General features: G+C 32.4%; 3 protein-coding genes across 3 annotated transcripts; all 3 read left to right on the top strand.

Moving 5' to 3' along the window:
- Positions 1–32,539: 32,539 nt before the first annotated feature.
- Positions 32,540–34,869, top strand: LOC148205645 (WAT1-related protein At3g30340-like). The gene is made up of 6 exons (XM_088111610.1): positions 32,540–32,810; positions 33,055–33,117; positions 33,213–33,329; positions 33,437–33,854; positions 34,244–34,395; positions 34,489–34,869. Exons 1-6 carry the CDS (start codon positions 32,629–32,631, stop codon positions 34,622–34,624), a joined length of 1,068 nt encoding a protein of 355 aa, XP_087967736.1. The 5' UTR covers positions 32,540–32,628; the 3' UTR covers positions 34,625–34,869.
- A 6,566-nt stretch (positions 34,870–41,435) lies between these two features.
- Positions 41,436–52,682, top strand: LOC148205646 (uncharacterized). Its single transcript, XM_088103620.1, has 11 exons — positions 41,436–41,802; positions 42,005–42,104; positions 42,522–42,583; positions 42,856–42,915; positions 47,728–47,787; positions 48,690–48,746; positions 49,144–49,186; positions 50,954–51,031; positions 51,668–51,992; positions 52,074–52,230; positions 52,336–52,682. The coding sequence occupies exons 1-11, from the start codon at positions 41,671–41,673 to the stop codon at positions 52,423–52,425; spliced, it is 1,164 nt and encodes a 387-aa protein (XP_087959746.1). The 5' UTR covers positions 41,436–41,670; the 3' UTR covers positions 52,426–52,682.
- A 5,506-nt stretch (positions 52,683–58,188) lies between these two features.
- Positions 58,189–63,880, top strand: LOC124846107 (cellulose synthase A catalytic subunit 8 [UDP-forming]-like). The gene is made up of 13 exons (XM_047323322.2): positions 58,189–58,574; positions 58,893–58,978; positions 59,108–59,159; positions 59,245–59,392; positions 59,914–60,183; positions 60,448–60,793; positions 60,945–61,082; positions 61,310–61,435; positions 61,519–61,731; positions 61,896–62,121; positions 62,213–62,412; positions 62,602–62,955; positions 63,143–63,880. The coding sequence occupies exons 1-13, from the start codon at positions 58,397–58,399 to the stop codon at positions 63,728–63,730; spliced, it is 2,925 nt and encodes a 974-aa protein (XP_047179278.2). The 5' UTR covers positions 58,189–58,396; the 3' UTR covers positions 63,731–63,880.
- The last annotated feature ends 8,209 nt before the right edge of the window (positions 63,881–72,089 follow it).

Below are 72,089 nucleotides of genomic sequence, written 5' to 3' on the forward strand. Positions count from 1 at the left end.
AATATAATCAATACATACATCCCAGTCATCAAAATCCAATTGAGGTAAAATTTCATTTTTCACTAACCTCAACATCCTTTTCTTTGGATATGTGACCTAATCTTTTATGCCATAAGAAAGCAGAACATTCTTTTCCTGTACCACAATTTCTATCAACAACATGTTCAACATTAAACAGGGATTCATAAAAATTAACATCAAGATTTAAACGATATAAACCATCCAATAATGTACCAGAACCATAATAGTACGAAAGTTTATACAAATGAAAAATACCATTTTCAATCTTAAAGTTAAAACCTAAATAATTCAACTTTGCAACAGAAATTAAATTTCTAGCACAACCAGGAACATAGAGACACTTTTCAAGATTCAGACAATAACCAGTGTCTAGAATCAATCTATAAGTCCCAATTCCTTCTATTTGTGCCTTCATTCTGTTCCCCATATATAAATACTTTTCAGTTCCTTTTATGGGCTAGATTGAAAGGAATCCCTTTCTTTTCGAACCAATATTTTCTTTTCGGACAATCTTTCTTGAAGTGTCCTACTTTCTTGCAAAAGAAACATTTCTGGTCCTTCTGAATATTGCCCTTATTCACTTTCATTGGGGCTTTGTCCTTCTTGTTCTTCTTTCCTGATTTAGCTTTACTAAAGCTAGCACCTTCATGAGTTGTGAGATGGATAGAATGATCTTTCATTTTCTTCAATCTCCCTTCCTCTTGTACCAACATGGCTTTGATTTCTTGAAAGTTCCATTTATCCTTAAGAGTGTTATAGTTCACTTGGAACTGGCCAAATTCAGGAGGAAGAGAGTTCATGATAAACTGTACCAGAAAAGACTCATTCACCTCCATTCCCATTGACTTTAATCTTGCTGCTATATTAGCCATTCCAGTTACATGGTCATGTATGGGATGTGACCAGTCAAACTTTTTGGAAGTCAGCTCACTCATAAGAGTTCCTACAATAGACTTGTCAGTTATGTCTGATTGTGAGTACTCCTTGATCAGTTTCATGAATTCCTTTGCGTTTTCTGTTTTAGGCATAGAAGGCTTTACATTCTCTGCCATAGACATGTGCATCAAGTTTAGTGACAGCCTGTTAGACCTATGCCAAGCCTCATAAAGAGACTTCTCATCACTTGTACTAGTCTCTGTAATGGCTGCGGGCATTTCATCCATCATAATTGTCATGTCCAAGTCTAACACACCCAGTTGGAACTGAATTTTTTCTTACCAATCAGCATAATTGAGCCCATTAAACTTGACCACATTGTTGCTCAAACCTGATAAATTCATGTAAGCTGGAAATAATACACAAGCTCATACATTAATGCTTTGATAAAATTAATGGATTCAAACAAATTACTACACTAGTCATACATTCAAGTTCACCTTTGGGTGACACTTAAACTGATAGGTAATCATTTAAGTCATTCATTTAAGTTCACCTTTGGGTGATACTTAAACTGGCAAATTCCATATACACTTTAATAAACAATCAATCATACTTAAGTCTATATGTATGTTATCTTTGGATATACAAACATATTTACTAAGTACCATGAAATGTCTCACTTTAATGTCATTAATTATAAACAAGGGTTCACCTTTGGGTAATCCATAACATTCTTATATCAATGACTAATTACTCTATATATTCATAATTTAACATCCTTTATATTATGAATAATTTTCACAATAACATGAGCAATTTAAAAGAACAACGAAATTGCTAAACCTTTTAATTTTGATTAAAATTGTAACTCATCCGAAATTCAACTTAATTGAATTTCCTTCATCCAATATTAATAAACAAAAATTATACTATGCATGTGAGTAAATACACTTTTTTCAAATTAAAAACATTCGAAATTATGAAATTTTTAATTTACATTTAATTTGCATTCAATTCAGTAACCATGTTTAGAATATAATAACTGGAACAAGTGTCGCAACACTAAAGTTGCGCTATGCCAAAATATAAAAACCCGCGGCTGGAGTTATGAAATTAAGGCAACAATGAATAAAAAAGTAAACAAAATTGTGGCAGATTCCAGGGTGAATGAAATTCACGTGAATTGTTTCTATCATTCAGAATTCACTTTACGGAAGGGAATTGACTTTTCTATCATGCAGAATTAATTTTGGCAGTCATCGTGCAACAGTAGGGTTATTTTAATGTGACAATCAAAAATTAAAAACTTGCGGCTTCGAGATTCACATTACAGTTAATCTAATTTTCTTTCGTGCCAATAAAAAATAATTAAACATCTGAAAATTTAAAAATCTCTAATTTTATAATTCAAAAATTAGGGTTTCACAAAATTGAGAAAATTATCCTTCATGGAGAATCATAAAATTCAGAAACTGGCTCTGATACCACTTGTAAGCAATTCTTTAATTTTCAATTGAATGAAAAACAGGATCTTGAATTTTCATGATACTCACTATTCTCTCATACACAGTGAAAAAGAACTTATCTGGATCCATTGTATAGTTTCTTCCTGTCAATGTTCTCCCTTCTCTTACTCCTCTTTAATGCTTTCTTGATGATATAGAAATTCTAAGGGATGTCATAGTTTCTTTTCTTTTCAGAGGACGTAACCTTTCTTTCTCTCTTTTCAGAAACTTAACCTGTCAATAGAGTATTGAATAGATAAATTTATAATAACTCACCTTGAAACATTTTTTATCTCATCTACAATATAATTAAAAAAATGCTAACTAATAATATTGAAATACAAGATAATAAATAATTAAATTAAATTAGGTAGGTTGATGCGCCAATCCGATTCACTACGGGTTCAACCCAAATGAGCCGGGTTCTAAACGAACAGGGTTGGAAACTAACCCGCATAAATAAATTACATTTTTTTTCAAACTCAACCCGACTCAAACCCGTGTACAACTTATTTTAACAGCCTATATTTTAGAATTCATTTTTATTCTATAATCTTCTATTTTTAACATTTTCGTTTTATTTGTGAATAATTCACAGTTTATATTAGTCTTATTAATTAAATTTTTTAGTTATTTCATTTCAGTTATTCTACCTTTAAAATTATCTGAATATTAAAAAGGATTGTTATATAATAATTATTTTTTATATAGTCATTATCATTGATATTATATAAAGGCTATTAGTACATGTAAAATAATTCTCATTATTTGTATATATCTTTCGTTTTTTTATTTTTTTATTACATTTTAAATTGAAAAATTTTAAAAATTATTCTCATAGTAAAAGGTAACTAATCACACATACTTTAATACAGTAAGATATTATAAACCACCCATATTATGTAGCAGCACAATTTACTGTAAATTATTCTTTTTATTTAATCATTATAATAATTATTTTACTTTTTCAAAAATATATAAAAACATGAAGCGTTTTTTCTTGTTTCAATCAACTAATTAGATCAATGTTTTAAAATTTGTACGTTTTCCATCTCATACCTTAAAATAATAAAAAAAAACTCTAATGTTCAAATCCATAATTGTGATTTTCAGATTATTATTTTAGTGTTATACCTTCTTTAAATATTGATTTAATTTTTCACTTAATTTTTTATTGTTTGAATTATTTAATTATATTTTAGAAAATATTTATTTGAAATTCAATTTAAGATGTTAGATTATTAAAGTTTAAAATAAATAAAAAAAACATAATTTAAAATTTTTAAAATATATTTAATATTAATTTTGATTCAATAATGACTATAATTTGTTTTTCAGTTACCTTTTCAATTAACTTTATCAAACAAAACTTTAACGTTACCATTTATAGTTTGAGATCAATTTCTTAATGACCATTTATTCTTCGAACTTTAACTTAATGTCAAATTAATTTTAAAAAATATATTTTAATATATTTTTAGACTTTATTAGTCAATGCAAAACTGTCACATTAAATATAATTATATAATATCAATATTTTTTTTTACAAAAATTAACAATTAATAAAATCAGTAAATATTTAGCTAAATATGAGAAATATATATAAAGTAATTTTATACATTAAAGTTGTTATATATAAGTATAATATAAATATATAAATTTTATATTATATTTAATACATGAAAATTCAAAAAATATTAAATGTTATTATATATTTTTTAATGTATATATAAGTGATATTGTGTTTAAAAGTTAATTAAAATTTTATAATGGAGTTAAATTCGCCTTTAACCTTGAGCCTAATTTTGAGAAGAGGTTTGGGGAGTTCAGACATTGTTTTGGCTATCACTTGAAAGACTTCCTAAAATAAATTTAAAAAAAAATGAATTAGAACTAGTCCATAGATTTTTTTTCATCATACAACGGAAAACTTGTATTATGGAAACAATGCAGAAACCAAGCTTAATGTAACGCCTTGTCATGAATTCTTCCGAAACACAGCTCAGACCCAAGGGCATTTTGGTCCTCTTCAAAAAACACTCAACGACAATGTTGCACTCCTGGTTCTTTTGGCATTCTGAGATATATAGTGTACTTCCAAATTTGAACTCTGCAAAAGAATATAAAACTCCCGCATTTATTATTCCACAAGCTTCCTCGTTTACTGTATAAACTAGTTCACATGTTTCATGGTCTTGGCCTTGTTCACATTTCTGCTCATACAGTAGCCATGGATGGTTCACGGGTTGCACAGACTCTTGACTCTCTCTGGTTCTACACTAACATCTTTGCCTGCACTCATCACCCTCTGGCCCCTTTGACTGACCAATTTTCACCTTCAATCAACGCCAGAGAATCCCCCCAGAGAGATTTGCAGAAACCCTTTACCCCATTCCTTGTGAATCAGCAAGACGAGCATCGAAATGTGGAGACTTTGACCCCTGACTGTCACAAGTTTGGAGGGATTTCGTCAGAACCTGGTAGGGAAAGAAGAAAAAGAGAGAGGAAAAAAAGAAGGAAGTGGAACAGTGTGGTTGATGAAAGGGTTGATTTGTGGTTTGATAAGCTTGAGGAGGAGTCATACAAACATCATGAGATGCTTGATATTCAGCAGCGAACTAAGATGCCTCCGCTTGATGATGCCGTGGCAATGAAAAAACATCTCAAGTCGTGGGCCTATGCAGTTGCTGTGAGTGCACTGTCTGATGAAATCACTTTGTAAGGTGAAAACAAACTGACTAATAATACTATGTTACTAAGTATGTATATGTGTTGGATGACCATGTTCTTGCACTGTGAAATTCTTCACTTCTTTTGGCTTCCATGGTTTCTGTGTCACTAAACTGGTTTGAGTATGAACATGAGAATGAGGGATAACGGTTAAATAATTAATGTATGTTCCCTCTCACCCTTCTTTCTGTTCAGTATCTCGATGTAATGTCTTTCTTAATGACATGCATGAATTTCAGCTGTCTCTGTCAATTATGTTCCCGTGTTGCTCCCACACTCACTCAAATTAGTTAATGTTTCACTGCACATTTTTTCTTTGATTTGCTTAAGAGCGTTATACTGAAAGTTAATTTAAAACTTTTATTTTTTATTTCTACACTGGTTCTCTTATAATTATTTAAAAAATATTATATTTACATTTTTATAAATTAACTTTTGAAATTATTTATTAAATGTTACTCCTTCTAATTTTTTAATATCAGACATATTCCCTCCGTTTTTTTTATCAGCATCAATTTTGAACAAAAAAATGTTTCTTTTCATTTATCTCTTTAGGTATTTCAGTGACATTTTTTTTTCCTATAACACTTTTGGGTCGTATAATAATTATATAATTATGTACATTCTTTCAAAAGCAACTTTAAACCTCAGTCCATAATGTGTTAGATAACATAATCACCACATGCAACATTATATGTAAATACGTGATTATTGTAAAAGAGGCACAACAACGAACAAACAAAATGATAACTTTTATATATATATATATATATATATATATATATATATATATATATATATATATATATAATGTATTTTTTAATAGCGATGAACCAACTTTATTTAAGACAACAATTCTCATATCACAGATCAATTCTCAATCATTAGTATACATATAACCTAAGATTCAATTATTTGGATGTATGCATTCACTCAAACTCTATAAACTTAAACTTTGTTTTGTTATGAAAAATGAAACCATAAGTGTTACAATCCAATAATAGTATTTGGTCATTTTCTCTCGTGACAAAAATACACTAGTGCAGTAAGAGGAAATGACACCGGTTACTTTTGCTTATAGGCACTGGTTTTACAACCGAGGCATATGCAGGCAAGGTAAAAAGGGATAGGTTTTATGCCTTGGTTATGAACTGAGTCAAAAAGGATAGGATTATGCCTCGATTTTTAGGTAACCGAGGCAGTAACGTGTTTTTTTTTCAACCTTTAGGATACTGATCCACTATGGAATGATCTTGTTGATGTTCCCAAAGTTGGTAAACAGTCATCCTCATCTCCTTGACATTGCTTGTTGACCACTGCTACCTTCAAGCTTTTCTTCCTAATCACCACTTTCCTCACTTCTTGCTCCTCTTTTGGCTTAGGCATCATCTGTTCACGGTCAGCCAACCAATAAGCCTGTTTCAGGAGTGGAGGGTCAGAACTCAAGGCTTCATTTTGGGGGTTCATAGAAATTGAAACATATACCTCTATGCTCAGATAAAATAACTTTAAAAAGACTAATAATTTTGAAAATTTTACAAACTTATAGGTTTTAATTTCTTAGCAACTGAAGCACATATGCAAATAGGCTTCGGTCTCAACAACTGAAGCCTATAAATTCACAAAATTTTTAAAATTGTCTTCACATTTTTATATGCTTTGTTTGTTTTAAAACCAAAATATATAAGACGATTTTAATGGTCAAAACTGCACTGGTATCTTTTTGACTGCTCGTTAAATGCTATTTCTATTCTCCATCCACTATAATCTTAGATTTATTTTTCTTAGATACCATTCATGGTCAATCAAGAAACCAATGAGCAATAAAATTAATAAAAAAAGGAACAAAATTTAATGTTTTTAAAAAGTGAAAGAATAAATTAAAAGAATAATAATTATGGGTCTTTTAAAAATTCAAATAAAATTAGATGACCAAATTAAGAATTAAACCTGTAAGATCTCGAAAATTCAACCTGCCTCCATCTGTCAAATCCCATTTTAATTACCCAAAAACTCTGTTCAGAATTTGTGTTAAGAAACGCACCCAACCCCACACTCTAACCATCATTAAATGCACCGCGCCACACGTGCACTGACATTTAAAACGCACTCACACCCACTCCCACTCTGCCTGCAACTGCCAAGTGTCACTTTGGAACATTCGAAATCGGTAGTGGAATCCAAGTGGCAGCAGGAGAATGGACGTTCGTCCTGCATGGGAAGGGGAAAAAGATTTTCTGAAAAACTCTTCCCACTCTTCTGCATGCTTCGTCTTCTTCCCCAAGCTTCTGATTTCCAAACTCTCTACCTTCTCTCTAGAACCTTCATCTTCTCTCTACCGTAACTCACTTTCTTCTCCTCCGATCAACTTTCAGATACCGTAGAAACATTCCCTGCACCGTGAGCGTCGTTCTGAACCGAACAGAACTGAGATCTGAACTGGTAAATTCTCGTCTCTGCACATTCGTCCATTTAGTTCATGCGAACCAAAATTCTGGTTGCATGCATGGGTTAGAGGTCTGAAACTGTTTATGATTTTGGTGTATTAGATTAACTGGAATTTGTGGAGTGATTCTTTGGGTAGAAAGCTGTGAGGGAACGAGCGAAACCCTTGTATTCGGGAGTTCACTACTGGACCAGGTAAGGGAAGCTTAGTAATTTGAATTTATACTTGTATGTTGTATGTAAACATGATATGAACTGAATGTATGAGATGTATGTCGGTTGAGTATGCATGGTCGAACGTTGCTGTACTGAATGAATATGATATATGTTGGTTGAAATGTATGATATGGGTGATACGTACGAATACGAAATATACATGCTTAGGAACGAGAGAATGTAAGTGAAACTTGAATATCAACTTCCCTATGATAACGTATGTCCGACATTAAACGGTTCTCGACCGTTTGGTGTTCTAGTAAACTTCTTTGAATTGGAATACTTTCATTTGGGAAGGGTTCTGGTCGAGCATGAGCTATGTGGGTCTTTTACTTAGAGCTAATAATGAGCAGTGTCGAGCATCCTTGTAATACAGATCATTCATCTGTGTCGACCAACAGTGTCGAACCCCCTTGTAATATAGATCATTCATCTGTGTCGACCAACAGTGTCGAACCCCCTTGTAATACAGATCATTCATCTGTGTCGACCAACAGTGTCGAGCATCCTTGTATAACAGATCATCCATCTGAGTCGACCGACAGTGTCGAACATCCTTGTAATACAGATCATTCATCTGTGTCGACCAACAGTGTCGAACCCCCTTGTAATATAGATCATTCATCTGTGTCGACCAACAGTGTCGAACCCCCTTGTAATACGGATCATCCATCTGTGTCGATCAATAGCGTCGAGCATCCTTGTAATACATATCCTTCATTTGTGTCGACCAACAGTGTCGAGCACCTTTGGTAATACAGATCATCCATCTGTTTCGACCGACAGTGTCGAGCATCCTTGTAATGCAGACCATTCATCTGTGTCGACCGACAGTGTCGAGCATCCTTGTAATGCAGACCATTCATCTGTGTCGACCGACAGTGTCGAGTACCGTGTTAATACAGGTTGTTCATCTATCTGGTAGTCGGTATTACTTTATTTTGGAATGATGAACATTATATGAGATGAATAAATGTTTGTGAAATTCGAACGAGTGTTCCAAGGAGGAACGTCTCTATGATCTAAATGTGATATGTTGTATAGTATGACCATGGTAAAATCGCTGATGGTTGTTCATCCTGATATTCCATGAGTGCTCGTCCTCATGTAGAGGGGAGTAGGTCATGCGTAGGAATGGCAGGAGACTCTAGTCCTATTGAGTACTTTGGACTGATAGGGTTAACCTCGGTTGGCAGTTGATGGATGGTTCCAGTTATTACATCAACCGGGTGCACGAACGCCTGCGGTTACATGGATTCATACAGTCCGGACCGTCGTTATTTATGAGAGTGGGATGATTTACTTTATGTTGATTTATTTGTGTATTTCTTGTATGTTGATTTCATATGTTAAAAATTTATATGAGTTGTATGAATTAAATTACCTAAGCTTACCCTGTGTTTATCTCCTGGTGTTGTCGATCGTCTGTGTACGTCCGTCTTGTCTATGCAATGATCATCCGTGTGGATGTGAGCAGACGGAGAGGTGTTGCTTGAAGAAACTCTGGAAGAAGAAAATTTGGAGGACGCCAATCTGGTCGAAGTAGAGGTTAAGGTCGAGCCCTAGAGTGCTCGACATGTGGTAGCCTTTAGTATTTTGTTTAGTCTTAGAATTTGGATACCGCTGGCTACATTACATTTTGTATTTTAAGCCGTTCAACGATTTGAACCTCGTATCTTTTTGTAAAGACTGCACTGTTTTAACGATTAATGTGATTAATTCTGATTATGGTTATTACTGTATTTTGGGATGTTACAAAACCTAAAATAATTTATCTATAAATAAACATTTAAACTAGTATTATAAATACAAAATATATTTACTTTACAAAATTAAATTTTGAATAATATCACACAAACGGATACACATATACACACGCATCCACACTCCCACGTCCATTCCACCACCTACACCCACATTTTTAACTTAATAAATAAATAAATAATTACAAAATTTTTTTTATTAAAATTAAATGTGAAATTTTTTATTAAAGGTATACAAATGTTTTGAAAACAATGATAATTCCAAACATGTTTTTAAGAATTATTAGTTTTAGAGTTCATAGGTTTATAAAAGTCCTGTTTTAATTTTTTTTTCTAGTATTTAATAATATTCACAAGTTACGTTAAAATTATATTGAATAAATATATGATAAAATATAATTGAATGTTTGATCATATAAATTATGTTAATGTAAGAATGATAATGTGGGACAAGTGATGTAAGTGGATCCACATACTAGCAAAAAAAAGGTGGAGAATACTGCATAACGTATAACCCAAGCAGAGTGGGTTAGTCCGTATAGTTACATTGACTTGAATCTATAAAATGTAGTACTACCAGCACGTTTTGTGTGTTTCTTTAAGCACTCACGAGAGTGAATTTTTTTTCTCCAACCCATTTAAAAGCAGCTCGCTCATCTTCCATTGTCTCAATCCGTATCTACTAGGTTATTAAAATCTTACACCCTAGTATTTTACATGTTATAACTGAGGAGAAAATATTACAAAATAAATAATTCTTTATGAGGTAGGTCAAGTAAATAATTCTTTTTACGGGACAAAATGGGGAGAATCGACTTGCATTGTCATTCCTATGTTAATGAGTATATTTTTATTCTTATTTAAAAGTTTCTTTTATATTTAATTAATAATTCAGTTGTTATATTTAAGCTTATGATTCATTTTTATATAATTCCTTTCGTCAAATTGATATTAACGTCATTTAAAAGGTAACGTGGCAGTCGATTAAAAGACTTAATTACTAATTTGTTCTTATAATACTTAAAGAAAATTATGTTTGAATGAATTACACCTACAGCAATTTAAATTTAAAGTTTGGAGAAAAAAGACAATTTAAGGCTTAAGCATGGGCCGATCTTCTTGGAAGCCGAAAGATGCTACAATTCATAATGGGAATTATCATATTATTTATTTATTTATTTTTATCCTATATTATTTTTATTGTTATTTTTTTAAAATAATTAAGAATTTATTAAATAATTTCAAAATTGTACAGTATAAAATATTAACCGAGCGGTTACAAACAAACCAACCGGATATTCAGGTAATCTGTTTATATCTTATTCTGTTTATATTTTATTGGGCTTATATCAGCTCAGGATCCATGAGATAAATTATAAATACAAAGCCAGGGCCAAAAGCCAGGTACGTTCCACTTACTCTACATGACTTTCAAATACTCAATAGTGATAATCATTCACTAAATATTCAACCAAGAGCCGAGGCTCTTCAAATCACACGCCTAACTTGGGCGTCGGAGTACCTTTTGCAGGTACATCCACCCCCGTCCAAAAGGAGACCGATCGGCTTGCGCCAACACCGATCGGCCAACAGCTGGAGTCTGGAAGCGAGCGAGCGGCCCAGACGCGTCAACAGGTTAGTCTCTCGGTCCCCAAAAGTATCCACCGAAACATTTTGGCGCCCACCGTGGGGCCCAGCGGCAAACCCAACGGTGACCACTAGGAGCATGGAGGAACAACAAAGCTGAACGGTAAAGCCCGTTCCCTATGAAGCACTCTACGTGAATCATCATCTCTACGTGAGACGTCATCCACAAGATAAGTATTTTTTGAAATATGAATATTTCATAAAATATCTAATTAATAATAGACATTATAACAACTATTTTATATAGATATCTTAAATATATATATAGTATAATCCACAATATATTATATGATATATGATATATATATTATAGTATATAACTATAAATATAGTTATCTAATTATTATAACCGAAACAGTTTTTGGCATGATTAAAATAGTCAAAGAAATTGTTGTATTAGAGATAACTATCAACAGCAATCTTATAAAATCTTCAGACGGTTTTGATACCTTGTTTATTATATATCTTATTTATTCGGTGCAATTCATAATATATGGTAACCGAATCATTTATTATACGGTTATATACCATAATATATATCATCATGAGAATTTTCAGCAATGAACATCTTGAAGAAATATATATCAAAATCCACGCCATCAACTATGCAAGTGCAGACTACGATCTAGTCATAAACGGACTTCATAGAATTCCATTAACGAAGGGGAAGTCTCCTATTGCAAACACTGATTGCCAATTTCGTCAGCAAAGTTCATAATTAACGATCAAGTCCAAGACCGAGCGGTAATCCCTCTCGGGAGAGAGGTAAAGCCCTCTCAAAGCCGAACGGTAAAGCCCGTTCCCTAGGAAACACTCCTAGGTCAAAGACCGAGCGGTAAATCCCCCTCGGGAGAGAGGTAAAGCCCTCTCAACGACGAACGGTAAATCCCGTTCACTAGGAAACACTCCTAGCTCAAAGCAGAGGTAAAACCCTCTCAAAGCCGAACGGTAAAGCCCGTTCCCTAGGAAGCACTCCTAGGTCGAAGACCGAGCGGTAAATCCCCCTCGGGAGAGAGGTAAAGTCCTCTCAACGACGAACGGTAAATCTCGTTCACTAGGAAACACTCCTAGCTCAAAGCAGAGGTAAAACCCTCTCAAAGCCGAACGGTAAAGCCCGTTCCCTAGGAAGCACTCCTAGGTCGAAGACCGAGCGGTAAATCCCCCTCGGGAGATAGGTAAAGCCCTCTCAACGACGAACGGTAAATCCCGTTCACTAGGAAACACTCCTAGCTCAAAGCAGAGGTAAAACCCTCTCAAAGCCGAACGGTAAAGCCCGTTCCCTAGGAAGCACTCCTAGGTCGAAGACCGAGCGGTAAATCCCCCTCGGGAGAGAGGTAAAGCCCTCTCAACGACGAACGGTAAATCCCGTTCACTAGGAAACACTCCTAGCTCAAAGCAGAGGTAAAACCCTCTCAAAGCCGAACGGTAAAGCCCGTTCCCTAGGAAGCACTCCTAGGTCGCAGACCGAGCGGTAATCCCCCTCGGGAGAGAGGTAAAGCCCTCTCAACGACGAACGGTAAATCCCCCTCGGGAGAGAGGTAAAGCCCTCTCAACGACGAATGGTAAATCCCATTCACTAGGAAACACTCCTAGCTCAAAGCAGAGGTAAATTGCTCTCGGTTCCTGTTGAGGGCCGAGCGGTCAATCCCGCTCAGTTAATGTCGAAGGTCGAGAGGTAAAACCCTCTCGACAAATGTCGAAGACCGAGAGGTAAATTCCTCTCGGTTCCTGTTGAAGGCCGAGCAGTCAATCCCGCTCGGTTCATGTCGAAGGTCGAGAGGTAAAACCCTCTCGACAAATGTCGAAGACCGAGAGGTAAATTCCTCTCGGTTCCTGTTGAAGGCCGAGCAGTCAATCCCGCTCGGTTCATGTCGAAGGTCGAGAGGTAAAACCCTCTCGACAAATGTCGATGACCGAGAAGTAAATTCCTCTCGGTTCCTGTTGAAGGCCGAGCAGTCAATCCCGCTCGGTTCATGTCGAAGGTCGAGAGGTAAAACCCTCTCGACAAATGTCGAAGACCGAGAGGTAAATTCCTCTCGGTTCCTGTTGAAGGCCGAGCAGTCAATCCCGCTCGGTTCATGTCGAAGGTCGAGAGGTAAAACCCTCTCGACAAATGTCGAAGACCGAGAGGTAAATTCCTCTCGGTTCTTGTTGAAGGCCGAGCAGTCAATCCCGCTCAGTTCATGTCGAAGGTCGAGAGGTAAAACCCTCTCGACAAATGTCGAAGACCGAGAAGTAAATTCCTCTCGGTTCCTGTTGAAGGCCGAGCAGTCAATCCCGCTCAGTTAATGTCGAAGGTCGAGAGGTAAAACCCTCTCGACAAATGTCGAAGACCGAGAGGTAAATTCCTCTCGGTTCCTGTTGAAGGCCGAGCAGTCAATCCCGCTCGGTTAATGTCGAAGGTCGAGAGGTAAAACTTTCTCGACAAATGTCGAAGACCACGAGGAACATTCCTCTCGGTTCCTGTTGAAGGTCGAGCGGTAAAACGCTTTCAATTCCGCAAACACAGCCTCTCTCACACTCATCAGTCCTATAGTTAACCACGGCTAAAGCCAAACGCTTAACTCGGACTTGGGGGGCATAGTGTACAGTATAAAATATTAACCGAGCGGTTACAAACAAACCAACCGGATATTCAGGTAATCTGTTTATATCTTATTCTGTTTATATTTTATTGGGCTTATATCAGCTCAGGATCCATGAGATAAATTATAAATACAAAGCCAGGGCCAAAAGCCAGGTACGTTCCACTTACTCTACATGACTCTCAAATACTCAATAGTGATAATCATTCACTAAATATTCAACCAAGAGCCGAGGCTCTTCAAATCACACGCCTAACTTGGGCGTCGGAGTACCTTTTGCAGGTACATCCACCCCCGTCCAAAAGGAGACCGATCGGCTTGCGCCAACACCGATCGGCCAACAGCTGGAGTCTGGAAGCGAGCGAGCGGCCCAGACGCGTCAACAGGTTAGTCTCTCGGTCCCCAAAAGTATCCACCGAAACAAAAATGATTAAGTTGTTTATCTTTTATTGGTATTTTGATTATTATGTTTTTAGATAATTAAGGTTTTATAATAATTTGAAAAAGATAAGTATTTGGTTTATAAGTTTGTGTACAAGTATAATTCATTGAAGATTAAAGAATATATCAACAAAATCAGTTATTAGCAGAGTTGGTTACTTCAAGTACAAAATCAAGTACAAATTTCAGTCCATTGTGCGTTTTTAAAAAACTATAAATAGAAGGTTTTACATAGTTGAAATTAATTATTGGGTTGAGACTCATTTTGGAAGCTAAATGAATTCATCATTATTCTTTTATTCTTTTTCTAGTGTTTCAAATGTATAGGAATAACTAATTTCCTTATTCACGAGAGTTGGACGTAATTTATCTTAACTCCTTGGAATTTTTGCTATTTATATTTTTTTTTTCAGTACTCTTCTGTTTTATTCTCGTTGTTAACTACATGAATTGATTGATTGCATATTTGTGAGTATCTGATTATTGGACACAATGTTAAAAACTATAAGATAGAACAACGAATTGATTTTGCATCTAGACATAGAGTTTAACGGTTAGTCTTTCAAACTTAATGCTTAATGTGAACTTTTAATAAAAAGATCCAAGACATTAAGGTTTTTATTAATAAGTTTAGATTTGTCTCTAAGACATTAGAATTTGTTAAATAATGCTGTAAAACCAAGACTAGGAATTAAAAGTGTATTGTTTAATGTTTTTATATTGATTTGGTACATAAAATCTAACTTGTGGAATCTTTAACCCATGAGTACTTTCATAAATTTAATTACATTCTATATCTTAGCATTATTTTCGTAAAAATTAATTATTTTCAATATTCAAAGTTTTTTCACCTAAATTACTAAATAATCATAGTTTTTCTAAATAATGCAAGTTTATAAAAAATTGATATATATCTAAACTAATTCACTTTATTATTTGTATTTAATATACTTATCAATGTAGATAACATGTCAATATAGATAACGTCAACCCTTGCAAATTTTTAAAATTCTATATATGTAATGAAAATTTATGGTAATTAAATTAGATAGTTTATAATTTTTTTATAAAACACATAATTTAATGTTAATAAATAATAAAACATAAATTAAGTATAATAAATAATAAAATTATTAAAATATTTTTTATTTTTTTCTCTATTTGTCTTTATTTACTTATTGTCTATGTTATCTTTCCCTTTTTTTACATGTTCTTCTTTCTTAAAAAAGAGTAAACGTCTTATTTCACTTGATACTAAAATATTAGTTTCATATTTTTTTTTATCTTATGAGTCTTTCGTACATAGATTTTTTTTGTGAATATAAAAGATAAAATTAATTCTTATATGTTGTTTTTTCATAACCTGATTTGAATTGTGTTTTGATCATCATATATTTTCCTTTGTAGTCCGTTAATATTTAAATAGATTTTGATAGTTTATTTTTTAGTCTTGAACTTTCTTTTTTAAATAGATATACTTGTGAAATATAAAAGAATAGATTCATTTTTTAAAGTAATAAAAAGAAAGTTACATATGAAGAAAAACAACACAAATTCAACTTTTTCACTTATTAAAAAGTATAATGCTAAATAATCCAATTTATTTTTGTTTTATTAATATCAATGAATATATAAATTTTTAGTGTATTATTTTCACTTCTAAATTTATTTGTTAAGATCGTCCTTGGGCTTAAAAGCTTTCTAATGCTTATATATTGGTCGAGAATGCATTATTTCTTTTATAACTTCAAATTTGAACATTATTCAAAAACAATAAATTTAATATTAAAATTAATAAACTTCTACTAAATTATTGAAGGTTAAATAAAAAATAAATTTAAGATATTGAAATTAGAAATAGTTTTATCTATTTATTTAGCATATTTTTAATTGAAAAGGATTAGTTACAAATGTATGTTCTGAAAATTCAGTAAATATTTCGTTACAAAATACAACCTTATTCCTTCTCCATTTCCTTATAAGTTAGTGAGGAAAACAAATTTATTGAGTGATTGAACATCTCAAATGTAGATTAAGGGAAATTTGGGTGACACAGTACCTAACAAATTTGACTAGGTTTGAATGATTCTAGTATTATCTTGAAATAGTAAAATTTAAATTTAATTCAATATTATAAAATTGACTTATAAAATAAAATTTATAATTATTTTTATATTACTCTTTATATATATAATATAATTTGACTTAATCTTTATTATATGCATGTTCTTCAATAATTTCAATCAATAATAGATTAATTATGTAAGCAAAGTTTTTAAGTTCAATAATTTCAATCAATAATAGATTAATTATGTAAGCAAAGTTTTTAAGTTCAGTAAGAACCTATTTCTATAAGATTTAGAAAAGATGATTTTGAAACAATAATTATTAAAATTGGCTTAACCAATAATTTAGTATCTAGACATGGTTTCATTTTGGTCGTATAACTTTTTTTACTTAATTTAATCTCAATGTTTGTAAAATGAAGTTAATTATTTTTCTTTTTTTTTGAATTGGCGTTAAACCGGTTAAAAATATTATAAATCAATATTTGGTTTGTCTACAATCTCCAATTGTTTACATTTTTGTTTTTTTTCTCTTTCTACCTTTTGATCTTACTCCACCTTCCTTCCCTCGTCTCCTCTAATGGGTGTAGTTAAAAAAACAAAATTAGAATTTTAAATTATCATTATATATAGTTAAGGAGACTATTGAAATAAAGAAAATATAAAAAATTAAAGTTTACAAAAAATAAGCAAATTTAAAAAATCATTTATATACAATTTTAATTCTTAAAAAAATAGAAAATATGTATTTTTAAACTAGGTATATTAGACCATCATAAAAAAAAATATAAAAATTTAACATTAAAGTACACATTTATAAATATTTTAATTGATTAAAGGTTATTACTATATTGATCATCTTCCAAACATAAAAATAATCTAAGATAATCTAACATATGAGTTATTAACATTAATTATTTGTTAAAAAGATAAATTAAAATCATACATTTGTCGAAGTTCAAGACTTGTATACACATAACATGTCACCTTTGGCATGTTTTTTTGTGTCAGCTTATGGAGAGAAGCAGATACGAGCCTTTGAACTAAATAATCACATACTTCAAGCTCTCAGGATTTGGCAGAAGCACATTGGAGATTGAAACTTGAATGAGGCAAAGATAACTGCAGTAATTGAGAAGATGACACCCGCATACATGTATGTTTATTGGTGTTAAGTAGCAGAGGAATCTCTTAAGAACACTGTAGACTATAGAGCAGCTCGTGCTACATTGCTCTGCTTTGAGCTTTGCATGGTCCCAATTTATTAACTCGGTCTGTGGTAGCTGTTACAACCACATAATATATCATGAAACCTTTTTTCATTAGAGGATGTGTGTGAGACCGGCCAGGTGTAGTGGCCTTCTTATTACACTCAAGGCCAAAGTAAAGTGTTTGATAAAAAGGGATTGAAATTTAATTGAAGTTTCTAAACATGCCCATGAAGGTGCAATAACTCAAATAAGACAACTTTTGAGATAAGTGAAGCCAATTATTCTACATATATTATCACATGTTGGAGTCACTAAGTTCAATATTGATGACATATATGTATGATGGACCATTAACATCAGAAACAATAGAAGGAGAATAGAGCAACAACACTTAATGTGTGCTTTGAGTTTGGTTTTTTTGGATCTTTGTATTCTTTTCTATGTGTTTTTCAAGTTTCTTTGATTGGTGTAAAGAAAATTGTTGAGCTTTGAGTTAAGCCCATAATGTCCATAAGAGATAATCTCTTAAATCAATTTCTAAACTATCTTTCAATGCACAATAAGTTTATTTACTGAGATACAAACTAACAAAATCCTAATGTTCTAAGATAGTCTAAAGATAAAATATTTAAATAACTAAGTTTATTAAGATATTTTAAAGATAAAATATTTAAATAACTTATTCTAAGATAATCTAAAGATAAAATATAATAACTAACTAAATAAATTGGTTGTTTGCTAAATAATATAATAAGTTGTCCATGATGGTGCACTTTCCATCCTTGATTTTGTTGCTTTATTTTGGAAGGTCATAACATTACCCCTCACATGAAAAGGATCTTGTCCTCAAGGGTCGTTTTGTATAGATGATGACTAAAAGATCCCCTAACTCTCAATTAGTCTCTTCATGTGAGTTGTCAGCCAACTCGACCAAAATTTGATATGAATTTCCATCTAGAGTTGATATATTACAATCAAACATGATGGCCTTTGGTGTAGGTAATTGTTGTATTGACAGTTCATTTACGATGGAACTATAAGGAAGAAATTCATAGTGATTGTTGTGAATACGAAATGTTGTCTTATGTATGTCACTCTCCTCCATACGAATTTGATGATATCCTAAATGTAAATCTAGTTTTCTAAAAAGAACAAAACACCATGTAAATCATCCAAAATTTCCTCAATCGTAGGCATAAGAAAAGAATCTCAAATGGTAAGGCATTGAGGCCATGATAGTCTATGTAGAAATGCCAAGATTCATCCTTCTTTTTTACCAGAAGTATAGGGGAGGAGAATGGGCTTGTGTTGTCACGAATGATCCTAGATTGATGTATTTCAGTCACCAAAAGTTCAATTAATGTTTATAAGGTCTAACCTGTACTAGTTTGGAATTTTCCTACAAAGGAATGCAAAGTGAAATATCCCGAGAAGGTAGCAATCTCTTATACTCCTGAAAAACCACATCATATTTTGTCAACAAGTCTCGGATCATTGGTGTGCTTGTTTGATTTGCGACAAGAAGCTGTGGGGCTGCCATGGAGGAATCAATGCGGCTCTTTTGGGAAGAGAAAATATTCGAATTAGAAATCAAATTAACATGGTGTGTAATTAATTCTCTAATAAGGTTGTCATGTTTTGAAAGGGTGTGAAATGTACTGTGTGTAAAATGTTGTAAGAGAGACATGATTTAATTCATTTAGGTTTCTATACATTCTTGGAAATTAAAGTTTAGTGTCTCCGAGAAAACACACTCAATTTTACTAAGTCTTGTTTCGTTCGTCATAAAATGAATGAATGAAAGATCAATCTTGAGTTTCTTTTGAGTCAAACCCACAAACTCTACAATAGACAATATCTTAAATCAATTTCTAATATATTTTTTGAAAGTTATATAATAAATTTATTTATAGAGTCATAACCTAACCATCTAATTTTGTGACTCTAAAATAATCTAAAGATAAAATATTTAAATAAATGAATTTAAGATAATTTAAAAATAAAATATTTAAATAAATTATTATAATATAATTTAAAGATAAAATATTTAAATAATTTATTATAAGATAATTTAAACATAAAATAACATAACTAACTAAATAAACTACATATCTATTAAATAATATAATTATAATGGTACACTTTTGATCCTTAATTATGTGTTTTGTCTTCGGATTTCATAACAAAAATGGTGAAACAAATCTTAATTCGTCAAACTCTTAACATTAACTTGTTGCTCGGTTACTATTCTTTAAGGTTGTTGTACTTTCACTTGGGGTGTCGTAAGGTGTGATTTTTATTTTTCACATTAATAACACCGATTTAATCTCTGCTCTCACTTTTATTAACATTAAAGACTAAAATACTGACTTTTTTTATTATACAATAATATTTTCTTTTGTTTCTATTTTTTACTATAACTTTATTACATAAATTATTTTACAAATAACAGTTCTCTTAAATATTTATAAATTTTCTTTAAAGAGAGGAAAAATAAGTGTCTAATTTAGGGTAGTTCAATTCATATATAATTTAATCATCCAATTATCTTCTTGCTGAAGTGGAAAAAGGTTTTCTCCTTATCAAGTGAAAACACAAATTATTTCTAATTACATGTGTGTTATATTTTTTATAGCAATAAAACATAATAGAAATTTTATTATAAAAATAAATATAAATAATTTAATAGTTTTATTAGATTATTTTTATTTATTTTTTAAGTAATTTTTTTATTATAGATATTTATTTTATTCATTTATAATTAAAAAATCAAATAAAAAATAATTAAATTTAAAAAAAATATCACTTGAAAGATAGTTAAATTTAAAAGAAAAATTACCACTTAAAAAATAAAATTTGATAATAATTATTTTAATTTAAAAATAATTATTTATTAAAGAATAAAATTGAAAAAAAAAATGTAGACACAAGAAGATTAAATTTCCTTTCTATAATGGTATATATAATAAGATATTTGCGATCAATTTGATTTCATAATTTTTACAAGGTCAATTTTTTAAACTACGAATACGGTTCAGACCAATAAGATATTAGACAAAATTTAGTAAAATCTAACTTGCTAACATCATATAAAAAAGGTGAAAAAAATAATAATATAAATATAGATAGATAGACACGAAATTTGATACGGTCTAAATTGAAGGAATTTCAGTACTGAGAAGCTTTTTTTATATAAAAAATGTGATTGTTATAACTTATAGCTAAAATACTTTTCTGTCTATCGAATCTAAAGTAAATCATCTTTTTTTTTTTGTACAGTATTGAAAGTAAGTCTATATCTTTGATTTAAAGTAAGGCTTTTAATAAAAGTGTGAGGAAAATAAATTAAAAAAGGGGAAATGAAAAGCCAACATTATTCCAATATTCTTAATATAATTTGAATGCATTGAACACAAAACTTTATGGTATAATTTAATAATAATAATAATAATAATAATAATAATATAGGTTTAATATCTCAATAGGTCCCTATTTTGAATCTCAAATAGGATCCTTTCTTTTTTGGCGTCTCAATTGAGTCCTTATTTTTGTAAAATTGAATCAAATAGGGTCTTTCCATCAAATTGATCAGACTGTATTAAGTATTGTGTCACCTGACAGGCTGACAGTGTTGTTTTAACACACGTGTCATTAAAGACGTGAGTGAATTCTATTATTTTAAATTTTGAATTAAAAATTTAATTCAAAATTTAAAATTTGGTAAAGTTGGAAATTCAATTACAAAAAGTCTCATTCTCTCTGCAATTACGATATGAAAATGAAATTGGGAAAATTTTGAGTTTTAGGACTAGTCACTCATCCACAAAGTTGTTCGAGTAGAAGACGACAAAGACGATGGAGAGCACTGCCACCTCCACCTGCACCTTCGTCACCTTCTTCAACGAGACTTTTTTACACTAGAGAGTCATGAAAACTAATTCTTTTTCATTAAAAAGTAGTTGTCTATTTTCTTTTAAATATTTAAAATTTTATCACCATGTAAATGTTGTTCATAACCATTTGGCTTCTAGAAATGCTTAAAAAACCACTCTTTATGAAATATTTGTGTATTATGGTTTTGTAGGTAAAGGACAATATATTACAATTTTTACATTTAGAAAAATAAAATAAAAGATAATATATATAAGAGTTAATAAGAGAAAAAAAATAAATATATCTTTTTAAAATTTGTTAAAACTTTATTATTTATTAAACTGAGTAAAACATACGACTTTTTTTTTAATGAAAATATGTATTTCTTTTATGAGAATATATTTATATTTTAATATATTTTGGCGCAAAGAGCATTATATAATGTGTCTTCCTAGATACGTAAAATTTATGAAGGAACCATATTCTAAATTAAAGGAATTATGTTCGGTACTGAGAACTCTTATTTCTTTTTTTTAAGATTACCGTTTAATAACGTGCTAATAAATAAAGCTATACCTACAACTAGTGGCTATAATATTCTTTTTTTAGCTCGTATCTAAAGTAAATCTTAATTTATTGTATAAAGCAATGTTCCTTATTAATACAACAACACGTGACAAAAATGTAAAAAAAATCTGTGAATTTGGACTAGTCCATGCACTAGAATAGTGACTCACCATACACAAATGAACTTTTAAGTCAAAATAATTTTTTTATCATGTTACAAGTCTCCTACTACTAGCCCACTCTTCCTCACCGTCATAAGTGAAAAATATAAAAATTAAAAAAAATATATCCAGTAAATTATTTTGAAATACACAAGTTAAGAACATATCTATTTAATTATTATAAGACTAAAATAAAAATATATATTTTCATTTACACACTAAACTAGCACTAAATTTAAGTTCCTGTTGGTAGAAATAAAATGAAGGTATCAATTATAACAATAAACCATTGTTATAGGTATATACAAGTACAAATAAAAACTCAATTTAAGATAAATTATTACCTTTTTAGCAAGTACTATAAAGTTTATAGCTCATAACTTTAGCCATTGTAGAAATAAATAAAAGAAATAAATACATTAACCTAAGTTTAATCTATAACAATTTAAAAGCAAAGTTGGGCCACAATCAACCTTGAATTTAAATATTTATTAGTTTAACTTATTAATTGGATTAATTGGGTGAGTCTACATGGTCAGATTTATTTAAACATGTCTATGAGAGTAAACAAAAGGGAAGACTATATTCACATAAGAGAAGAAGAGAGAAATTGACAAGTTTTGTCTTGTTGGTTAGTGAATATTTAACCCTTAATATAGAGTGCTAACGAAAAAATTAATAGTGTATTGGAGCAAGGTTTCTTCATCAACTGATTACTATGAAAAAGATATTAAGAGATAAAATTACCTTTTTAATATTTGTTAATTGAAGGTCGACTTCTTTAAATGGTTTTGCTTTGACTCGCAAGATAGGTTTTGAGAATCTGTCATATTTGATCATTCCATTTACAACCTATGACTTATTTCGAATTGTGTATACTTAAGCATTCAAGAAATTTTAATAGCTTGTCTTGTTCGAAGTTTAGAAGAAGGTGTTCATGGCTCCTATTACTTCATCTTATTTAAAGAGATATTGCGGTGATACCACGAAAAGCAAAGATATTTGAACAGAGAATGAGGAGGAATAAAAACAAACTACAAAAAAACATATTATATATCCCTTATTGAATATTTAATTTTTGTATATATAATAAAAACAAGATACCTATACATAAATTTATACAAAAGAATAAAAATAAATTATGTTACACTAACTCGTTGTTCTTTCAATAAAAAAATAAAGGACACGAAAAAAATAAGTAATTAAACATTTGAAAAATAATAATTTCAAGATAATTTACCTAGTTCATTAGTATATAACCTAATATCCAAACAATAAAACATTATTTTTTATGATAAAATTTATAATATACAAAAATATATAGTAAATCTAATTATAATTGGAACTATTACTTTACTATAGTACTATAATTAAAAATATTTCATTACTTTGAAATAAGTAAAGATATGTTATTAGAAACAAAGTGCAAACATATTTTTAAAATCAAGGGTTGATATATATATATATATATGATTGACAATAAATTTAATGAATATATAAGTAATTTTGTCTCTGAATTTTTGGTGTTGAAATTTGTTAATATTTAAAATAGGAAAGGTATTAAGGTTTTATTTACATATGTTATATGATAAGTTTGACTTGCTAATTAGCTTAAGGTGAATATTTATAGTGCATTTAGTAATTGTGTTGGTCAGTTACATGAGTTGATATTTTTAGAAGAGATCGAACGAATAGGTGGATAATTTTTCAACATTTTTAAGAATGTAAACTTTTATTTATCTTGAGTTTGTGAGAGCCTTTATACGTTGGTGTAAGCTTGGAAGGAGGACTTTCAGATGCTTTGATTTGAGAGTAATTATTCTTTACTTTGTCATTGTTTCCTAAATTAATTGGTGGTTCCTTAAAGTTGTAAAAGGGGATATGCCAGTGTTTATATTTTTGTAAATATATACAATTCAAAGTTTCTCATGTTTTTCGTGAAGAAAGTTGTCATGTTGACAAATTATAATTTAACTTTTATTCATAGGAAACAATATAAATGGTTTAATGTTTTATTTTCATGTATTTTTTTTTCATAATAGGTATAGTTTGTCTATGTTTCGCGGAGTATATTTTTTATCATTAGTTTGGTGTAGTTCTTCCATGCTTTATATTCTTTTATTTTTTATTTTAATAAATTTTCATAAGATGATAAATGATTAATGAACTTTAAGGATGTGCGCATAGTTGAAATGTTAAAACTTACATGAACTTATTTAGAAAAGAAAGAAAAATATCACTGTGATCAAATAGAGTATGCTATGCACTTTCTCATGGTCTTAATGAAGCCTATTATTTGATCATAGGTGAAATTCTTTCAACGAATCATTTTCTTTTTATCATCAATATATTTTCTCTAGTTATTCAAGAATATAATCATAAAAAGATTGGTAGTTCAACCAAAATTGAATCTTCTCATGCTTTAACAATCAATAATTTTTTGATTTTAAGAATGAGAAAGATAAACTTGTGAGTGCTCACTATGGAATTAATCATTAGTTAACAAAAAAATCGGTGTTATAAGTAGGTGGCTATCCATCCAACTATAAAAGGAACACATTTTCTTCAACATTTTTTAATAAAGCTTCTAGTCAAATTGTCTCTAAGAACACCATAAATGATTTTTCCTCTTTTCAATGTTTTATGTATCAAATTGTCTTTATGGACAATAATGAAGATTCTTCCTTTTTCCAACTAACATTTCAACAATACCAACAATTATTGGTTCTCCTCCAGGGTCCAACACAAAATGTCACAGGTCAACTGCTTCTAGTGGTGGAATGATTAAATATACTTTCGAGACTAATCCTTTTTTTAATGGTTTAGTTTTTTTAAAAAAAATTCGATCAATCCTTTGCTTAAAGGTGGTTGGATCACTGATTCAAGTGTCAATACTCATGTAACTCATTCCTTGTTTTCAATTTTACAAATATATTAGTGAACAAAAACCCTTTTTGCCATCCAATAATAATGTTAGTCATGTAGTGGTTATTGTCATTTTTAAACTTTCTCTTGCATTGATACTTTATAATTTTTTTATGTTCTTCAATTCAATTTTAATTTGTTGTCTATCAGTTTTTTATTAGATCATACTGATTTGTCTATCATGTTTTTAAAAGATTTTTTTTTTGTCTAGAAAAGACTTCACTCTAACATTAGTAATCTTATTGAAAGATTCTGAATGTTGTCTCCAGAATAATTCTAATCATGTTTTGGTTGCATCTTGGATAAAGTCCTTCAAATTTTTACCAATGAAATTCCTTTTTTCATTCCAAATAATTTCATTATTTTTATTATCAAATTTGTTCTCTTGTTTTTAGAAGATTGTCCTTTACTTCGTTCAATAATGTACCTCAATCTTTATTTGAAATACGCATTATGACATTTGGAAGTCCTAAATAAGTCTACTTATGACAATAAATGTATATTCTTCCTTTCATTTCGTTTTACTTACACAAATTTGAGGCTACTAATGTTATGAAACAATTTTTTCAAAGAGTAAAACTCAATTTAGGGCCAATTATCAATGTTTTCAAGTCTAATAATATAAAAGCTTGGTCTTTTTAATTTTCTAACAATACTATCAATTTCCTTGTATGAGAAACTTCAACAAAACTTAATGGTTGAGAGGAAAAACGAAACATATGTGGCTCAAACTTTATTTTTTCAATTCAAATTGTCAATCCAGTTCTGGAAAAAATGTGTTTCTGCTGCTACTTTTTTAATCAATAGGATTCATTCGTTAAAGACTTTTGGATAGTTGGCTTATGGAGCAACTTTGCCTTCGTCCAAAAATATTTTTTGTTGATTATCTTAAAGACTACTAAGGATACAAATTGTATAACCTAGAAATCAAACAATTTTTTTATTTATTTCAAGGGTTGTTCTCTTTCATGAAATAATTTTTCCTTTATGATAATTCCTTTATCCATACTGATAATTTGCCTTCACATTAGTTGTTCATCGCTCACATGATGTACTTGAAACATAATGTCTGGTATTGATGGATATGAATCCTCCATTTGGAGATATTTTATAGTGTATGAAGTCCTCTTATTTGTGTGTTCTACCACCTCACATTCTTATCCCATTCAAAATTCTTACTTTTTTTTTGGACAAATTCAATCCAAATTACCAAACTTCCATCAATAAAAATTTCACCACTCACTAATCTCAATCCTATCATCAATTAGTTCCTTAACCAAAACAGAAAGTGGTGAAATGCAAACATTCTGAAACAGTAAGATGGATATGTGATGCAGTTGATATGATCTAAATTGAAGGAATTTTTGTAGTGGTGAAATGCCTAGATGCCCTGCCACAGCTTTAGATATTCCAAAGTATAAATTCCTAGTTTTGCACAAATTTCATCTGTGTCAGTAGATGATGAAAATTCCTCGAAAAAAAAAATTCTTAAGATGATTTAAGTGATGAAGGTTGTAGCTTCACTGTTTGAGTGGCATGGCATTGAGAGATACGATAAGATCTGGTTGGAAATTGGACATAGTATGTGGCTGGGCATTTTGTAGGACAAGGTTGATATAATATCTGGTTAATGGAGAACAGATTTTGAATGTTGGATTCTAAATTTGTGTTTGTGATCAGAATCCAAGCTGCATCCCATCATTACCTTCAAAGGAAAGCATGCACATGCTATGCTATGCTTAGACCATGGTCTGATGGGATGTTTATCAGGCCCATGTCTTTTATTTCTTTTAAATCATCATCATTATTTTGTTTCTTTCACTTTTATTCTACAAATTGTATACTACAGTATTTTGTTTCTGTAACATTTAATTATGATTTATAGTTTTTTGGCACAGACTATGATCTTTCTAATCTTAGATTTCATTTTTGTTTCTATTTTCAGTGTTTACGAAAACTCCAAATGGGATTTCGATCTTTACATAGTCTAATTATATTATAAATAATGATATTTTGACAACATTTTAATATGTGTTATTATATGATTAATTTATGTTAGTATTTATAATTATTATTATTGATTGTAGAATAATTTTGGATCAATCATATAATGATACATAAATAATATTAAAATTTTATAAAAAAAGTATTATCAAAAATATCATTATCCATTTGTTATCATGTAAATCTTGAAAGAAAAAAAATTCAATAAAAAGACTTGATAGCATGAGAAATAATAATTGCAATCTTGAACCTAGAAAAATATATTTGATGTCTCTTATTTTGTATGTACAAAACGACAACTAAATATAAATCTTTATCTTTCACCAATGAGTGGAGTAGTGAGTCTTAAAATATCTTGTATATCGTTATGTGTGAATATTATAATATATAATATTGTTCCATTTACTTTCAAAATAAGGTTGTAAATATTTTATATAAATTATTAATTCGCTGATGTTTTCAATTATTGGCTCCTCTTATATTATTTAAACTTGTCTCCAAAAAGAAGATCATGGGTTAAAGTCGACAACTAATCAATAACATTTAATAGATTGACGTGATCTGAGTTTGAGAAAAATCTAATTAATTAGTCCAAATAAAATGAGGTTAATTTTATGGTAAAAACGTATTAGGTTCATTAACTATAACCTTTTTTATATAATGCACATGCTACTATTTCTTTTTCATCTAAAATATGATATATATATATATATATATATATATATATATATATATATATATATATATATATATATATATATATAACATAGAAACTATTAAGACACTCGATAACAGTAATAATATTATAAAAAAAATGAAATACTAAAAGCATAAATATAATTTTAGTTCCTTGAATATGATCATGTTTGTTGTTTTTTGTCTTTTAAATTTATAAAAGACTTTTTTTTTCTGTAATCTGAAAAGAACTTGTTTTAGTCCTTCAATTATATATTTCATTTATTTGACTAATAAATGCAAGTTGTTTATTCAATAACTTATTCTACTTTTTATATTACCATTAAACATCTACCCATATGTTAATTTTCTTTTAATTTATTTATTTTGATCATACTTAGATATAGTACAGTTGAATACAGATATTAAAAACAATTGAAAATGATAATGACTAAAAAGATTAATTTAAATTTGGTGATATAAACGTTTATCCTAAATTTTAAAGAATTTAAAGCATACTTCAATCAATTTAAAATATACAAATCTAGAAGTAAAAAAGAAAATCAAGTTGTTACTATGGACTCATAGCCGACCAAACGGTAAAAGTGCAGAAGAGTCAGTCCGACCGATGATACCTCTCAAGTTAATGAGCCGATCGGTTAAGTCAGCCGTTAAGGTAATTAATAGTAATAACTGTCAGGGAGTTAATAAAAATAATTGTTATTTATTGACAATGAATATTGTCATTCATTGGTGGTTAATGAGTCAGACCTAACGCTCATTATAATTTATAAATATTTGTCTGGCAAAGGTACAGATAACTTGAACTGGAACTGAAACTTAGAGCTCGGATAACTAAATCTTGATTACAAGACTATTACGCAAAGTCACTGACTTGAGCGTCGGAGTGTCTTTTGCAGGCACCCTCCCCCACTGCTTGGACAAGGAGAAGAGAGAAGACAACACCCCTGGACATCGGAGCAGACAACTTTAAATGTTTTGGATTAGGGTTTTAAATCCTGCCGAAACATTTTGGCGCCTATATGGATTCAAAATGCAGGTTTGAAAGAGGAAAATATTTCCTTATGCTAATGTCTTCCTTTTAAGGTTGGAGGATACTAAAACACCTATAACTCACCCGTGACACATCCTAATGAAGTTTCCCATTTTTGTCTTCAAACCTTCAACTGAAGATCGAACTGCCACTTCACCAGTCGTTTGGCTTTATGACAAAATAGTCATCATTAATTAAATAATTGTCTAACATGTTTTCTGATTGTTCAAGTTGAATTATTATTGTTCAGTGTAGAGAACAAGATCTGCAAGCCACTTGATCAAACGAGAGCTTACTTCAGCTAGCGTCTCCCGAGCGGTGGTAATTCATATGGTCGTCATCAACATCTATTATTCTTTTATGCAGGTCATTATTTATTATCGGGCAACACGAGAGATACAATCGAAAAAGTTCTCCTGTTACACCCCGTAAATTCAAAATTAAGTTTCGGCTCGGATTCAGCAGCGATCAAATGGATATTAAAGTCAACCACTACTTAACAGCGGCAATCAAATGGATGTTTTTATTTAAATATAAATTATATTTTTATTATATCTTATAGGTCACAAGATTCTAAGACTCTAAAGCAGTTACATTTTGACCAAACGGTCACGTCTATATTCTTGATATTATCTTGTAGGTCATAATACTCTAAAAGAGTTACATCAAGACCGAACGGTCTCACTCGCTCGGTCGTCTGGCCTCAACTCAAAATAGCCTAATTTTATTAGCTATATTTTTCTCATTGTTCAAAATTCGAGTGTTATTTTTCTTCGGTGCAGATAACAGGACTTTGTATACAGACTACTTGGCCAACTTAAAGTAACCGATTGGCAGGGAACATTTTTCAACTAGGTGAGGCAGATTTCTTTTGTGAACTCTCACCTTGGTCTTAGGGCACGCTTCTAGAGAGCTCCTAAGACCTAAACCGAGCGAGTGAGGCAGATTTCTTTCGTGAACTCTCACCTTGGTCTTAGGACACGCTTCTAGAGAGCTCCTAAGACCTAAACCGAGCGGGTGAGACAGATTTCTTTCGTGAACTCTCACCTTGGTCTTAGGGCACGCTTCTAGAGAGCTCCTAAGACCTAAACCGAGCGGGTGAGGCAGATTTCTTTCGTGAACTCTCACCTTGGTCTTAGGGCACGCTTCTAGAGAACTCCTAAGACCTAAACCGAGCGGGTGAGGCAGATTTCTTTCGTGAACTCTCACCTTGGTCTTAGGGCACGCTTCTAGAGAGCTCCTAAGACCTAAACTGAGCAGGTGAGACAAATTTCTTTCGTGAACTCTCACCTTGGTCTTAGAGCATGCTTCTAGAGAGTTCCTAAGACCTAAATCAAGCGGCAAAGCAAGCTCTTTCGTGAACTCTCGCCTTGGGCTGGGAACATTTCAAAGGAACTCTTAGCACAAAACCCGCTCGGACGATAAAGAACGCATGAATTGAAACTCAGGTAAAAATCCTCTACCGATCGATATAACTTTATAAACCCAACGCAACATCAAAATTTTTGCTAGGGCTTGGGAGGCTTATGTTACTATGAGCTCATAGCCGACCGAACGGTAAAAGTGTAGAAGAGTTAGCCCGACCGATGATACCTCTCAAGTCAATGAACCGATCGGTAAAATCAGCCCGACCGATGATACCTCTCAAGTCAGTGAACCGATCGGTTAAGTCAACCGTTAAGGTAATTAATAGTAATAACTGTCGGGGAGTTAATGAAAATAATTGTTATTTATTGACAATTAATATTGTCATTCATTGGTGGTTAATGAGTCAGACCTAACGACAAGCTCATTATAATTGATAAATATTTGTCTGGGAAAGGGTACAGGTAACTTGAACTGGAACTGAAACTTAGAGCTCGGATAACTAAATCTTGATTACAAGACTATTACGCAAAGTCACTGACTTGAGCGTCGGAGTGTCTTTTGCAGGTACCCTCTCCGCTTGGACAAGGAGAAGAGAGAAGACAGCACCCCTGGACATCGGAGCAGACAACTTTAAATGTTTTGGATTAGGGTTTTAAATCCTGCCGAAACACACATCATCATATTGATTGAGCTATAAAAAATAAATCTAATAACTGAACTAAATATTTGGTTGTTTTGATTTATAATTATTTTATTTTTCAATTCGACTCAACTCAATAACTCAATAACTCAATTTTTTTTAGATTAGTATATTTTAGGCTTTCTTGTTTTATCGTTTAATCTTCTTACGAACGTGTTAGAACTGTCTTAATTGAACCATATTTATTATGTAACCCATTTTTTGGATAATTGTTAGCATAATTGAATTCCTGTAATTAGACATATCTCAAGAAGTGAAATTACTTAAAAAAACACACACACGTGTGTGTATATATATATATATTTTGTCGAAAAATTTAATCATATAATTTATTTTGATATATATATATATATATATATATATATATATATATATATATATATATATATATATATATATATATACTTAATTGAATCTCTGTATATTTTAAATAAAATTAATTTAATTTTTATGTTAAATTAGTCTTAACACACATTTGAAAAATATCACATGTTAAAATTTATATCATGTATTACCGTAAGATCTCTCGGTTTAATATATGATATTTTTCAGATTTTGACACGTAGTTATAATTACATAGTTATATGTGGAGACAAACTGAATTATGTCATAGAAATCAAATTAATCAAGTCATAATAAAATTACAAATTGAACTGACATTTATTTCATATAATCACAAAAAAATGGTGGAACACAGTGTTTAGTATATAAAATAAAAATAACACCAGGTTGATATTCATGAAAATCTCTAAACAAAATATTACCATGAATGATAACATTTACAGAGACTAAACATTTTTAGACTTTTTTTTCTTATAGCATACAGTCTCTTCCTTTCTTCAGAATGGTGCTCACAAAATCCCTATCTCCCTTTTCTAAAAATGAATGTAGAGTTCCAACTGGTCAAAGATTCATTTCCACAATTTGCAATATAAGCATTAAAAATTTAAATTGATTTTCCGTCGTAACATAAAAAGTTTTTAAGGTATCAAAATTGAATCCTAATTATTTTGTGTAAAAGAACTTGAAGTTGTAATTGGAGTTAAGGTTCATATCGAGATCAAGTACTGAAAGCACCCATGATTAACAACAAAACATGACATTTTGAGTTCCACTGCATATGCTGACCACACTTACAAAGTTAAAGTTTCCCGTGGTTTTGCGTCACTGTGATCCATCGTTGCGTGCCTTTTCTTCGTCCAAGATTTTGAAGTGACTAAATAACTTTGAGACGTGACATTTTCTTCAAGATTTCAATGTTTTTGATACGGCAGATAGATAAAAAAGAAAGTATTAGATGCCATGTTTCTGCTGCAGTTCCACCCAAAAGATGCCTGTCACTCACAAACAAAAAGCTCAAGTGAGGAGGGTACGAGAACCTGAACAAAACATGAAGAACATTACTTGTTCCGGGTCTAGATGAATTGTAAACTCAAAACCTGTGGCCTAAATTAACCCATAATTTTTCTATCAGGGTCATGATTCATGAACCAACCTAAAATCTTTTTAAACGATTCCCAGACTCCCTTCTGATAACAGGAGATATATATCAGTCGAAAGATAACATGTGAAAAGAGCATATTCCACATAAACGTTAAACTATCATCAAAGGTATAAAGTGTCTGATTTCAAACAGTAATCTTGCTTTCTTGCCACTTGTTCTGGAATAATATATATATATATAAACCCACAGGTATCCCTCTGTTGCATTGCAACCATTTCAATATTTTCTGAGAAATATATACAAAAGGGAGGCCCCACTCGACCTGCCCCCAGAAACTGCATTGCTGAAATGAAGAATTGCGATGAATGGAAACCTTTCCTAGCAATGGTAGCTATTGATTTTTCTTTAACCATGGTGAACATCCTTCTCAAGCAAGTCCTCCAAAAAGGAATGAACCATTTGGTTTTTGTCACATATCGCCTGTCAGTTTCTACTATATTTTTAGCCCCCATCAGCTACTTTAAGGAAAGGTAGGCACCCTCCTTTTCTTTTATTATATTTTATGCAAGTATTCCCCAACCCACATTGACAAGCTAATCTCTTTAAGAAAAGTTAGAAAATTTCACCTACAATAGAACCTAAACTTTACTTGAGAATGAAGGATCGGTGTTAAGCTAATAATCATTGTTATCCAGGATGTTATAATGCTCAAATATGGAGCCATTTAAGCAAGAAGAGAACTTGAGAGATCTTAATTACTGTATTTTGTTGCAGAAATAGAAGACCACGGCTCACATTTCAAATTTTATGCTACCTTTTCTTCAGTGCCATTATTGGGTTAGTCTCACGAAAATACGATCTTAACTTCTTTGTGATTCCTAGTTGTCTGTGCATTATGGTTAACATGATAGTGAAAAAATACTTTCTTGTAGGGCATCCGTCACACAATACTTCTTCCTTTTGGGGATCCAATATACCTCAGCCACATTTGCCTGTGCATTTGTCAATATGGTGCCGGTGATAACCTTCATCATGGCATTGCCATTTGGGTATGAAACTATGAATGTGTAGCTATTTTTGGAACATGTTTTGACAAATATCTTAATTAAAACTTTTAAACGGAGGATAAATGCACCTTTCCCTTGTCATTTTACAGGCTAGAAACAGTGAACATTAAATGCTTGGGTGGGAAAGCGAAGATTCTGGGCACATTTGTGTGTGTAGGAGGGGCATTAGTGTTGACACTTTACAGAGGAAAACCCTTGTTTGATGTGTCTCACTATAAAGCAACGGTTCCTCCGGTAGCCATGAGATCTGAAGGTGGTTCTAGTGGTAGAACAGCACAGAAATGGAGCATTGGTGTAATAGCTTTGATGATGGGAACCCTGTTTTGGTCTTTTTGGTTTATTCTACAGTCAAAGATAGGGAAGAGGTATCCTTGCCAGTATTCTAGCACAGCCATCATGACCTTCTTTGGAGCCATGCAAGCAGCTATTCTTGGTTTGTCCACTGGCACCAACTTCTCCTCCTGGATTCTCAAGGATAAGATGCAAATAATCACTGTTCTTTATTCTGTAAGCCACTATCTTTTTGCGTAATCAATTTTTGCTTTGTAAAAAATAATTAGCCACAACTTTTATTTTTAAAACCACATGTTAAACATTTTTTACTTTATTATTACTTTTATCAAATATGATGGACCGCTTAATTTATCTACATTTATAACTTATAAACATATTATTTTCATTCTGTCTAAGTATATACTAAATGTAAATATACAATTTTTTAGTCCGTCAATCATTACTCTTAATTTATAGTAAACCGGTTTTCGTCTTAGCAGTTTTCAAAACTTTCTTACTATGTGATTTTTAACTTGATTATTATAATTGAACGATTATAAGTTTATATATAGGAAGAAGAAATGGTAATCGTTAAAGAAGTGAAAGATTAATTATATTTGTAGGGGATAGTTGGGTCAAGTATGTGCTACGTGGGGATGTCATGGTGCGTGAAGAAGAGGGGTCCAGTCTTTACAGCAGCATTCAGCCCTCTGGTTCAGTTAATGTCGGGCATGATTGATATCCCAGTCTTGCACGAGCAGCTTCATCTTGGAAGGTCAATTCTTCCACCTATTCTAACTTACCCATCTTCTTCCACAAAAACCACTTAACCCTTTAACTAAATCTCACTGCTTCTTCTCTTGTTTAGTGTGGTGGGCTCCGTCTTGGTCATGATGGGCTTGTACATTCTCCTTTGGGGCAAAACCAAGGACATAGTGCAGAATACTGCCACTAAGTTGCTCCAAGAAACTCAGCAAACCAAGGAACAAGAACCACAAGTATAATTACGTCTGTGTCTATATATATATTGTTGCTGTAATCTCCCACGTATATGCTGCCACGCAATGAATCAAGTGGCACTATATGTTTATCACTTCGGATCATTTCAACCATGTTTCTGTCCTACATCTCTTTTCTTATTTTAACTAGGAAACTAATTGTTGCCACTCATACAGGTAGATAGATGGAAAAAATCAGTATTTTTCTTAATTTAAAATAAGATATCGTTTTGTTTGAAATTGAGTTGAAGTAAAATGTGACTGATTTGTTAAAGTATATGTTTTAATCGATGAAAATATAATCTGAATGAAAATGTTGAAATGTGGGAATTTTATAAAATAATATATAAATTAAAATGATTGTGAAATATTTATGGGTTAAATTGTCATTCAATTAAAATGTGAGTGATCACTTAAAAAAATTAATCCATGTAATTAGTTTAAATGAAATGCTAAATTAATATTAATAATAAAAAAGTCCATTTTAAAGAGTAAGCTCCTTCACTTTGTGGGTAGCAATGTCATCAATGAATCACATTCACTGTAAAAATGTATGGCAAAACCTCATCCAGACCAAAGCTCAACTTAATCATGCTTGTAAGTTACAACTCGATCGCAACTCGAGATTGCGTGTTTTTTGTCGAGGTTTCAGTCCACTGACGACGTTGTCAGAGATCTGAATGAGACTTGAAGTGGTGGCGAAAGAAGCTTCATTGAGGGCATTGTTCATAAGGCAGATATCCCAATAGTGATGAGGCCCAATTGCTTAGCATAGATGAAGAGGACATTCGTGACATTTCATTTTGGCTTTTTCTTTTTCGTATTTAGGTAAATTTCACTCCCAAAGTAGGAAATCTTTTTGAAAATTATCTAAATGGACAAGTCGTGCAACTTCTTTAAACACTCAAATGAAGAAATTGTGTTGAGATACACGATTTTTGTTTTGACCTTTGTTAAAAACTGATTTGTGATTTATAGTGTATACCTTACTACACTATAAAGTATCTAAACAATAGAAATAAACAAATTCATCAACTAAAATAAGGTACTTTATTAATTCATAAAAGTCTGTACAAGAAGATGATCATAAAATTTATCTTATGCACGCTAGTGTTTATGGTTTAACATGCACCTTGATGTCCAGGATGCATCCATGGTTCAACAGCTTATAGACATAGATTTTGTTTGAAATAACTTAAACTTTAAATAAATATATCTATGACGGTAAAGGTTGGTCCTTCCATTCCCCCAAACCAAGGTACATTAAAAACCCGTGTGTTTCTTGTTATTGTTTGTGTTAATAATTCATCGGTGAATCACTGCACCAATGTAGTATTGTACTATTGCTGTTGGATTTTATTTATCACTATATAGAAATTTTATATTCCAATGATTTAATATGTGCAAATACCATTTACTAATTGTGTTAGGCAGTCAACACAAAGGTAAATTAATATTAAGTTCATTAAACTCTTCTTTTGATTGATATTAACTAAGTTGGGTTACTAAGTAAGTTGGTTACGTTGTTCTTGATATATACGAACATATCTAAGTCGGCCAATTTAGGTTGAAAAAAAGAACGGTAAATGAAAAAACGCAGAAGGGTTTTATCATGAATTCATTGATTTTGCTTATTATCAACCCTTTTTGGGTTGGGTTAGCCTAGTTGAACAACTTAGGTTGAAACTAATTTTCCTGTTAAGTTAAACATAGTAAAATTAAAAAATAATTAATTTATAATTAATATAAAATATTTGGGAACCAATTTAAAAATTAAAATATTTTAAGGTTTTGTATTATTATGAAAAATATTTATGAATTAATTAAAATCTTAAAGTGGGGTCAAACTCAGGTCCTAATCCTAATTTACTTTTAAACGAGGGTTTTTGAGGGTTGTGGAATTTTCAACATACTATTTTGTGCATCAATAAAATGGGGATTATTTAGGAGTGATGTGAGATTGGTCCATAGGCAACCGGGTCAAATTGACACCGTTACTTGCAATGAATATATAAAATAAATTGGAAAAATTAAACCTTCTTAAACAAGTCGACCAAGGTCAAAGGTGAGTCGAGTTGACCCTGATAAGAAATTAGCTTGAAATGACCCATTCAAATGATGGTTGATTTGACCTCAACCAAAAGTTGCCTGAGCTATCATCAGCCTAAGATTAAAACATGTACATTATTCCAACACATTATATACAAAAATAGGCACCTCAAGATGTCATCAATGAAGTCTCCATGTTCATATCTTTTCTATATTGTCCAATTCTTCATATAAAGTTTCAGTCTTAAGTGCAATTTAAGATGTTCTTAAGCTTGCATGATGATTTAAATTAAGCAGTAGTAATGTCAACAATTCAAGTATACATAATGAACACCATTTAGAGTTTGTGAGCATAGTGTAAAGAATATATATATATATATATATATATATATATATATATATATATATATATATATAATTGTTCCAAATTCTCACGAATTAACTTACCAATATTTTATAGGCATGTTGTGTCTTTTTTTGTAAGAAGTAGAAAGGTCTACATTATAACTATATAACTAGTAGAGGGAGTACCAGTGGTTAATTAACTTTGTTATCAAAACAATTGATATTGAGGGACCACCATCATATTTTGTATAGGCAAGAGTAGGCTAATATCTTATTCTTTACCCTTTCATTATTTTTACCAATGGACTTTTGATGAATGAGTTTATATGTAAAATCAAAGTTTTTTTAAGTATTTAGGCAAATTTTATTACCTTATTATGTAAGTAGGTAAAATTTTTGAAAATTACGTAAATGGACAAGTTGTGCCGTCTTTACACGACTTTAAATGAAGAAGTCGTAAAAGGTGAAGTCGTGCACCCTCACGAGGTTTTTAGCATTTGTAATCAATTATAAGAAGATGTAATCGATTACGTAATGCTAAAATCGTTTGGAAGCACTAGTACAAAAATCGCGTACAACGTCGAATATTTTGGGCTTTTAACGGCAAATTCACGAACGACGTCATGTCAGGAGACGCTAAATTAACATCGAATTTTGTCAATATTCAACGTTAATCAATTTTTTTTATTTTTTTTAATTAATTGTGATCCTTTTTTACAACTCTACGAGACCTGAAAAGCAAAAAAACAACAAATTTCAATTTTTTGTATTTTATAAAGCATGAACTTTGAATGTGTAGTGTAGTATCAACAACAAACAAGTTCAATCAAACAACAACAATAAACAAGTTCAACTAAACAACAACAACAAACAAGTTCAACAAAAAAACAACAAACAAGTTCAACAAATAAGTTCTTCAAAACGAAAACGAAAACAAAAACTAACTATCAAAAGGTGAGTTCATCGGAATAAAGTTTCGTCACAGTGAGAGAGAAAGTAGAATGTGCCTATGAAGGACAAGAGTACGAAAATAATCGGTTAAAACAAACAAAAATCATACATAAAGTAATTAATTAACATGCATTTGTATCAAATAAAAGAAAGATTACATGTGATATTCGTCAAACTTTGTAGGAGAAAAGTTTGAGAAGAGAAGAGGGTATCACGCGCTAAGATAAAGTGAATGAATTTTCAATCTCCTGCTCAATATTTTATTGAATTCACTAATCATTTGACATCGAATTTAAAATCCATTCGACGTTTTATATCCTTTTACGTCCAATTACAATTCTAAATGACGTTTAATAATTGAATTTATTTACAAAAATATCACCGCTCATTTTTAACGTTGATTATTCAATGGTTGGACGTTGAACGCGTGACATTAAACGCTGCTTTTTTACTAGTGAAGGTACACAATGTGTTTATTCTTTATAGGTGTCATTTCTTTATCACCATCCTTTCCATTATTGTTTATATATTTTTTCCAATCCAAAGTTTTGCACTTTTCCCTTTTTGTAGTGATATTTCTCGTTTTTTTGGGAGTTTAATGTCATTGTCTTTCACTAAAGCTTTTAACTTGGAATGAGAGTGCAATACTTTTTTTATTCAATTTGTTATTTGGTGGTTGGATGTATGATCTTCCTTTATAGGTGAGCAAGGTTATGTAAAATTATTCGATCGTGATTTTGACTCTAACTGAAAAGGTTTTGGAGTTTCTATAACTGATTTTGTGGTTCAATCAGTCATCTTAGTTCACAATTTCTGGCAATAGAAAGGATTGTGACAACGTTGAAAACCTTTAGAATGCATCTATGACTGATCCAAAGGTGTTTGCTTTGATGAAGACAAAGACTTTAGCAATAATGATGATGAAGGTTGAGGTGGCAACAAGTGGGATGTGGGAGAGGCAGAGGAAAGAGAAGGAGGGAGGGAGATGGCGCTGCTTTGGAGAGGAAAACAAAACAAAGGGAGAAAAAGAAACTAAGAAAAAAATCAAGACATTAACATGGTCACCTTTTAAACGTGTTAACATCAATTTAATAAAAGATACCACATTAAATTCTTTTAAATAAAATGAAAATTGAGTTGAGGACAAAAGAAAATAAGAAACACATTCAATAAAAGGCTTTTAATAAACCATTTGCTTATCGATTTTCTCTCTCTTTCATTAAATTGAAACAAAAAGCATATATGTTTTGAGTGAATGGCTATTCTGAGATCAAACGAGAAAAATTGAATTTAATTAATTCAATTTATACGACTTTGGAACAATTAGAAAATTACAAAAACGAAGCCATTGATTTTGAACAACAAAGAGTTATTAATCAAGTTCGACAGCGGGTTTTACAACAAGCCTTACAGGGAGCTCTAGGAACTCTAAATAGTTGCTTGAACAACGAGTTACATTTACGTACTGTCAGTGCTAATATTGGCATGTTTGGGATGATGAAAAAAATAACTGATTAGGCTTTCTATTTTAAAATAGAGTATAGGCATCATTTTTTTCTTATAAAAAATAAACTTAAGATATTTTCATGGTAACCATTCGTGCAGATGAAATTAGTAAAATTATCCATGAATTATATTAGGGGAACGATTGAATATTTTACTAATAAAATGAGTGCCAAAATTTCATCAACTTTGATGATTTTTTTTTTTATAAATTAAGTAGAGATGAGTGAGAATAAGAAAAGGAGAAAAACAAAAAGGAGGAGGAGGAGGAAAGGAGAAAAATGAGGAGGAGCTTAAGGTAGTATGATGGAGGAGGGGCGACGACAACGTAAATGATAGAGATGGAAGCTACGATAACAACAACAGAGATGGAGGTAGAGGAAGAGGAGGAAAAAAAAGACATATGAGAAAAATGAGGAGAAGGAGAAGGAGGAGCTAGTTGTTGGAGATGCGACTACACCAACAATAACAAAGAAAGAGAAGGAAGGTGGATGAAGAAAAAAAATAAGAAAAGAAAGGAAAGAAAAAAAGAAAATGAGAAGATAAATAATACTTAATCATGATATTTAACAAATTTTACAAATAACCAAATTCATTCGTAATTATTAAAAAATAATTACAATTTTCTTTTTGTTAATAATTAGACCAATTTATTGTGATCGATGACTGTAAACTAATTTTTTTATCTATTTATAAAATTTATTAGTAAATATTTTTTTGATAAATTTGTGGTTGTCACTAATTTATTGATAAATTTGATCGACCAACTTTTGTAATTACCAAACAAATTTTTTATCCGTGAATATTATCGATTTGTTACCATGCACTAGTAACAATATGATCAATATAGATCATTAAAAGATTAAAAGAAATGTATCCTCTGGTCCCCTAAAAATCCTTCATCACACACCAGTTCATGTGGAAATGCATCATCTACATCTACATCCACGTCACCATTTACACCACCAACAACAAGGTTAAAAGCAAATTTTTACTATAAATAGAATCATGTCTCTAATGCTCTCATTTCATTGAGTGACACAACCCTTTATCCTAGTCATATTTATCCAAATCAAAATAAAACAATACAACAATGATAAAAACAAAAGAAAAAAAATATATCAGACATATAAGAACAATAAAAGCGATACAACATAAAATATGAACATTATTTCATATTACACACTAAAGAATGCATGTTCTATATTTATATTATACACTCTAAAACATCCATAGCGATATCCCATATTTTATGGACTGACAATGAGAATTGTTTACAAATGCTATGTAGCCAAATTGATATAGGAATATAACGAAAAAACGAAAGGTATGCTTAAATTTATATATTATGACAAGCATTTTTTACTTTTAACATACTCCATAACATGGTGAAGGAAGTAATTCTCCAAATGTAGTTCGCCCGATATTGTTAACATTGTGAAACAAACATTTTGAATGTATTTTCAAATATAGAAATGTTTTTCAGAACCATTAATCAGAAAATTATTTTAATATTTTAAATTAAATGTTTTAAAAAGTATTCTTAAATTTAAAAATATTTTCTAAAATATTTATTTTGAAATATGTTTTTTTATATATTTTGGATTGGATGTTTTGAAAGATATTTTTAAATTAGAAATTTCAAAACATCTGATCTGAAAATGGATTGAATATTTTAAAAAATATTTTTAAATTTGGAAATACACTATCTATAATGTCTTAAAAATATATTTCAGATTAAGTGTTTTAAAAAATATTTTTCAGAATTCTAAACCCTGTACCTTAAGTCCAATATGAAAAAATTGAAAACAAAAAAAAGATACAGGGATTTTTATTATATTTTTATTATGGAGTAGTTTGGGAATTATAGGTTTCATGAGGGGGTGAAGGAAGAAGAAAGGAATAGGAGGAAGAAACGGCCTTGGAAAATAAGTGTCCCAAAAAGTGCGGGTTTATTTGTATTGAGAATCGAACTTATAAATAGCACAAGAAAAATAATCGATTCCTGGCACCCGGTTGTAAGTGGAGTGAGGCTTCGCCTGGTTTCATTTCACCGCAAGTTGGTGACTCCATTCAAACTCTCACCGTATCCAAATACTACGTTTTTGTTTTTGCAACATCCCCTTCTGCAGTCAATGCATTTCGTCTTATATATAAACCCAAACCCAATTTAGGTTTAAGCTCCACTCTTTCGAGAAGCAGAAATGGCATCCATGGCGGAGAAAGAGGTGCCGAAGCTCAAGCTGAAGCCTCGACGACTCAAAGGCCACGACGATAGCACTACCTGCTGCATTTCCTCACGCGAACGCTCTCATCTCTTAGTCACTTCCGGCGATGTCAGCTCCTTCTTTCTCTCTCTCTCTCTCTCTCTCTCTCTCTCTCTCTCTCCAATTTCCGAGTGCCATTCTCTTATAATCTCTTCTATTGCTTCATTACTAATCACCAGGGTTCATGATTCATCAATCTTTTACCATTATCATTATTATTTTACTATTTCATAATTTTAATCAGCACTTGCTGTGAATGTTTTTAACACAGGATGGTCGTGTTTGCTGGTTTGATTTGCGATGCCCTGATGTGCCGCAACTAGTTATGGATGTTAGTGTGGAGCCAGTTTCGTCTATTTGTTTCAAGTCAGGTCTGTTTTACTTATTGGTTTTTATTTTACTTTGTCATCTTTGTTTTCAACTTATTATTTTTAAAATGCAGTTGCGCTATTTTTCGTGCATACCAGTTTTGGGGAGGGAGGGTTTATGTTGAGAAATAGAATGCGATAGTTTTGACATTTTGGTAAGATTGTGCTCGGACAGAAGGTTGCACCATGGTTTATTTAGCAAAAGAATTTCAGATTCTTGACATGTACATCCTTTTTTATTTGCTGTCTTAAAACCATTTTTCTATCACACATGGGACAAGGGTTTGGTACGTCCACCGGTCCTTTTCTTTTGTGGAGAAATCAAATACATCTAAACTACAGTAAAATTTCCCATCGATACATCCACCATATGAGTTTACTTAGTTACATCACTTAAGAAACAATTGACATTTGAATCAGGGATGGAAGATACGATTTATGCCGCTTCTGGAAAGGAAATCAAAGGTTTTGATGTGCGATTGGTAAGCATTATATGGTGTCCAAGATGTATGGTTTTTCTTCCTTTCTATTTCCTTTTACGATATGCCCTTATTTGCGTTATTACAAGATGTATGGTAATTTATATATATGTATGTGTGTGTGTGTGTGACATCACATTTATTACATTCTTCTAAAGCATATCAAGATATACGTGCTTATTTTGTTATTCTTGCTCCACTTTAATTATTTGTACTTTACAAAGATGATTATCTATCAATTATACTGATACTCTGTGTTCTGTTGTGTGCTGAAGGCTGCTGCCCAATGGAAGCCATTGGAGAGTTATAATTATAACAAAGAGGAGATAAACAAGGTAGGTACTAGATAAGGGGTTTGTATTCACATATAATGTTAGGCACTTACTGGATCTTATGTCCTCACTGATTTTTGGTATATAAAAATGAAACAAAGTTCCATTATATTTACTGAAGGTGTTTCTTTTATCGTTTTGTTACTCTCAATAATTGCTACCATAACTCAGGTTACTGTTTTGTTCATGTTTTCTTTTATCTACTCATACTTTTTCCAATCGTCACTTCACTTGTACTACTGTATTAAGTCAAGCAAATTGGGACTTTCATGTCCACATGGATTTAAATGATAAGAGACATTAGTGAATTATGTTGCAAGAGAGGTTTAGAGAAATTGTGTTCCAGCTGCATGCTTGATCTATCATTTACACATTGGTTACAATCTATAAATGGAGTGACCAAGGAAATAATTGGGAGCTATTTACTTCCTAATAATCAGTATCTAGCTTATAGCCTAATCGCTATCCAATGAGCATAATTATATTTGACCAATTGCTGATATTATAAGTTGTAACATTGCTAATTTTCCAAGACCCCCTTTCAAGGTAGTCTTAGGTTTGGAAAGTACTGAAGATGCAGTGTTTGGTGGTGTACTAGACTGATAGACACCAACTAGTATGAGAATAGGGACTGAATTTTATTCAATTGGACTGATATGAAATTACAAATTACACAGGAAATTGAGTAAAAATGATTGAGTAAAAGGTCATCCTAAGATGTTGAGAGCTTGGTCTCTCCCTTCCTGAAAACCACTTACCAAAAAACTGTTCCCCTCCTCCTCCTTCTCCTTTTTTTTTCTATTCTTCTATAACTTCTTAGAAGCAGTTACACTTGTCCCTACTAATAACTGCTACAATAAATAATAACTACTAAAACAATTCAGTCAGATTAAAAAGCCTAAATCCTGGCTCTCCTCTCATAATATTTACTTATAATAAGTCTAAAATAGACACGCTAGCTGGAGGGAATAGGATGACTTTGACCTGGAAGCAACTTCCAATATGGAGAAGGGAGGCAAAATTAATTGATGTTTGTCTCAATAGACAGGAATAAGGTCAGAGTAATGCTGTAGGAGTGAGGGTGTTCCTAGAAGCTGGTGGCTGCATGCAAAAGGCACACTGATGATGCTGGTGAGGAAGTTCTGTATGTAGTGAAGGTGGTACTGTATGACAGACAGATGGCTGTGGGTCTCAGTGGTTGGCCAAACATATATTTATGCTCTAACTTGTGGTCACCTGCACTGAGAACAGTGTCCAGTTGCAGATGGTATGAAACACAATTACTGAGGATAAACAGAGGATTTTAAAGAAGTCCAAAGAGCACCATTAACAAATTTACATCAACTAGAAAGTTTATAGTATTTCTCATGCCCTGGGAAGGTAACCTTTGGCAGACCTGAACTGGGGAGAAGTGGAGATGGAAGAAGATTGCATGCCTTGAAAGTTAAGACAGCAACTGGAATTTCCCACAGAGTGAAAGCATATCGCAAATAAAAGGCTTCCATCTTTTTAGCTTTCAGAAAATAGTAACATAAGTTTTTGAGAATGGTACCACCTCAATATCATTGTTGAAAGCAATGATGACAAAATAGGTCATGGAGAATAATACCACTTCGGTGCTATGTTGAGAAGAAAGAATCTGAGAAGGAATATAGTGAATTTCATATGTTTTGTACACTCATGAGTATGATAACTTTTTGGCAAGTATACCAAATCGTTCAAGTAATACAGTGAAATAAGTTTAGAGTATCGTTCTCCCAAGGGAATTTGAGTCACGTTATTTAATCAAGCTTGTTTATCAAAATCAATTTACTGATAAAAACATTTGATTTCAACTTTGGAAAATAACATGAAATTAACAATGTAAAAAATTTAAGATTGTAAAATTGGAATAAAGATCACTGGAATTGGTCTTAGACTAACATTAGAGTAACATCCTGAACAACATACGTTCTCTATTCAAGCATTCACATAAGCGTATCTTGATTTAATTCCTTAAAGCAAGTTCTAAAATTATCTATTAATTAGATAACTTTGCATTAACTTCAAATGTTGAGAATGACCAAAAGCACAAAAGCTATTCCTAGCATAGTTACTTTTCTTACGTTTCTGTTCTAAAAATACTTCCCAGTACAAAAGAATGTTTAAATAAAATTATACTTCGCCTTGAAGTGTCTCCTGATCGTCTCCTGAAGTTCTCTAGTATTTTTCGTGCTTTGTTTGTGTCAAAAGATAGTTTCTGTCTTTCTGTCACGTCTTTTAAGCCAACATCATTTAATTAATTCGCTCAGTGCACAGGTGTGTATGTGTTGTGCAAATTTCTTAATTGATGCTCTTCAACTGATGACATTCGCTTAGCGCATAGTGCTAGTGCGTTGTGCGAATGGCTTCCTACTGACACTGCGAATTATGGCTTGCGCTTAGCGAATTATGATTGACAGCATGTACACTTTCCTGTACACTAATTACACACTTTGTACTTCCTATTACATCTTTCCAATGAGTAACAAATGAATAATTACAAGATTGAACTCATTTATAAGTGTAAAAACAACTCTTTTTCACACTTATCAGAGTATTATTAATTATAGTAAAAAAGAGATACAATAATAAGGAACAAAACCAATATCTAATAATAAAAAATATTTAGTAAGATATTTCCCTATCAAATTATTGTTGGAACTAAAAGAGAAGGCAAGAGAAAAGTGGAATGCAGAAAAAAAAAACTTTTTTCACTAATGCACATTGAAGCACACTGTTGCACACTCTCAACAGTTACAATGTTTTAAATAAAACAGTCATTACTTATAAAACTGTAAAACTGACTGGTAACTACACATAACCCACAAACTGTTTGAATCACATTTTTAACAATTATATCATATCTCCTTATTTAATGGAATCAAATTATATTTCTAACATAATCAAATCATATTGCTAACATTCTTTCTCAAGTTGGAGCATATGTATCATGGGACAAACATGTTACAAATGCCATTAACTTAAGACTCCTTGAGAGAATCATGTCAGCTAGTTTGTTATTGGAGCTAATATAGTAAATATTGAAAAATGAGTTAAACTTGTTAAAAATGGCTAAGGGAGCTTTTGAGAAAAACTGCTTGGAGAGCTCAGTAGTTGCTATAGAACAAAAATGGTTAGAGGGCACAGTGATTGCCGAAAGCAAAACATGCTTAGAGGACATGGTGATTGCTTAAAAGCAAAAAATGCTCAGAGGGCTTTGCAGCAGCTTGGAAGCAAAATTAATGGTCAGAGGGCATGATGATTGTCAAAACAAAAGTGATCGTCTTATAACAAGGTGATGCTAGTGGGGATGGTCACTAGCTAGGAAAATCTTGTCAAAAGAAAATAGAAAGAAACTTGTCAGGAAAATGGAAGCGGTGAACAATACTTCCAAAAAAAAAGTAGCAGTGAACAATAATGTTGACTAGAAATAGCTCAATGAAAAAGGAAACATGCTAGGAAAATGTTGATGGTAAACATTACTCCCTAGAAAAGCACACTCTATAAATAGTATCCATGGTAAACACCATTTGCCAACAAGCTTTGTTGGTAAACAATATTCGTTGCAAGAATGTTGGTCGTGGACAACCCTCATTGAAAAGACATCGATGGTTAAATATAACTCTGACTGGAAAGAGAGCTCGGCAGAATATCATTGGTGGGGAACAAGGGCACAATTGGTGAATTTTGACTGTGGCAGTGAATGGTGTGAACAATGACAACATCTTGTGAGCAATAGGCCAACAGGGAAAGCATAAATTGGAGTTCCCTTCTTGTTAAGTTTTGGTAGTTGAAAATATTAGTGCCAAAACAGATCATGGAGAATGGTACTACTTTGTTACCATGTCGAGAAAAGAAGCTGAGGATGAATACAATAGATTCTACGCATTGTACACACGAGTATTTTTATTTATAACAAAGAAGAGATACATTAATAAGGAACAATGTCAATATCTAATAATGAGAAACATTTGGTAAGATATTTTCTAATAAAATCACGTCATATCTCTATTATTGTATTCAAATCATATCTCTAACCGCCATGATAACCCCAAACATGGTTCAGTTGAGAGTTTCCCTATTTTCTTGATTTATTTTTCTCTTTTGATAGGGAGACATTCTTCAATTTCCTAATCCTAAGAATAAGAATATTAAAAGACTATTTATTTAACCTTACTGTAATCTCTCAAGGTGTGGTCAACTAGAAGGTGTCATTCAACCAAAAGAGATGGCTCAAACACATTGGCTAATATGTGCAGTTAGACTTCAATGGTTCATTTTTGAGCTGGTTGTGTTAACCATAGCTATCCACCCTTTACATGATTTCTCGAAGTTTACAAATCCATAATTGTTTCTTGGAGCATGGCAATGCAGGTGGACCAACACTAGGTATATGATAAGTGCTAATCCCATGTTACAATTTTGAGTTTAGGATCTAACTCAATCCAATAAAACCTACTTGTAAGGTAGCGACTGCTCAAACTTAATAAGCTTTATTTAATCCATATGTACAGTCGATGTAGTACTAAACATACCCCTTCAACACTGCAATTATGGCACCCAAGGAAACTACCACTGAGGCAGGTCAAGGGTATCAACAATTAAGGTGACTTTCCAACAATTGTTTTGTATGATTTTCTTGACCCACGCAGGATATTGGATTACACCACTATATTTGATCTCAAAGCTGCTTGTATTCTGTTGTAATATCAAGTTATCAACTGATGCTATCATAGGCGAGCTCTTTTTTGCTTAAAATGCTGTTATCATACGCTTATATATCTGCTTTTGCAGGTTGTATGCAACTCAAAGTCCTCATTTCTTGCTGCAGCTGATGATAATGGTGAGGTTAAGGTATGCCTTCTTTCTATTGGCTCTTAATGAATATATCTATTCCATGGGTCTAAGGCAGTGGGGCCTCCAACTAAAGTTTAGAAGAGAAAGAAGAAAGGGGTTAAGAGTACAATTGAGGAGGATAATTCTATTAGGAGTGGAGGAAGGTAACTGAATGGAAAGCTGTCACGAGGTAATTGGAGAGGTAGATCTGGGGAATCATGAATGGGAGGGGGGGTTGGTTACAGCAATAACGGGTTAGTTCCTTGAATTCCCAACAAATATAAGTTATCACCTTTCCATTTGTAATGCATTATTATAGATGAAAGCAATTGCCTCTTATTCTGATCTGATGATATCTGAAGAATTTCAAGTTTTCTTGATGAAATAAGTTTCTGATTTGTGGAACAGAAAAAGGAAACATACACTCAATCAGCAAAAAAATAAAATGTGCATTGACTCAACAAAATTATGCACCTTGGCAGCCGAATTAAATGCCTCTCCCACAATTTTACACTCCACCTCAATACCCTGCCGTCTTAATGGGAACCTGTGATTAGTATATGCGCCCTTCCCCTTGTGGCATGCCAACCCCTCCAGCTGCCTTCAACTTCTCTTAAGCCTCAAACTAATAAAAGTCTACCCTCTTGAATGCATCTTGTTTCCTTCAATGACATTTACTAAATTTATTGATTGCCAAGCAATAGTGATCTATTCTTACATAAGAAACCACAAATTTGCGCTGTATTCTGCCATACAACATGGAAAATACTGTTTGTAATTGATGAGTTAGAAGCTGATGGCTTTTGTTGCGTAATTTGACTTACTATTTGTTGTTTTGTTTACACCTTTAGTTTTCATATTTCCTAAATTTGAGAAAAGGCTAGCATTTAATATCATACAATTTTCATTTTCTTTTACAGATAATTGACATTCGCCAACAATGCCTGTATAAAACACTACGAGCTGGTCATACAAGTGTATCCTTGGTTTTTAGCTATGCTTCACTAAATGGCTTCTAATGATGTAAATCAGGAGTTTTATCTCAGCCCACTAATATCTCATCTCTCCAGGCCCCCCTTCCCCACTCAATTTTTTCCCATATTTATTATTGTTTTATAATCATGTGAGTATACTGTTTAAGAGAGCAGTTCTCAACTGCCCTCAGGGTTAGTTAGCTGTTACTTGCACTGTGTATACAGCTGTCATATGTTGGATATATAGGTTTCAGTAGTATAGACTTGTATATATACTCTGTATCGCTATCCTTTGATAACAGAATGCAGTTTTTTGTCTCAAGCTCTCCCTCCCCCTCTCTCTCCTTCAATACCTAGTAAGTAATTTGATATTGTTATTTACCTTGACCTTCAGTTTTAGATATGTAGCACTGTGGAGTTCCTTCCTTGGAGATCTTGGGAAGGTATTTATAATATTCTTGCTTATTTTCTATGCATAAATATCGCTTTCTCCCCTCTTCCTCACAGTACAATTCATGGTTTCCAGTGGGAATAAGGGTCTTTTGGGTAAACTTATACAAAAACATTTATAAAAGAAGAAAATAAGAAAAAAAATGAAAAAAAAAAAAACTTCTTGAGTTAAAATTAGTTTATACTTACGTAAGAAAATAAACTTGTAGAAAAGTTAATGAGACAACTTCTAGAAATTAGTCGAGGTTAATTCTAGCTTTTGGAGAAGTTTTTTTTTTCATTTTTCTTCTATAAGTAGTTCTGAAGAAGTTTATTTTAACAGACCATTAGATGTGGTCGTGTCTAGAGTATATATGTGTGAGTTGTCCTTGTAGGTTTTTTTCGTGTTAGAATACCAATTATCTTATTGGAAAGGAACATAGAAGTTTGTGTCAAATTCTGCATGCTAACTAACCATGAAAGATGCAATTGTTGGGAGGGTCTAAATCATGGCTCATGACATTGCTTGAGACACTTAATTCTCATAATAATGCCTGTGTGCATGTGGATCCCATTGCAGTGGACATGTAACCAAACATGCGCATAACTTCTGGCTTTGTCATTGCTCCTATCATTAAAACAAATAACCATTTTATCAAAGACAACTAGGAAACTAATAATGATTCCTGTCTAAGAGGGTATGCGAAATACTACTAATTGTAGAGTTAGGTTGCTGTGATTCTTCTTTCGGTTTAGACACAGCGAAACATTTTTCCTCACGGATCTGTAAGGTCGGTTTATTCAACATAAATGTTACATGTTGAAATAAAGTTTTGATTGATTTGGATTCCTCTGTAAATGTTACCATCTTCGTCTTACAATGACTGCAGTCAAAGTTTTTTTCACATTTATTAAAAATAACAGTAAATATACCACTTTTTGAAACATTTGTACTTAAAGAAACCTACTCAATAAATAAACTACTTTTATTGAGACTAAGAGAATAATGAATAGGGAGACAAATTAGGAATAGAAAAAAATTTAATGCTTGATTGAAAAGTGAAAACACAAGTAAATTTGGACTGTGTACGGATTATACCCGAGTCCTTTTTACATAAATTGATTCAATAAATACAAATAATTATAGGATATTTTATTTATATATGCATGATATAATGTTTATAAATCATATTCTAATAAACCGGATTCTTATAAGATATTTGTATACATATAAAGATGATAATTAATTAGGAAACAAATAAAAATATAAAAGAAAAGTAAATCTAAGAGGTTGCTTAAGATACTCTAAAATATTCTAAAATAATATCTTCATATATTTCTTTATTTATTTTTAAGTAGTCTAAACTGCTGTCATTTTTGGATGGAAGGAGTATTAATTTTCTTATTTTTGATAATAGTTTAACTTTGTGATATTGTTTTACCCTAACAACTTATTTTGTGAGAACTCAATTATGTACCAATATATTACGCATGTTTTCTCAATAGATGTAAACTACTGGTGATTGAAGGCATGAAAATTATATTTTGGGAAATTTATAACAAAATTATTTAGAGTCCTAAGACTTATGAGTTTGTAAGATTAATCAAAAGAATTTGTACAAGTTCAAGATTCTATTTAAAATGAAATTTTGGGAAACCTTGGGAAAGTCTATAAGGTTTTACATTAGCAACCCCATTTGTTTAAGTTTCATGTTAGTATTAAGAAATCTGCATCCATATGCATAGAAACTTGACTCCATTTTTATTATTTCTTTTCCCAGTCATTAGTGGAGGTCTTGATTCAATGCTCATGTTGTGGGACTTCTCCAAAGGGCGCCCCTACAAAGTAGTGGACTTCGGTATAAATACCTTACTTTTGACTTGATTATCTAAATTAAAGTCTTTAGTTTTTTTATTTTTTGACATTTGCAATGTCAGTAAGTCCCCACGTCTCTTATCTCTACTCTTTTTAAAATCATTTAGCAAAAGGAAACTACTAGGGGATTGAGTTTTTTAATTATGTTCAAAGACTATTCCAACCATAGTCACCCTTGACCATGCTTCTACCGCAGATAAAAAAAATTAGGCGTATTTTACAAATGAAATAAAACATGAAAATGCTGTTTGGTGACTAGTGGCTATAGAGAATGCAAGTCACAAGCGAGTAGGTTTTTGAACAAACAGGAAACGTTAAAGCCTGGAAATTGGATACTTGGATATATGAGGCTTGCATGTATTTGCTTCGATAATGACTGAACACGCTGCCACTTAGTGCAACATGACCCTTTTGCGATTTTTGTCTTTTTAGTTTTAGAATTGAAACTTGGAACTATATTTTACATGGAGCCATTTTCTTTTATTTACTTTTGCAAACATGTACACTCTGAAAATTGATAAGAGTATTAAATGATTGACATGGAGTGGGGGGAAAACATATTTTAATAAAGAAGTGATAGAACAATTAATTTGTTATGTCTGCCCTTTCTTTGTTGCAGCTACTTTTGATGTGAGTAGTAGCGTTGCAGGCCGGTGTGTCAACCCTGCTTTTGTTCATGCAATAGCTGTTCCAGAAGTTGATATGCTAGATAAATTAGACAAAATATGTGCCGTTGCTAGGGGTGATGGAGCTATTAATGTGATTAATATCGAAACAGAAATGGCTTCTACAAAATCAAAAAGCTCTTCAAATTCTCGAAAAGGATCACACTCAAGATCAAAAGATGGTAGTTCGTCTAGCAATACAGAGGCAGATCAAAATGAAAAGAAGAGGTTGCATTTGGATTACACTTTAGGTGGTCATACTGCTGCTATTTCCAGCCTGTAAGTTAATTATTTATCTGCAATATAGCATCTGTAATGCCAAATTCACGAATGACTTGTCCCCTAACTCGTGGGTGACAGGGCATTTTCAATGTTTGGGGAAAGAGGAAAATTCTTGATATCCGGAGGAAATGATAAGTTGGTGAAGGTATGGAATTGGTCCCTTTTTCTAGAGGCTGGATTAAGTGAGGATGACAACAATGATATCCTACATTTGAACATTGAAGTACCTCGAAAAGTGAGTTTTTGTTATAGAATTTCATTGAAAGTTTTCGATGTTGGTTACTTGTTTTACTAATGCTAAATGTCTATAATGAATTCATTTGTACACTTTATTTGGCAGGTCAATTGGCTGTGTACCACCTCAGCTGATACAGACAACCTTGTTGTGTGTGATACGTCTAAAGTAGTAAAGGTCTACTCCATAGCATAGTTTAAAACTAGATGACACTGATTCTTGGAACGTGTATTTCTGGAGAGCAATGAAAACGTAAAGTGGCTGAAATTGTTATGTTGCACTTACTCTGAAGATCATGCTCTTTACAGGAAACATTCTAAAAGCACAAAGCTGTTAGCCTAGGTGCAGGAATGGGTCCGGTATCTGCACAAGAAACCCATTTGACACTTACACTTAACAATGATCAAATTCATGCCTAAAAAAGTGGACGAAAGAATGCTTTTATTGATAAATCTGTCATCCATTTTCAATATAATACATGACCAATTTTTTTTTTTAAAAAAAAGTTATTTTATACATGCATTATTATCTCAATTTTGGACTTGTTTGTTTGTCACGCACTATTATGATACTGCCATCTGTCGTTGAAACAGTGAAGTATGGGAGTTATCGAGTTGAAAATGAATATAACTAACGTCGTTAAAGCTTTTGTGAAAACGTTTAGATTTTATTATTAATTCTAAAAATTATACTTAATTTTAATGTTCGAATAAAAAAGGAAAAACAAGAAAAGGGTGATTTCCATGTTTTTAATATACTCTTTTACCAAATAAAAAATAAATCAAAGATGAAGCTGTTATATTAAAACTGCAAATAAATTAAAAGAAATGGGCATTTTGCAGAAGTAAAAATATTAGTCAATAATGAATTAACTTGTAAAAGAATGTTTTCATTAATCTCAAAAATGAGATTTTGAAGTTATAAAAAGGTTAATTTTAATTTACGAAAAATTGTTAATTTTTCTTATAGAAAATTCTCAATGTTAAATATTACATACTTACGGGTTGACCCGGTCGTATCGTGTTATTGAGAATATTATTTCTTTTAGAAGATTAAATAGTGTTTGAGGATCAAAACTTACTCAACATATTTAATATTTCGGAGGATGAAGTGTTATGTCATTTCGAGTTGCATAATTTAAGGAGAAAGGACATTTTTGATGTATAACCTTTCCATTTAAAAGTTGAAAAATAGAGATAATGTCTTTAAGTTGATCTCTTTCTTTTACTAATACGAGTCTTTATATTTTTAAAAAAAAAATCTAACATAGGTAACATTTCATTTAATAATACAAAATTACTAAATAACACATTATATATATATATATATATATATATATATATGATAATCATAACTTTTAAGACGTAAATATTCTATACAGTTGTCCAAAATAAACATATTAGTATATAAGTTGTTTTTACATCAACAACTCAAGAAACTTAAAAGTGATAACACGTACTACATAGTTTTTAAAAGATAAAGGTTAAATAGAACTTTCAGCTTTTTATTTATACAATTGCATCACCTTTTTTAGTAGCTCAATCTTTGTTTCCTCATTTACTGACATCAAAGAATGATGATCATCGCAAAAAAAAGAACAAACAAGCAACACAAACCACAAACAACACGCGAGTAAGCTAATTTACAAAAAAAAAAAGTATCACATGTATATAGAGCATATAATTCGAGGTCATAAAGTTTTACAAGTCATTTATCAAACACATATGATTCATAACATAATAGTATAAAGGACTCAATTATAAGGATATAAGCATTGATATTGAATTGCAAGAGGTTTTGATACTGGCGATGGATCCCTTTCACCCATAAGGTTAATCTTATATTGACATAAGAACGATATTGTTCTTTAGACCAATACCTCCTATCACTCGCAATTCCTCAACCATTCTTCTCTATAAGAGTTGAATAATTAGTAAAGTATAAGGATAACCTTCAATCATGGACTCTCACATCAATGCATATACTAAATAACCAATGGAACTTTCCCATGGAATTCCAAACAATACATCAAGTCCCAAAGTAACTTTCCAATCATAAATTCATCTAATATTTTCATCAAATTATTCGATACAACAACATTATTGACATTTCACATCACACATTTCAAATAATATATATATACCATCTATACATCACCCAAATGGTTCATATGCTTTCAATAAATCCCAAATTAATCTACACAATCTTACTCAAGAATTTAAAGATACAAAAAGGCAACTTGACAACATCGGTACAAATTGTTTAGGATTTTAAAAATAACACTGTAGCTTGAAGAAAACTTTCAAAAAATTTATTTTTACATTCAAAATAAAGGTAATTGAATCTAGAATGCAATGAAAAAAAAGAAGAATAATCTTAATTCGATAAATTTGGAAAAAGTTATATATCAAACAAGCAACAGAGGTCAAAGTTGTCAATAACCTAAACTATTAGAAACTTACGTGAAAACCTGCTCTAACTATTAATCTTCAGTCAAATATCCGATCCATCAAAGCAAATACAATATGCATAAGACCATCTATCAAATTTTAGCTTGATCCGACGATTAACGAAGTATGAATCTTAATTTTCTCAAGGTGACTAGAAAAATGTGATGTGCCCAAGTGAGAATTTACTTGCTTGAGCAATAATATTTGTCACTTAGGCGATGATTTTGTCGCATGGGTGACAATTTGACAAAAGTTTGGTTAAGTTGCAATATCTTTCTTGCTTGGACGAGATTTGTAGCTTAGGTGAGACTTTTCTCGCTTGGGCGAGAATGTGTCGCTTGAGCTTGAACTTTACTTGCTTAGGCAAAAATAACGGAATTTTCACCCCTTTCTCAGCCTATTAAACCCCAAACTCGAATATTATCACAAATTCAACCCATTTATGGTCCAAAAACACAACATACATCATACAAATCATAGCCAAGTCAAAGATTCAACATGCGAGCAATTTGACAAAAATCAACATGATATTAGTTGTAGATTTAGCTTTCCTTACCTCAAAGGAACCCCAAGCTCTTCAACACCTTACCACAACTCCAACTCTACGAATACTTAACTACACCTACAAGGAAAATAATATGCAAGGACACATTTGGGATGGAAAAGGATCACTTGAAACATAGAAAATCCAAGAAACATATTTTTTTTAGTTTTGACTCTAGGAGAGGAGGGGAATGGAAACTTACTCTACTGGATATGATGGAAGAGCTCTCTACAGTGACTTTAAAAGTTGCCTCTGATAGCATAATAAAATGAGCTTGGTGTGAGTTCTCAAGGAGAGAAGATGGAGAAGTGAAGGAGAGGGTCTATTCTAAGGAAAAATAGAAGAATAAGGAACTTCTCCCTTTACAACCCTTGTGGTCCTTGGACATTGGGGTTCTCACAGTGTCTATATAAAGAAGATTGTTCCTTTTGATATTTCGGCATTAACACCTACATTCAAAAATATAGATTTGTTACATATCAAAATCTGGATCATCTCCTACTTAAAAGATGTTACGTGTCAAAATTAGTGAGGTTCCAAAATAGAAAATAATCCATATTTTAACACATGACAAATTTATATGTTAACATGTAACATTTTTAAACGATGTTAACATCCATTTAACGAAAAAAAACATATTGAATCTTTTTACAAAATAAAAACTTGAGTAAAAAATAAATATAAAATTTAAAATCAAAAGTGTAAATATAAAAACCAAATTATTAATTAAACCTAAAAACTTCCTCAATTATTTGAAGCAGATATTGAAAAATATGTTAGTAAATGAGTTAAATTTAAAAAATTAAATTTAGACTTATTTAAAACTACAAACTTTAAGTTAGAAATAGTTTAATTCATTTATAGCAATTAACATTTGCTCTTCCATTATTTTTGAAGTTTTCCCATGTTGTTAATGCAATATTCAGTAAACACTTTTGTGTTAAAAGATAAAGTATAAACAAGAAAATAAAATTAAAAGTATAAAATTAAATTAAATTATTATTATTGTACAGTACCTGAGTTATTTGTATATTATTTTGGCATTAAACTCACAAAGTTGGGACTTATTCTATTTATCTAATCAAACTTGATTTTTTCTTTTTTTTGTAAATTGAAGCTGAGATTTAATTTTATTTGTTTAGTAAAACAAACACGATTATTGAATATATAACTAGTTAAATTTAAATAATTCACGAATGTTAAATTCGTTTGCACCCCTATAAATACTGAATTATATATCATTATTAATTAGTTGGATGTCAGTTTGGATATCTATGATGAATGGTATTTCTCAAGTCAACTCAAATTATACGCAGGATTCGATTTTTTCCTCATAGAAAGGAGAAAATTAAACAAAGAGAATACAATCACTTCACAATTAAATACAGAAATAATTTTTTCTTTAAGTTTTCTTAAATTAATTTTAACTACAGAATCTCATAACCTATTCTTATTGCAGGGTTCACTTTGCCTTATATTATCATAAATTTTTGTCCACGACCAAGAATCTAGTCATATGACAGTCTGAGAACAATGATTCGAGGAGTGTTCATATTTTGATATCTGAAATCTGAGATCAAAGCAAAAAAAAATGGATATATGTCACAAAAACTCAAGAAAATTTGGATAAATCTCTAAAGATACTGAATTATTTCTAGAATTCAAAGTGTATGAGATAGTGATCCACTTAAAGAAAGTATAATTTGATAATGTTGTAATGCATAAATTTTAATATAGTTGCCTGAAAATTTATGTTGGACCATAATATGAAAATAATCGCTGTTTGTATAAACCCAGATTTATACACTACTTTAAAAATTATATTTCAATAAATTTTAACTTAATTGATAAAAATTATACATTGCTGGTCATTTTATGAAAAGAAAAACTATTTTTCATCTAAAACACTTAGATAAATGAAAACATTGAACTTTATTAACATCATTGCGATAGAAGAAGGGAGGAGACAAGAAACAAAACTAAGAAAAATAAAATAAGTGAATTTGTTTCGGCATGAAAGTAAACGAGAGAAAAGAGAAATATAAAAGAATTGAAGTTTATTATTTCTTTATATTCTCTAATACATACATGTATGATTAAAATTTATTAGAAGTCATAAAATTATATTTTTTTCATTAAGCAAGATATAAAAAGTACAATTTTTTTTTGTGTTATAATACATTTCAACCAACTAAAAACAAAATTTTCTGTATATCAAAAAAGTTGCATGAAACACTTCTTGGTTTATTTTATTCCCATAATTGTTTCGTTAAATTCCCAATAATACTATATGAATGTATGAAAAAGTTTTTAAATTACATATTTTTCAAGGCATTTAAAAAAAAATCATATTTTAGGATGAGAATTCCAAAATATATTTCGAAAGTGTAATCTATAAATAACTTCATCCTTAGGAATAAAGTTTTGGGAAGAATATTGAAAGTCCATTCAGAATGTTACTTTGGAAAGAAAATTATTTTAATTTTCTGGAAAGATAAAATTTAAAAATACCAAACCACCAAATTCACAAGAATTAGGAGTTCAACTATTATGAAAAGGTGGAGGATTAATGAATAATCTAGAACTTTAAATAATATATTTCACAACTATATATTCTTGATTTTTATTTCAGAATCAATGTCTTGAAAATGCTTTTAGAGTTCATAATCAATCCGAAAGTCTCTCGATAACATTTTTTTGAAAATTATAAAGTTTTTGAAAGGTTACTTCTTTTCAGAATGATAGAAAAAAGAAGCAATTATGGTGTAAAAGCAATTCCTTGAACTTCCAAAGTTCATTTCATCAACTGATGTAACCTACTCAGCTGTGAACTGAAGCCTCGTTTACACTTCCTGCAATAATTTGATACATTGCTCACTTCACCAAAAAAAATAGACGTTGCTTCTCTTCTTTCATGCTTATACAGTGTTATGTGGTGTAACACTGAAACCGTGACACCAACTTTCCAACCTCACAAAAGGAACCCTCCACCGCCACCTTCACCTCCACCGTGCACATCCTTTGCATTTCTATACGGTTGCTTTCTCCACCCTTCCAAAAGGTTTATGGTGTTTCATATAAAACGCATAGGAGCACTGATTCTGAGGCAAAGGTCAGGGAGAGATATACTGCCATTTTGGCCCTTAGATAGAAGGTGCTGCAAAACCAAAAGATGGTGCAGTCTGGTGTTCCCCTCTGCCATACTTGTGGGGAACAAGTGGGACTAAATGATAATGGGGAGGTGTTCGTGGCTTGTCATGAATGCAATTTCCCAATTTGCAAGGATTGTTTTGAGCATGAGCTCAATGAAGACCATAGGGTCTGCATGAAGTGTGGCACTCCCTATGAAGGTAAACCCTTACTAATTTCTAAGTTGCTTCTGTCTGCTATGTGGGTTTGCAGCTCTTGTCATGCTTCCCATTTAATCTCCATTTCTAAGATGACCTTAGGAGGCATATTACATTTAAAGAATTATTAATGGAGAACGTTAGTTTAATTTGTGAGAAAGAGGCAAATAAAAGTATTTAGCATTCTTTAATTAATCTACAAAGCTGTTATTAGAGAACTGTTTTGTTTTCTGTTTTCTGAATTCTTTCTCACTCACTTGAGTAAAATTATTTCATAGAGTGGAAAACATCCTAAGTTGTCCCATTTTGTATGTTTTATAGAGAGAACAAAGGAGGAGGAGGATTTCCATGAGATAGAAGTTCATGAAAATCAATCCACGATGGCTTCCGAAATCAGTAACTCTCAGGTGATGGTTTACTATACTTGGAATTATTAGTTGCACCATAGCCTTAGTTTTTAGGGAAAACAGCAACTTTTTGAATATTGTTTTAATTGTTTGCATTTGTCACTTACGGTCACACCTTGAATTTTGTAGGATTTTGGACTCCACGCTAGACATGTCAGTTCAGTATCCTCGGTTGATAATGGTATATGAGAGAAACTTCAGAATATATTTTCTTACAATTTCTTTAGAAGTAAGCATTGATCATCATAATATGGTTCTTCTTGTAGAAGTAAAAGAAGAATCTGGAAAATCCTTTTGGAAAAATAGAGTTGAAAGCTGGAAGGGAAAGGATAAAAAGAACAAGAAGAAAAAGGCTGCACCAAAGGTAGAAAACGAGGCTTCCGTTCCACCTGAGCAGCAGATGGAAGAAACACGGTGAGTTCAGTGAGAAATGACACAAATTTCCTGAGATGGACAATTTAATATGGCAGTTTTTAAACGTTAACAAAAAATTTCAGACTTTAATCAGGTTAACAAAGGGAAGCTATAGAATAGATATAGGCCTTGTGCATTACGCTAATGGTAAGAGATGTTTAATTTGAAGCATGGAATTAGGCAAAAGAACATTTTTCAAGGTAATGTAGTATTATAGTTGTGAAAGGCGAAATCTAAATATACAATGGAATATATTTTTTACCATTTCAACTGTCAGAACCATTGTCTTTACTCTTCGTATTGAAAAATTAATTTAACAGCTCTTTTATCAAATTAAAATTTCATTTTTTTCCCGTGTATAATAATTGCTGGTGATCATTCACCAAATTGTTACTGGCCATCTGATTGCTTGGCTTTTAATTTGAATACATTTCATGTATTAATGACTTCTGTTAGATTTCTCTTTGATTACAAATCTGTAATAAAATTCATCATAATTCACATGGCGATATATTTTGCAGGCCCAATGCATCTGCTGCTGCGCCACTTTCAGTAATTATTCCAATGTCAAAATCCAAAATAGCACCATACAGAACTGTGATAATAATGCGATTGATAATATTGGGTCTTTTCTTTCATTATCGAGTTACCAACCCTGTTGAGAGTGCTTTTCCTCTGTGGTTGACATCTATCATCTGTGAGATCTGGTTTGCATTTTCCTGGGTGCTAGATCAATTCCCTAAATGGTGTCCTGTCAATAGGCAAACTTTTATTGACAATCTGTCTGCAAGGTAAATGCACAAAACACTGAGATATTAAGATGTCTATGCCTTGTTCTTTAAGATTGCACTAAAATTCATGTTGTAGAATGAGGATGTTTTTTCTCTCTCTCTCTCTTCAAGGAATTTATATGATGAATGTGATCATTTGTAGTCACATCATTGAATAATTTTGGCTATGATGAGTTGGTAACTGCTTCGAAATGAGTCAAATGATTTTAATGATATGAGTCTGTACTTTGGATGCTGAGGCAAACTTCCATAATGCTATGCCAGGTTTGAAAGAGAGGGTGAAACCAATGAACTTTCTGCTGTTGATTTCTTTGTCAGTACAGTGGATCCTTTGAAAGAGCCACCATTGATCACTGCCAATACGGTGCTCTCTATCCTTGCTGTTGACTATCCAGTGGATAAAGTATCATGTTATGTGTCAGATGATGGTGCTGCAATGCTCACATTCGAATCTCTTGTGGAGACTGCTGACTTTGCAAGGAAGTGGGTGCCATTTTGCAAGAAGTTTTCAATTGAACCAAGAGCACCCGAGTTTTACTTCTCTCAGAAGATTGACTACCTGAAGGACAAGGTTCAACCTTCTTTTGTTAAGGAGCGTAGAGCAATGAAGGTATCTGCAAAGCTTCCTACTTATGATTTCAGCCAAAGAACAGTTTTGATAGTCAGATATATCTGATTTACTTGTATTCAACACCTTGTTTTTCTAACATGAGTATCTTAGAAGAACCTCTTCATGCTTGATTACCTTTCAATTCTGCCAGAGAGACTATGAAGAGTACAAAGTACGAGTTAATGCTTTGGTAGCTAAGGCTCTGAAAACACCAGAAGAAGGATGGACAATGAAAGATGGTACCCCTTGGCCGGGAAATAACTCACGTGATCACCCTGGCATGATTCAGGTATATCCATTATTTCTGTGTAATCAAATCTCAACGTTGATAATGATAGGCATAAAGAAAATTACACTGTATAAAGTACCGAGTCATTCTGCGTGAAAAAAGTTTCCTTTTTCTTTTATAGCGGAAAACTTTTATGGTCATAAGATCAGCAAATTAAGTTCTAGCAAACAATTATTGCTACATATTGACGTAATTCTTTAAGAAAAATTTATGTTTACCATTTTCAGGTTTTTCTTGGACACACTGGTGCCCGTGACACAGAAGGAAATGAACTTCCCAGGCTGGTTTATGTTTCCAGAGAGAAAAGACCAGGTTACCAACATCACAAGAAAGCTGGTGCAGAAAATGCACTGGTATGTGCAGATAATTTATTAATGTTTCTTATAGGCTAATAAGATTTTATAATGCTAAATGCTTCTATGGATTTATCATGCAGGTGAGAGTGTCTGCAGTTCTCACAAACGCTCCCTTCATTCTCAATCTTGACTGTGATCATTATGTTAACAACAGCAAAGCCGTTCGGGAAGCAATGTGTTTTCTCATGGATCCAGAAGTTGGTAGAGAATTGTGTTATGTGCAGTTCCCCCAAAGATTTGACGGTATTGATCGTAGTGATCGATATGCCAATCGTAATACAGTTTTCTTTGATGTGAGTAAATATCGATGAAAATTTTCGTCTAGGGTCAATTGTCAATTAAGAAGTGGTATCTCCTTTTGTGGCAGAAACTTCAAACAATTATTTAAATACATGGACACAACTCTATACTTCCCAACCCTCATCCCTATTTGATGCTGTTTAATTGTTCGTTTCAGGTTAACATGAAAGGACTTGATGGCATTCAAGGACCAGTATATGTGGGAACTGGATGTGTTTTCAATAGACATGCACTTTACGGGTATAGCCCTCCTTCTATGCCCAGCATACCAAGATCATCGTGCTGTTGCTGCCCCTCGAAGAAGTCCACCACAGATGGCGTTTACAGAAACGCAAAGCGAGAAGAACTTCAAGCTGCTATGCATAATCTCAAGGAGATCGACAGTAAGCTTGGTTGATTTTTTCAATCAGTTTTAAAGAAGCATATAGCAGAATCTTGTGTGAAATATTCTTCTGGTTTCTTTTCTTCTTGCAGATTATGATGACAATGAGAGGTCAATGCTGATTTCTCAAATGAACTTTGAAAAAACTTTTGGCTTGTCTACTGTTTTCATTGAATCTACACTGATGGAGAATGGAGGAGTGCCTGAATCTGCAGATCCGTCAATGCTGATCAAGGAGGCCATTCATGTAATCAGCTGTGGATATGAAGAAAAGACTGAATGGGGAAAAGAGGTTTGGCTTAAATATTAGATTTATTTTTGTACTAATTATTTCTTCCTGTTCTCATTTTCCTATTTCCTTTTCAAATTATACTTTTGTTAATGTACCTGTACCATTTAAAGTCTTATTCTAGATCCATTACCTTCACCTTTTTACATGTAGTTGCTACATTGATTAATTATAAACATCTTGTCCTTTCAGATTGGTTGGATTTATGGTTCAGTAACGGAGGATATCTTAACGGGGTTCAAGATGCAATGTCGAGGATGGAAATCAATTTACTGCATGCCTTTGAGGCCTGCATTCAAAGGGTCTGCACCTATCAACCTGTCTGATAGATTGCACCAAGTCCTTCGATGGGCACTTGGATCAGTTGAAATTTTCCTAAGTAGACACTGTCCCCTCTGGTATGGATTTGCTGGAGGCCGTCTCAAATGGCTGCAGAGAATGGCTTATATAAACACCATTGTGTACCCTTTTACATCCCTTCCTCTTATTGCTTATTGCTGTTTGCCAGCCATCTGTCTCCTCACAGGAAAATTTATCATACCAACGGTAATTTCCTCATCTTTACTTTTGTTCTAGCATGAATAGTCAGAGTTATTATCTACTGAGTAATCCCCACGGTTCAGCAGTAAATTGTCCTATAAAAAATAAATTATTTATTACACAGCCCAATAGAAGTTCTCATTACTAATCACCAATGCCTTACATCACGTTGTTTGTATACAATTTCTGACAGCTCTCAAACGTTGCAAGTGTTCTCTTTCTTGGACTTTTCCTCTCAATCATAATAACCAGTGTGCTTGAGCTGCGGTGGAGTGGTGTTAGTATCGAAGATTTGTGGCGTAATGAGCAGTTCTGGGTGATTGGAGGTGTTTCAGCCCATCTATTTGCTGTGTTCCAAGGATTTCTAAAGATGCTGGCTGGTGTTGACACCAACTTCACTGTCACTGCTAAGGCTGCAGAAGACGGTGAGTTTGGTGAACTTTACCTTGTCAAGTGGACTACTCTCTTGATTCCTCCAACAACCCTTATCATTGTTAACATGGTTGGTGTTGTTGCTGGATTCTCTGACGCACTTAATGGGGGGTACGAGTCTTGGGGACCCCTCTTTGGGAAAGTGTTCTTTGCATTCTGGGTGATTTTTCATCTCTACCCATTCCTCAAAGGTCTCATGGGTCGCCAAAACCGCACGCCAACCATTGTTGTTCTCTGGTCAGTGTTGTTGGCCTCTGTCTTCTCTCTTATTTGGGTCAAGATAAACCCATTTGTTCACAAAGTTGACAGTGAAGCCATCTCCGAAACCTGCGTTGCCATAGATTGTTAACTGAGAGGTTTTGAAAAATATGTACAAGGGTGTTCTAAGTATTTATATTATCTATGAACGTTAAAAATATAGATTTTTTATGTGCATTTTGAAATTCAAGTTGTTGTCCAATTTATAGTCACTGTTTCCATCACCATGACAAGATTACCATTTTTTCCGCATATATTTGTCTCACAAATTCACCTATTTTCTTTGCATGTTAACTCACCAGCATTGCATTATTTAATAAACTTGCACTTCAAAACTTTCTTGTAATTGGAGGACTCATCTTCCCTAACCCTTCAGGTCCTACACAACCTATGCAACCGTTAATAAGGACTTGTTGGAACCTAACTTTTGGGGCCAAAACCTTGGCCAATCCCTAAAGTTTATTGTATAACTTACATTTTCTTTACTAATAGATTGATATGATTGGTACAGAATGGTATCCCTAAACACTGATCATGAATTATACCCCCAAGTCTATGCACATGGTAAACGTATGTAATAACAATAAATGTTATTGTCAATTATAGTGATCATAAAGTGTCTTTTGTGGGTGAATGATAACCTACCCAATGAGTTTAAATTGAGTTTTTTTTTTAGAGTGTCTTTTGTTTTTAGAAGACTTAATTTCATGGGCTAAAGATAATATGATCAAAAGTGGTTAATGTACTCATTTGTAATAATTTGGTTGTTTAGTGGAATCTCTTTGATGTTTGCTTAAAGAAGAACTAGATATAACCTGAGTTTTGGTGAATTACTATAAAATCTTATGTATTGTTTGTTGTGCTTGTTCGCTAGACAACATAATCTAGTGTTATGTGAAAAGAGTGCATATATACTCTATTTAAACTTTTCCTTCTAAAATTGTTCAAACACTTGTTATTACAATAAATAGTTATAACTAACCATAATTGTAATTTATCTTAAAAAATACCTAGTGTTGTTAATCTTTGGAAGAAAGTAAAAAGGTTTTTCAAAAGTTATATGGTGTATTTATATAAGTCAGAAGTAATAGGAAATAGTACTCGTTTGTAATCATAATTTTGTATAATGGAACCTTTCAAGAGTTTCTTGAAGAAAAACCAGATATAGCCCAAAGTTGAGGTAATGTAATATAAGAATGAGTGTTCTTTACTTTTCTATTATACTTGTAGATAATGAAATTTGTTTTCTACGACGTAACGAAAATAAAGGACAAGCCTCATTTATTAAAAAGAGAAAAATTTGATCACAAGAAGAAATTTTTCATTGAATCTTGTCATATTCATATGATAAACATAATAATGGACAATGGAAATTATATTTCATGTGACAATGAGAATAAAACTCTTCCTAAAAACAAATAAACATATATGAGTTGAAACAAATATACTAATAAAATTCTAAAGCCAAAAATACTTTCATTTATGCATTGTTACAAAAAGAGTATAACAAGGTTCTTGTCTTCAAATAATCTAAAGAAATAGAAAGCACTTAATAGAATATATAAAGGTTTCACTAAGATAAAACAAAATAAACTTAGCCTTCATAGTGGATAATATGAATTTTTTAATATAGAAAAAAAATAAAAGCATACAAAACATATTCAGTAGATTTTAAACCATATTAAATGAATTGAGGTCTATAAATAAATATTATGAAAACTAGACTGCATTGACAATAACTTAAGAAGATCACCTAGACAATGGAAATAACAGGAAATAACATAATTACCACCATCAAAGAACTTGGAAATCTCTGTTTGAAAGAATTCATATGAATCATCAAAGTCCATAAAGCTCCATCAATATATTAGCTGAGAAAGGAGATATATCTTATGTTAAAAGTATAACAACCTAAAAGAAATATTACAAAATCCTTCAAGGTAAAATAACCCATGGACAACATAAAATGAGTTCACGTTTATTTTTTGAGCCATGGATTCAAGAAAATAAGAACATATAGCAACATAAAACCAACATACAAGCATAAAATGAACATGGCATATGAAGAACACAAGAAAAAAAATGTAAGCTGAGAATTATGCAAAAATAAAGAGAAAGGATATATATATATATAGAAATGTAGAACATGTTACTAGAGTTAGATTCAAGATAAGTATAAAATAGAATAATAATTTATATTTGTAAGATTTTAAGATAACACTAAAAGAGAATTGCACTCTGAAGAGTACAATGTTCCGAAAATTTATCAAAAATATTTTATTCATTCAACAATAGTGATATATATAATAAGGAAAAAACTTTCTTATATAAAAGGGATAATGTGCAAAGGTCAAAATATGCATAACATTCTTGCTTTTAAATATCACTTTTATATTTGAAATTATTATAAAGGATTGTTTCCAATTTCATCACCAATTCAAGTTTCTGTTTCTAATTTTATCACAAAAGTTGAGAAGTCAAAAAAATTGGTCTTACTTTCCATGCCTCTTACTTCCTTGTGTAGTCTTCTTACTTTCTTTTGCAAAGATTCATCATGTTTTTCTTATTTCTTCGTACGCTCTCCTTGTTTGCTTTGACAAAGAATGTCACTACTTTGGACCTTCATTTAATATGTTCAAAGGAGGTCCACTATTAAGTCTTGAACTAGAAATACAATAAAAATAAAACCCAATTAATCAAGTAAATCCTAATGATAACTTTTTGGCAAGTATACCAAATCGTTCCAAGTAATATAGAATAAGTTCAAAGTATCGTTCTCCCAAGGGACTTGTGCAACACAGGACAATTTGTAACATCCCAAAAATTCACCCTTTAAAATTCAAAATTTTAAATGTTGTAATAATACATTTACGGTAGCACTCCGTAACCTCATACTTGAATCTATATATAAGATTTAAGCTCAGAGTTGACTACAAAGATAATATTGAATCCTTCTAATTTGTTCTTCCATCTCTTCCTTCCTTTGCACATGATCACGCGACAATCCTTCATCTGCTCCCGTATAACAATTACGTTATACGATCATCGCAAAAAGATTTTCCGGCACAAACAAACAAGTAAGGGTGAGCTAACATGCAACACAACAGTTATAAAACATGCATAAATGCTTTGATATAAACATCATATAAAATTTATGTCAGACATCCTCATTTACCATCATACCACAATTCCTACTAGACACTCATCCGGATGATGCGTCGATGAGCGGTCACGGGAGGTTATGCACTTGTGATGACTTCTACTTTTTCTTACAAATACACTTTCAACATACTTCATATCATTCACAAGGTTAGTCCCCTCACTATGTCCAAAACCGGCACATAGACCAGGACCTCCTGCTCCTCTCACCACATATATCATCCTTCTCTACATGAGACTGGATGATTATTAGAGTATCAGGATAACCTCCAACTACGGGACCCTCAACATCAACATACACACTAATGTCATAACATTCCAGAATCTCTCCATAATACTCATTTCATGATCAGATGCAAAATTTCATGTCCACATCATAAAATACATTTATCACAGTAATTTCATATCTCATGCATTCACATACTTTTCACATAAATCACATCACCACATATATTCTACACATTTATACACAGAATTCAATTCAAGAGAAAATAACACTTAAAAAAAATTAAACTTATATAGAACACTTATTTGGACGAATACTGTTCTCCAGAACGAACGCTACAGTACGAATGTACTTTCCAAGCACCTAACAGTTTTTGAACAAACGTCACGAACGCTGAAAACAGAGCGTCCTCGAACACCAGCCAAAATTGGACTAACGTCAATTTTCCGAGCGAATTTGGACGAACGTCAATTGAGAACGACCGAACGCCCCTTGACCAACTTTGGACGAACGCCCACTTTCACAATTTTGGAACTTGGACGAACGTCCATTCTGAACGGACGAATGCTAGGGCCAAACGCTCAACTTCCACATTAAGGCCGAACGCTGAGGACGAACGCTACGGGACGAACGCTCAGCAGCAGGCCGAACGCTTGGACGAACGCTAACTCAGAACGAGTGCGAAGTCAGGACGAACGCCAACTCATGTGTAGGACGAACGCTCACTTGTTATCTGAAACACGGACGCTCATAATCTACAACTTGGACGAACGCGCGATGAGCCTTTGCGGACGAACGCTCACACGTACAGAACGAATCGCTCAATGCCGAACACTTGGATTTAATGACGGACGCGCATAGCGAATGGGACGAACGTCCACTTTTCACTTCACCAACTTTGAACGAGCTTCCCCGAACGAACGCTCTCCAACGACTACCGAACATATTGGACGAACGTCCTATCTTACTAGGACGAACGTTCCCAAAGTTAACGAACGTTCAGAAATCAAAGACGAACGTTCTGGAAACTACCTAGGATGAACGTTCATTTGGCTAAATCAATTTTGGACGAACGTTCAGAAAAATAACGAACGTTTAAAAATTTGTCTATTTGGACGAACGTTCAGCAAATAACCGAACGTTCAAAAATTGGCTAAGCCATTTTGGGACGAACGTCCAATTTGAAACCAAATTGGACGAACGGTTCTGCAGAATTTTTGCAGAATTGCAGATTTCCAGAAACATCAAATTCAACCATTTCTTCCCAGATTTACATCATACAAAGCACATACAATTAATCATACAAAATATCTAGCTCCCCTTACCTCTTGAAGACCTCCTTGAATCACTTCCAGAGATGTTGATCTTCTTCCAACTTCAAAAGTTCTTCACTTCTTCTCCCAGCAAACCTTGCAACAACTCAACCCAGATCCATCTCACAGTCTTTCTGAAGTTGGTAAGCTTCCCACGGTGGTTCTCTAGACAGCTGGAAAATGGGAGGAAGGAAGGCTCCCTCCCTCCTGTTGCTCCCTCTCCCTCACGACTCTCTCTTCCTGCCCATCAAAAGAATGAAAACGCTTCCCCTTTCTCTGCCAAAAAGAACGAAACACACTCCCTTTCACTGCCACCCCATAAAATCGAAACACACTCCCAAAGCCGAGACTCAGCTACTCTCCCTCTTCTTCTCACGGCCAAAACTCAAAACTCCCTTCCCCCTTTCCTAAACTAAAACCAGCCGCCCCCCCTTTCTTCTCTCCTAAAATCCCCCCTTTTCTCCTCTGCCTCAATAATGCACCCCAACAAACCACCCGAAAATAAGGAATGGTGGGTGACCACCATGTCACACCATGTCCCCCACAAACACGGGTCTTACATTCTCCCCAACAACAAAAATTTTCGTCCTCGAAAATTGAGCTTACTAGAACAAGTAAGTTTCTTTTATCTCATCCTTTAACTCTCGATAGAATTTCCTACTCTACCGTCCAAGATTTACACTTAGCCAACTTGACATTAAATATTTTTTTTTTTTCTCAGTACTCCAAGTACTGCACTAAGGTGATCTTCATGTCCTTCTCAAGTCTTAGAATAGACCAGTATGCCATCTATAAATACCACCACAAACTTGTCCAAGAAGGGTCAAAATTCGATTCATGTAGTCCATAAAAATGGTTGGAGCATTAGTCATGTCAAACGGCATAACCACATACTCGTAGTGACCATATCTACACCTGAATGTCGTCTTCTATACATCATCCGCTTTTACTAAGATTTGATGATAGCTAAACTTCAGATCAATCTTAGAGAATACCATAGCTCCTTGTAGTTGATCCATCAAATCATCTATTCTTGACAACGGATACTTATCCTTGATCGTCTGTTAACATCACCTTACCTCTAGATTGCCACTATAACTCACAACCACAACTCAAATAGTCTCCTTCGCCCATTGAACCACTCTTCCCTTTCCAAAGTCATTTATATTGTCTCCCTTTAAAATTTACCCTGTAGCTTGCAACTGAAAGCTCACTTATCTTCCCTGCCTGATACATATTTCTTTCACACCTCAATTCGCTTTTGACTCTTGAAGATTACCAAACACCCCCGACTCATGCTCATATAACAACACCAATACTGTTTTTCAAAGAACTCGTTCCTCACAAACCACCAATCCACAATTTGGAAAATTCTTCATGCTTACCTATTATTGACAACAACAAGCTCACCATCATCCGCTGCGCTACTCTGATTCTTGTACTTCCTTACTCACCAATTTACTTAAAAGAACCCTTCCTTTCTGACAACTGTAACCAGCAAACGATCACCCTCGAAGAACCTGCCTCAGAACTTCTATATGACCTTACAAATCCCTGAAACTCTTCCCTTGCATAATAGCCTAGTCATTCCATTTCCTCAACACTGTTTTCTACTCCACAAAACGACCATCCCCGAAATCACTCCTGATTGTTAAGACTTATACTAGACTATGCCAACAAGTCCTCTATTTCTCTTCTGCAATTTTTTTTTTTTTTTTTTTTTTTATCCTTGTAGTTCTTTCTATAATTATACTGAGTCCAAATATTATTGTTCTAACTCAACATTCATCTCCCTCTTGCACTACACAACTTAAACAGGAACCACTCAAAAATTTCGGACACTGGTGTTGCCTAAGACCCCACTCCAAAGTGAATTCCATTTTTTTCCAAGTTATAAAATCCCATACTTGTTGCAGAAAACCAATCAAAACCCTTACCTCATAACGATTTATCTTCTATTTTTCACATATTCATCACACCCCTTTTTCTTCACTTTCTAATTTGATCCGCAATTGATATATAACTGGTGACTTTTCTTCGTGAAACACGAAGCTTCTATTAAAGACTATAAAGCACTAGAGAACTAGTTTGAAACAACAAACCTCCCTTGAATCATACCTCAAACTTACGAAAGAACAACATCATCTCTTCTTCATTTACAATTTACAGACATCTTGAATTCTCATAACACTTGCTTCCATCTTTCGCTCAACTATACTTGATGCACTACCTTCGTTCTCCTTCCCTGTCAAGAAACCACTCCCAATAAACTTCAAACTTGATCCCTTAGATTAACTCCACAAACGCCACATCACTCATAATTCTTCTTGCACTCATCCCGTCCAAATTAACTTAAAACCTTCTTCTTCAAGGATTGTCCTCTTCCACTCGGAGTCGTCAAAATACAAACCCTATCTTTAATCCTCTAAAACCTCAAGAAATTCTTAACCAACAACACCAATCCTCTGACCTTAACTGAACTTACCAACTTACTGCCTTCTGCAATCCATCATTCAACATCCACTTCTCTCTTGATCAAATCCAGCCAAATATTGAACATCACCATAAAACCATACCCAAAGAAAATTAACTTTATCACAACATGCAACTTCATACTCTAAACCTCTCAATCATCCCAAACTCCTTTGATCATTCTCGATACTCTTTTTAGCAACTTATACTATAGCCACCCCTTATCATCTGTTCTAAAACTCCTTTTTCTCCTTTCTTCATCCACTGTGCTCTTAATTCTCTGACCTTGTACTTTCTTACCAAACTGACATTCTGATGTACTCCTTCCTTCAACATTTGAAATTTCTCATCTCAGCCAATGATCAAATATTTATTCTATACGAACCATTAATCTTGAAACATTCTTCTAAACTTGACTATGCATTATCCAATTGCGATTCATGCTTAACCAATCCATTTGGTTATTCAATTCACAGTCCTATAATACTCCAATTCTCCTCACACACTTCATGTTCCCTCAACTTGGAGATCCTGCTTCTATTTCACCCTCCTTAAATCCGTTCTATGTTCTACACACTGCTCCTCAAACCCTTCTTCTTCTACTTCCTATCAAAATAACGATTTCCCGGGGTCCACTTATTTCTTTCTTAACTTAAGCTTCAAACCATCTATCACTTCTCTTATTCAGATTCCAACCATCACTGATATACTATACCCAACTCATTTCTCAAATCGTGTCATAACCATGCATCCAAAGCTTCTCTAAATCTGACCTCTGAACTTCTTGCGAACGTATGATATAAGATCTTGTGACTTTGTTTTTCTTGAAATTTTCTTCACCCATAACATTTCTTCCAAACTCTAATATCTTCACTAGCCCTCCGAAGCTTAACTTTTAGTCTTATAACTCCTATCTTCGAGGCAAGAACTTGCCTCAAATGCTTAAACCAATTCCACTAAAAGTATACAACTCAAGTTGTCCTTGAATATGCAGTTCTCTACTACTCTAGGGCACAACACACCACCACAAAACAAGAACCAGACAGGAATTACTACAGGAAATAACACTGAAACTCTAACTCTTTCTTACCTCAAACCTTCAGAATTAAGAAAGGAAAATCATCTACGATGAAAGTCATGAGTGTGCACCCTCATTACTCTTATCAAGACATTTTCTGTTCTTAAATCTTCTAGTTAGATACACTTTACTATATAGACTTGAAAGAAATGGCAAATCATACCATCTACCCTCAAGTCCTCACAGAGAAGACACGACAAAC

This window comes from Vigna umbellata, chromosome 1, assembly GCF_029865625.1.
Source record: "Vigna umbellata cultivar VRB3 chromosome 1, Vumbellata_1.0, whole genome shotgun sequence".
In the NCBI taxonomy this organism is placed as follows: domain Eukaryota; kingdom Viridiplantae; phylum Streptophyta; class Magnoliopsida; order Fabales; family Fabaceae; genus Vigna; species Vigna umbellata.

Bases quoted from the DNA above. Each gene is read 5' to 3' on its own strand.
- LOC148205645 (XM_088111610.1), top strand. From the start codon at position 32,629: ATGAAGAATTGCGATGAATGGAAACCTTTCCTAGCAATGGTAGCTATT. The intron at 32,811-33,054 runs GTAGGCACCCTC...ATTTTGTTGCAG, and splicing joins ATCAGCTACTTTAAGGAAAG to AAATAGAAGACCACGGCTCA. The intron at 33,118-33,212 runs GTTAGTCTCACG...ACTTTCTTGTAG, and splicing joins TTCTTCAGTGCCATTATTGG to GGCATCCGTCACACAATACT.
- LOC148205646 (XM_088103620.1), top strand. From the start codon at position 41,671: ATGGCATCCATGGCGGAGAAAGAGGTGCCGAAGCTCAAGCTGAAGCCT. The intron at 49,187-50,953 runs GTATTTATAATA...TTCTTTTCCCAG, and splicing joins TCCTTGGAGATCTTGGGAAG to TCATTAGTGGAGGTCTTGAT. The intron at 51,993-52,073 runs GTAAGTTAATTA...CGTGGGTGACAG, and splicing joins ACTGCTGCTATTTCCAGCCT to GGCATTTTCAATGTTTGGGG.
- LOC124846107 (XM_047323322.2), top strand. From the start codon at position 58,397: ATGGTGCAGTCTGGTGTTCCCCTCTGCCATACTTGTGGGGAACAAGTG. The intron at 59,160-59,244 runs GTATATGAGAGA...TTCTTCTTGTAG, and splicing joins AGTATCCTCGGTTGATAATG to AAGTAAAAGAAGAATCTGGA. The intron at 62,413-62,601 runs GTTTGGCTTAAA...TTGTCCTTTCAG, and splicing joins AGACTGAATGGGGAAAAGAG to ATTGGTTGGATTTATGGTTC.